This window comes from Lygodium microphyllum, chromosome 1, assembly GCF_053477565.2.
Source record: "Lygodium microphyllum isolate KBCC chromosome 1, Lygodium_microphyllum_v1.1.10, whole genome shotgun sequence".
Lineage (NCBI taxonomy): Eukaryota > Viridiplantae > Streptophyta > Polypodiopsida > Schizaeales > Lygodiaceae > Lygodium > Lygodium microphyllum.
Genome location: NC_141135.1, coordinates 104,168,313 through 104,240,401, shown reverse-complemented (window position 1 = coordinate 104,240,401; position 72,089 = coordinate 104,168,313).

The window sequence follows — 72,089 nt, the reverse complement described above, 5'->3', positions numbered from 1 at the left end:
ACCGCACTACAATGGCCGAACTTGGATCCCAAATCATGACAATCTCAGAGGAGCGACTGGCCAAATGGCGGTCCCAAAGAGACCCGACCTATATGGCACCAACTTCATTTTGAGTTCTAGCTATAGTTCGAGGTATGGACCTAGCTGGAACTAGCCTAGAGAGCCCTTTGATTGATAAAGTTCTCACCAAGGAGGAGCTACATGTTTCTAGTAGACTCGGACAAGGCACCATGCTACTCGATGTTGCCAAATATTTATTATTGCTAAGTAGGCTACCACAGAAGCTAAATATGTGTGCCACACTTGAGTATAATCCTAAGTTCTACAATTGGTTTTTATCCTCACGGAGTGACATGGTTTCATGAACATGTACATAAATAAACAATGTGTTTTGTGACTGTATAAATAATACCAAAAGAAGCAAAGGCCAACACACCCCATGAGCAATGATGACCAAGTGCAGGTGATACGCATCAAGTCAAAACTAAGGGATTCAGGTTGGCAATGTCTTGTTTAGCTGGACATTTTCATTATGGTTGAAGCATGTGACTTGCATGTGCTCTCACACCTTTCCAAGTGAACGTAGAATGACACAGGTCAATGTCTATAAAAGTTTAATATCCAAGTCACCACAAGACCACCAACCCCACAAAGAACCATTATGGCAGAAGTGACATGAATACCAAGAAACAAAATCTATGACATAAGCGCCAATGGATGAGAACCCAAGGACACCTCTACAGAAAGCACATATTGCAACTAAGCATGGCCAAAGCATAATCATCGATTACCTCCTCCTTCTTGGCCAAACTCTATGTTTGGGCAGGAGCCATGCTCTCACCAAGGGCGAATGTCTCTTCATCATCTTGGATTCAATTCGCAAGATGCTCTGCCCTTGTCCTACATAGCTCACTCCAAGTGCTACCTCGATTGTTCGATGTCTCACATGTTACAAAGAGGTTTGCAAAATCTCAAGTTTATCTCTTCATCTCAACAGCAGTTCCTCTAGCATGAAGGCTGATGACACAATCATCTTTGTAATATCCATTCTTCATAGCCTTTGGATCCCAACATTTCTCAATCCAAATGAAAGGCTAACAGCCTCAATGTATGGCATTGATTGTATTCATTTTTTCCACCAAAAAAAAAATAAAGAAAGAAAAGAAAAGAAAAGGAAAGGGGGAAAAAAAGCACACACGATCACAGCACCGCACCTGGGGGTCCTCAAATTAGGTACATCCAATGACCTTGGTCAACTGGCTCCATCCCTAATCCCCTAGCCCTTTGTACATCCCCCACAATTGTTAAGGGCACATCAAGGGCAGGACATACCTAGGGAGCTCGCCTCGCCTATGGTTAGACCTGTCACCCTGAAACACTTGCACAATTCTTTTGCACTCCATCTCAATGCCATTACAATCAACAGTGGTAAGCAAGGCATGCAAGACAATGGAAAAGTACACCATACTTTTCAAGCACTACAAGTAGCCACTAGCTACCAGAAGCTAAGACATCAAGGAGCTCAATTATGCTACATTGCCTTGACAAGACCATAATGATGTCTCAAGCAATCTTCAAGTGTACTCCCTGTCTTCATCAACAAAATTTTCCATCAGCTTAGCCCCTTGCTTCACTGACCCATTGCTATACAAGGAACCAGGCCGACAGTCTTCTAACTAAGTAATACCTAAATACACACGTGTATTCACTTAATATTCACACTATAACCTATACATGGTTTGGGTCCTCAAGTGCAAGACAATACTCCAAGCTTGCTTAGAGTTTGACTTGTCTCCCAAACTAATCAAAATATGTCTTGTGCACGATAAGAAGACCTGCACTACCCCTTAGGGAGAGACCACATGAGAGGTTTTCAAATTGCAAGTATTAAAGACTCCAACGAAAGCGTCGTCAGCTCTACATCAGCACTCAACTCTGAACTATTGTCCTTTACTTCATCATGCAAGACCACTAGAGAATCATCACGAGTAGAATCCACCATGAGCATCCCGAGAACACCAACACCCGTGCCAGCTATGAGTGACCATTCCCAACAAAGAGTAGCCCTATCGCCACCTACAACAATCATATCACCAGCCAAAATCAAAACAGCAAAGTGCCACCAACGACCTTCATCCGCACCAACATCAGAACTCCTCCAAGGCAAACCAAAACAGTCCCTTCCACCCACGTCTTTGGTGCAAGCTCCACATGCTACCTTCGACGAAGAGTGCCATGGGACTGGCACTCCTCTAGGAGGGGGTAATGTTAACCCCAACACAAAGAAAGCAAAAGGAAATAAAAAAGATGTAGGGCAAAGGCGGAAAAAAGGTAGCCCAACTAAAGAAAGAAGAGGAGAAAAGGCCAAAAGTGCAAGGGCAACCTTAAAAGTCCAAGGCAAATGCAAAAGGGGAAAGGTGCATTTTAAAATACAAAGGTGCACCCTGAAATCTTGTAAAAGAGTGCCAAGCTCTCTCCTGTGCAAATTGTAAAGATAGACAGGCGGTGGAGAAGAAGCAAGAAGGATAGGAAGGAAATAGGAAAAGAGGACCTAGGCCAATGGCCGGTCATGTAAAAAGGGGAAGACCGCCCAAGGAGGAGTAGGGCATGTATAAAAGCCAAAAGTGGAATGAGAAGCTCATTCTTGTGTGTGGCCAAAAGTAGCTCTCTTATTCTTCTTCTTATTCTTCTTCTTCTTGCTTGCTTGAGCTTGTGCTTGAGAGAGGGAGTGTGAGAGTGTGAGGGAGTGTGTGTGTGAGGGTGAGGGACCGAGAAGGAGAAGCTCTCCATCTTCTCCTCTCTTCTTCTCTTGTCTTACTTGCGGCAATGGAGCTTGGAGCGTGGAGCTTGAGGATGGAACTTGCTTGAAGCTTGCACTTAGATCGTGGAGCTACCGGAGTGTGCGAGAGAGGAGGTAACTCGATCGGCATGGAGGTAAGCTCACTACACCTGTAGATATGGATGGCGTGTCAGCTATGTGAGAGGTAGCCATTAGTGCTCGGCTTGGAACGCTTGAACAATAAGCGGTCCGTGGGTCTTGGCGGTTGAGCGAAAGCTCCCACACATGGTGTATGGGTATTGTTATGAGGGCAACAAGAACTTGGCAATGATATAGATTACCACCTCACAAGTTCCAAGGGATTAACTTGATGAAGAAGAAGAAAAAGAATTTTATTCTTTATTATAGTAAGGCCAATCACAACAATATATTTCTCAATACAATGATATATACAACAAGACTAATTTCATGCAAAAAGATAAGGCAAGTTCTTGATATAAGACTAGACTTACTACAAGACAAGACAAGAACTCGGGATACAACTAGAACTAGAACTAGAGAGAATTTATTTTGTAGGAGTGTCACAATTGGTGTTGGTAAGATTGAAGGACTTATAGCCCAAGCCCCCTATTTATACTATAGTTAAATTGAAGATAAGGTACCATGGAAAAGTGGTCACCACCATGAAAAGTAGTGTCTGCTACATAAAAGTGGTACCTACTACTAAAAAATAGTATGCAGTAATAAAAAATGGTACCCATCATAGGGAAGTGGCACCTACCATGTTAAAAAGTATTGAATGACTACTTCTTGATGGTGTCTTATAACTTTTTAGAAGTTTCTATTGCTAAAAAGTGGTACCACCACAAAAAATTAGCATCTATCACTAAAAATTAATGGGCAGTCTCTTTTTGATAGTGTCCTACAACTTTTTACTAATTTCTACCACACTAAGAAGTAGTATGCATCAATAAAAGGGGTATACAGAAAAGTGGTGTCTACTACTAAAAGTATTGGGGGTAAAGGCACATGTGCCTAGTCACGTGCATATTAATTACATTGACAATGCTCATACACTTCTACACTAGAGGTGGCAAGTGTCTGTCATTTCATTATTTATTCTTTCAGTGATATTTGAACAAGGGAAGGCCGATCACATATTGTGACTATTGGAGTTCCCACATATGATGTCTCTCTCTCTTGCTCTCTTGCTCCATCTGCCATAGCTCTTGCTTTTGTATATGTGATTCCACTCAAGCTTTACCTTTCAATTGGTGTCAAAGCCAACCATTTGAGGAGCTTCTTCATCCCTTGCTTTAGCCTAGACTCAAAACTTCAGCTCAAGGTTTTGTGGCAACCATTGTATCTTCCTCCCGATTGAATCTTCTCTTCTCTCAACTTGTTCCAACTTGCTTTTGCTTGTTGAGGAGGTTCTAAGGCTTAGATGATCCTTGTTGAGCGCTTATTGAGTTGAGAAGCAACCATTTTATGCATTTTGAGTGGATACCGAGCATGTTGTAGAAGTCGTGGATAACTATGGCAGCTTGATAGCACTATTATATTTTGGCTATAACTTTTGTATACAATATCAACTTTAGGCATTCTATCGCTAGAAAAAAAGAGTGCAATGAGAGATATAGATTTGGGCACTCACAAAGTTGATTCAATGCAAATTTCTATTCTCTGTTTCACATAGAACAAAACCATTATTTTTCGATAGCAAATGGTAAATTTCATAATGCATGTTAAATACTTTGAGGATGCTACTTTGGTTCTTGGATGCTATGGTTATGCTTTAGGAAGCTATTTGGATCATTTAGAGCTTGATTAGCTCAGTTTTGCAAAGCTTTATTTCTATTATAACACTTTGGATAGCAAGCATACAATTGTGAGCTTTGTACGTTGAATGCCTATTGTGCTTACATGGTATGTGAGGTATACTACATCTCTATGGTGATGTCTACTATTGATATATAAGCCCAGATATGGTTATGACATGCTTTGACACTTGGATTTAAGTGCATTTGATTTACTTGGGCTTTGGTCAGTTGCTTTGAGATTTTATGATTACTTATAAATATTGAAGCTTCATTTGACACTTATGCTCCCAGATGTATTTATGATATGCTTGGGCTTCTCAAATGCTATATTGTATATGTCTTAATATTTGTTTTCTCACTTTACATTCTAGATTTCTTCCAGTGGGAGACACTTATACTTACTTGGAAGAGCTTGGTTCATTAAGACAATGGGACACTTACTTTATGTACATGCTCTCTTGATATGTATTGGATGCAGTTACCTCACAATGGGCTGATTTGGTCACTTACTTTGGACCTGACACTTATGTTTGTTAGTGCATTTTTAGTGATATTTATATGCTTGTGAGTTATGTATTGAAATTTTCTCAATGGATTATGCATTTGGTAGCTCTCGTCTCTTTACCTTGATATCTTCTATGTACATGATGTTTATGTTTACCACATATAGTTATTGATACATTGTAGCTTTCAGTGTTGGTTATTCCTAGTCATTCATTCTTGGTTGCCCACAATTGGTGGTTCTTGGCATATTCTTGTAGTTTATTACAGTAGTCTATCATTTCAGTTTTATGCATTCTATTTGAGGGCAGTTACTTTGATTTGACAATTACTTAATTACAATTTGTGGATAGTTCACCATTTTAGTAGTTTCTCTTTCTTAGTCCTTGATTTGGCTGTGATTTTGGGGTTATTGTCATTTATAGTAGCTTAGTTGTCTTGGATTGTGATTTCATCTCTTGCATTATGGCTAGTGGGTTGAATGGCAATGCTAACTTTAACATTGAGAAGTTGGATGGCACAAATTATAGCTATTGGAAGGCACAAATTTGGCAAGTTCTAGTGCAAAAAATGTAGATTAAGCCATGGGTACATGAGGATATAAAGCCAAAACACTTTGATGTAGAGGATTGGTGTAATGTGTCCCCCTGTCCACTTGTAGGGCACGTCTTAGCAGCCCATCGGGAAGAGAGTCTAGAAAGTGCCACTCAGCACTCCCAAGGAATGTCACGGGGTTTGCGATCTAGGTCTTCCGGAGTCTACCATGAAGCGGAAGCATTCCAGCCATTCCCACTTAGGATCGACCTGAATCAGGGTTTTCCTAATGGTCAAGTTCCTAGAAGGTAGCTGGCGTCGAGCCCCAGATGAACCACTTTGTGCATAAACATCAGGATTGAAGAGGATTTATACTGCACTTGGTTTAAGGAGAATGGGAAACGAGAGGGATGCGAAGCTCGACCTCTCTGCCCCTAAGGCATAGTCCCATTCCATTCCCCTAAAACAGTATCAATTGGGACTCTAGCTCTCTAGAATCTAGGTCATTGCTACCTCGTTGACAATTCCTTTGAGAAAAGTTCCCGGCCAACCCAGACCACCCTTCTGTAGGACGGACCCAGAGTCACGTCCACCACACTTTCCTCAGGTTGCTTTAGTTATCTAATTACCTACCACATTTAGTTTGACAAGCAAAAACAGCTTCCATCACTGATTCCTTCACGTAACTTAGGCATTGACATAGAAAAACAATGTCAAACAAGTTCCTTTTGAACATTTGATCTTTATTTATCAGTCTTTGGAATATCTCAAATAATCCACACGAAGGCTATTCCAGCAATCCTTAGGGATTGCTATTCCAAGTTCCGCCCGTTGACACTATAGTATCCGGGCCTCGAGATCCCATCTCGAGTCACATCGGTCTCTTGTGCAGGATCCGGAGGCAAGGGATTTATGGCCAGAGCCTCTCCTGGCACCCAAGCGTCCTCCTGCTCCAAGTACCACCCATGGAGAGACCTCTCACGCGGCGAGTTTGGTCCACGTACCCGGTGCGGCTAACAACCCCCTTGGATAGGGTTAGGCAAATAGTCGGAGGTAACTGATACTGCCTCTCCCTCCAGGCTTTTAACCTGAAGCATTAGATTTTTTTCTTGAATTAGTTCTTTGAGCAAAGAAGTACAAATAGTGCACCTAAGTGTACAATCAAGAACATTCCAGTGATCGTTTGTACGGCCAATTGCTAAGGTGTGATTCCTTCTCCCCGAATGCTTCTAGCATTCGATCCTGGATCAATTGTGACTTGGCAAGATCCCAAGGGTTTCGTAAGCTGAGTTGCTTGTTTACCCTCTTTCCTTGGGTTAGGGTTTATACCATGTTCACCCAAATTGTCAATACCTTAGGTTTCCTTATATTAAGGTCAATAAATCCTGGGCAACCTCCTCGCCCTAACTTGGTTGTCAATTGCTTTCTTGGCAATTCATTACTACCCTGGCTTCACAAATCAGTCTTCAGGAAGAGTGTTGAAGTGGAACATCTTCTCAATTCTTAGGAAATTTGACTTGTGATTAGAACTTGCCAAACTTGGTCTAAGGAGTAGCAATACTATTTTGTGATTTAGACACAAGATCATACAGCATTGCAACTCGTAGCACATGATAGGTGTTAGTATCTGACTTGTGGGATTATATCTTTCTTCGTACGGTCTTTCTTGATCAAGAATACCATTGATCAAGATAAGGGCTTAGGAGTCTTCTTGACCCAACCGACCCTACTAGGCCGATAACGCTTTGGCCCTAGGGTTCCTAAATTCATACAGAAGTCTAGTATTTGGTCAATTGATCCTTAGGGTGAGAACCCTAGATCGTTCTTGCACGATGTTTAAATAATCATAACACTTCGTAACTATGGGTAGGACCTTTAAGATCGAAAGTATTAAGTCGGCAACCCAAGTGCGATACTAGGCATAATTTTATCATAGCTTAATCCTACCTAGCACATTGAGGTGATCGTCATATACTAACTAATCATACCTTTATGATTCTCATGTAAGCTATTCAATTATACACAAATTACCTAGTTGATCTAACCAACCCACGATTTAAAATTATCTTTCCTTTTAAAGATGCAAATACTTTCTTCTAAATTTGCAAGAACTTTCCCCTAAAACATGTAAGTAACTGCAAGATAGGTGAGATGCATCATTCCATGCAATTTCGCGATCATAGACCTTTTTGCCTTTATGTAACTTAAGGATCTACAGAGATATTTCTTTTCCTTGCCCTATACTATAATGATTGACAATCAGAGCTAACTCTTGTAAACCCTATGTTAATGCAACAAAATCAAAGCTTTAATATTTTTAATTAAGAAGCATTCAAACTTTGATAAAAGAACTCCATGCATGAGCGAATGCCATGAGTCTTTCATTGATTTAATCCGTCCTTTATCACTTAACCCACCCTAGATGTAACTACCATCGCATGCAATTTGCGTGGTTCATAAATCTTTTCCATGCATTACAACTACTCGGACATCATTTAATGGGCATCTACAATTATCCTATACACAAGTTGCAACTATGCATTATGTGTTATATGCCCTGTCCTTTGCGCGATGCAACAAAAATGCCTTTGCACAATTCCGTCTGCAAGCAATTGCAAATACACGACATGCAACTAACTTGTAGATCGAATGAGTAAATAAATTTTCCAATGTATTTAAACTTGCCTATGAGAAATTAAACATGCTTAATGCATCCTTTCCATGCGGAATTAATTTTCGGAACCTGGGTATTCAAAGTCGGGGCGTTGTCCATTCTCGTACTCGGGGTGGAAGCTCCCACATGCGCTCCTCTCCTCTATTTCTTGGGAGCCATTGACGAATTAAATCTTGGCTCAACCAACTCTCCTTGCCCTTTATCCGATTTCCAAAACTCCCTATTGCCCGCGAATTTACTTCCCTTCGCAGGAATCAGGCCTTGCAAACTCAGTTTTAAAAACTCAAAAAGCACGGATGAACGGAAAGCTTTAAGAGAAGCTTCCAATAGAAGCTTCCAAGCTTCTACAGGTAGATGATGTGGAGAGAGAGTGATGATTGGGAAGATGACGACGATGATGATGATTGATGGTGATGATGATGATGGTAATGATGATGATGACGACAGGGGGCACAGCAGCCCGGTGGCAGCAGCCTGTGGCATGGCAGTCCTAGCAATGATGGTCGTAACAGCGGCCTGCACTATGTCCTCCTCCCTCCCCTCAAGCTTGGGGAGGGGGTTTCATACATAGTGTGAAGGGGGGGGTTGCCACACAAGTGGCAGGCAGCATGTTTCCCCTCCCCATGCTCCTCCCTACTCCACACATACTCCCTCTCCCCGCCATGCAATGGCTGAAGGGGAGGGGGTTTAATATTTTAAAAATTGCACTAAATTCATTATCTCTTTTCCCCCTTGAAGGGGTGTTCCCACGTGGGCTGCGGGTTTTTTAAGCCACGGCTTCCTATACATGACACAGGGTTGGTGTCATTTGATGCACATAGAGGGAGCACTTAGCTCAAAGTCTTTTGTTGCAGGAGATCACTTGAAATTGCTCTTGTGTGGGGTGCGTGGGGTCTAGGGTTGTTAATATTTCGTTGCGGTCTCCTAACCCTTCATCAATGTGCACATGGAATTTCTTCATCCAATTAGGAGATTGCAAGATGGGTACTTCAATCAAATACTTCTTCAAGGTGTTAAATGCTTCATCACAATCAAAAGCCCATGTAAACTATGTGTCTGTCCTTAGGAGCTTAGGCAAGAGGATGCCTTTGTTGCAAACTATGAAACGAACCTTCTGTAATAGCCTACATAGCCAAGAAGTCCCCTCAATTATTTGAGATTGGTTGGCATTGTTAATGCTGCAATCTTCTCAATCTTGGCAAGGTCTGTTGCTATCCCTTCTGTAGAGATAGTGTGACCCATAAGAACACCTAAAGAGACTCCAAAGATGCATTTGTCGAGTTGAGAGAAATCTCATACTCTCAATATATATATCAGAGCACTGTTCTAGGTGTCCCCAATGCTCATGGATTAGGCTATAGACACAAAAGCAATCCAGGTATATCTCAATAAAATCATGTAGGTGATTTTGGAATGCAGCCATCATCACTCTTTGAAAGATAGCAAGCAAGGGTGTTATAGAGCCCAAATGGCATCAATCTATAAGTATGGTTTCCCCATTCTATTGTGAAGGTTTTTTTGGATTGATCTTCCTCTATGATCTGGACTTGATTGTATCCATTGAATCCATCTAGGAGGGAATAGAGTTCATGTCACACCAATGTGTCCAACAATTAGTCTATGAAAGGAATAGGAAAATAATCATTCTTAGAGTTGGAGCTTAGCTTTTGGAAGTCCACACATTTTCATAGCTTTCCATTCTTCTTGGGTACTACCACGATGGGTGAAACCCGTTCACTATTGGCCAGTGGATAGATAAACTCAGCTTCAAGGAGCTTCGGTAATTTGTCTTTCACTAGGGCTGAGTAATTTCGATTCATATGCCCCTACCATTGCCGTATCGGCTTGGCATCAAGATCAAGGTTGATGTGATACTGGCACATCGTGGGATCAATCCCCTTTAGATCTTTATATGACCATGCAAAGCACGTCCAAGTTCTCCTTCAAAAGGTCATGCAGGACCGACATCTCCTCTTTTGGAAGACTAGTTCCCATCTTCAAGTGACGTTCAATACCATTTGTATCCACAAAAGTTAATTGCTTTTCACCTTCCATTTCACAAATGAAGGTCCCATGGACTGCTTTTGGGTATAGATTTGACTCCCTCAAGGGAGTGGTCTCCTTGTTTGATACTCCATTGGAACCGACTTCCTCTTTCAATGAGGATTGGGCTTGCTCCTTGGGATGTTGATATGGTATCAGGGCTTTTTCGGGTTTAATTTGGAGATTGATTACCTCTTGGCTCGGCGACTCATCTTCTGAGAATACCGCTAGGAACATCACACAACATGAATCATCTAAGTTCTATGGAATATTTTCGCCCGAAATATTAATTGACCCTAAAACCCTGCATATCTCGCGCAAAAGCAATGCAAAGTAATCTCCCGCAATGGAATAATGTTGGTGGCTAAGTGCTTACCCCGCATGCTTCAATAAACACCTCACCGCATTGAGCATAGGAGGCCGAGGCTAAAAACCCGTCGATCACACGAGAACACCCTTCACCGGAAAAGGTAAATGGATAATGGTTAAATTTTTGTGCAAAATTTTTATTAATAACCCCTCCCCCTTAGCCGATGCATGGCAGGGGAGAGGAGTGTAAGAGGGAGTGAAGCTAGAGTGGTGGAGTGCATGAGGGAGGGAGGAGGCATGAAGAGCCATGTGTGTGGCTATCTCCCCCCCCTTAGCCCTATAAAACCACCCCCTCCCCAAGCTTGAGGGAGGGGAGAGAAGAGAGAGAGGATCGTGAGCAACCGTGCTTCCGCCATCGCCGCTGTGCAATCCGCCCGACTACCGCCTACATCATCGCCATGGCCATCATCATAATCTTCATCATCATCCACTTCGTTGTCATACTCTTCATCCTTTCCATCATCACGTTTTTATTCCCCACGTTTCTGTCAGGAGACAGAAGCTTAGAAGCTTCTTTAGAAGCTTCTAATTTTAACCTTCCTTAAGTCCCCTCCCCCCCGTGCCTTCCCCGAGAACTTTAAATCCAAGTCTCCAAGGACCTGTCCTGTTTGTGCGGGAGAGGGAGATCGCAGACTGTGAGACTTCGGGACACGCGAGTAATCAAAGGGGGAGTTGCTGCGACAAAATACGCTGCATATATGGCTCCGAAGCTAAAGATGTGAGACGCATATGCAGGAGCTTCTACTCCGAGTTCGCGTGTGGATAACACCCCAAACCTCAATGCCCAAGTTCTTAGAAATTGATTTCGCATGGAAAGAATGCACTTAAGCATGTCTTTAATACAAGTAGTCGGGTTAAATACATTTGGAAATTTTAAATGCAATTATCCATTCGTTTACGAAGTTAGTGCATGTCATGCCTTTGAAAAATGCTTGCATTTCCAAAGTTGCAATCCTAAACGCATATTGCATAGGTTAAAAAGATGGAATTGTTTAAATGCATCCTTGTTTTCCTCGCAAGAAAGAACAAGCGCACAATGCATTTAGGCAATGATTTCCTAGATGTGATTCATAGGAAATAATCGTTGACGTCCATAAAATGTTGTCCAAGTAGTTGCATTGCATGAAAGGGATTTATGTACCATGCATATTGCATGCAATGTTAATCACATCCTAGGTTGGGTTAAATGCTGTAGGACAGATTAAGTCCTATGACATTCGCTCATGCATGAACTTCTTTTATCGAAGTTGTTTTAGAAAAGATACATTTCATATTAAAGCCTGAATTCATTTGCATTAAACGAAAGGCTTATAGCCATAGTTCTTGATAAATCAACGTAGGCTTTATACAAGTTAGCCCAAAAATTGTCAATCTTTATAGTTTAGGCAAGGAAAAGAGATAGTCATTGTACATTTTATAGTTGCATAGAAGGAAAAGTCTATGAATCGTATATTTGCATGGGAATGTTATGTCCTCCAACTATTTACATCTTTTAGAAAAAATATTAGCATCTTTAAGGAAAGATCACTTCTTGTCGCAAGACAATTAGTTCAATTAGGTAATTCACTTGCAATGGTGTAACTCAAACGATGGTTACCTCAATGCGCTAGGTAGAGTTTAGTACGCTAAAAATTCTACCTATTATCGCACTTGCAATACCAAGTCAAGACTTTTGATCCCAAAGGTCCTACCCACATTCAAGGAATGTTAGGATTAGTTAGATGCCCATACAAGAACGATCTAGGGTTTTTACCCTAGGGTAAATTGGCCTAATACTAGACTTCTGATTGAGTTTAGAAACCCTAGGGACAAACGTTGTTGGCCTAGTATGGTTAGGGTTGGGTTAGGGTAAATTGGCCTAATACTAGACTTCTGATTGAGTTTAGAAACCCTAGGGCCAATTGAGTTTAGAAACCCTAGGGCCAAACGTTGTCGGCCTAGTATGGTTAGGGTTGGGTTGGGTCAAGAAGACATCCCAAACCCTACATCTTGACCAAACGTCTTTCTTGACCAAGGAACGCCGTTTGATGGGAGAAATGATCCCACAAGTTAGGTGCGACACTTGTCTCATGCAACAACTTGCAAAGTCGCATAGCTTTGTGTATAAATCACAAGATAGATTTGCCACTCCTTGGAACAAGGTTGGCAGGTTCTAAGTACAAGTTTAATTTACAAGAGGATGAGTAGTCATCCTGCTACACCACCCTTCTGTGAGGCTTAATTGCCAAGATAGGGTAACTATGAATTGCCTAGCAAGAAATTGACTAATCAAGTTAGGGCGACGAGGTTTCCCAGGATTTATTGTCTTAGTTTAAGAAACCTAAGGTGTTTGTTAATTTGGATTAACAAGGTATAAACCCTAACCCAAGGATAAAAGGATAAAAAAACAACAAAACCCTTGGGGATCTTGCCAAGTTGCAATTGATCCCGGATCGAATGTTGGATGCGTTCGGAGAGAAGGATTCACACCTTAGCAGTTGGCCAAATAAACGACCACTGGATTGATTGCGTTTGTATAGTTAGGAGCATTGTTTGTACTTCTTTGCTCAAGGAACTAAAGATGGAAAGATAATTAATGCTTCAAGTTGAAGGCCTGGAGGGAGAGGCAGCATCAGTTACCCCCAACTATCTGCCTGACCCTATCCAAGGGGGTTGTTACCTGCGCCGGGTATGTGGATCGAACCCGCCACAAGAGGTCTCTCTGTGGTGGGTGCTACTTGGAGCAGGAGGACGTTTGGGTGCCAGGGGAGCTCTAGCCATAAATCCCTTGCCTTCGGGTCCTGCACAAGAGGCCGACGTGACTCGAGATTGGATCTCGAGGTCCATATACTAGTCTATGGGCGGAAACTTGGATTAGTAATCCCTGAGGATTGCTGGATTAGACTTCGAGCGGATTATGGATTAGCTTTCGGGCTGGATTATATGATGTATTCCAAAGACTGATAAATAAGATCAAATGTTGAAAAGGAACTTGCTTGACATCATTTTTCTATGTCAGTGCTTAAATTACGTGAGGAACCGGTGAATAATTGGCTGATTAAGGAAGCTGTTTTTGTGTGTCAAACTAAATGTGGTAGGTAATTAGACAACTAAAGCAACCCTGAGGAAAGTGTGGTGGATGTGACCATCAGTCCGTCCTACGGAAGGGTGGTGCCGGTTGGCCAGGAACTTTTCTCGAAGGAAATTGACAACAAAGTAACGATGATCTAGAATCTAGAAAGTTAGAGTCCTGATTTGTGCTATTTTAGGGGAATGAAATGGGACTACGCCTTATGGGCACAGAGATCGAGCTTTGCATCCCTCTTGTTTCCCATTCTCCTTGAACCAAGTGCAGTATGAATCCGCTTCGACCCTGACGTTTCTGCATAAAGTAGTTCATCTGGGGCTCGACGCTAGTTACTTCCAAGGAATTTGACCACTAGGAAAGCCCTGATTCAGGTCGGTCCTAAGTGGGAATGGATAGAATGCTTCCGCTTCGTGGCTACCTTAGGAAGACCTAGATCACAAACCCCATGACATTCCATGGGAGTGTCAGGTGGCACTTTCTGGACTTTCTTCCCGATGGGCTGTTGAGACGTGTCCCACAAGTGAACAGGTGGACACGTTATAGTTGGTATTAGAGTGAACCAACGAGGATCTAATAATTTCATGGAAACTTAATGAGGAAAAATAGAGCAAATATTGCTGTTAAGAACATTTCCTTACTTACTTATCAATGTTGACGTGCAGAGTTGTGAAGCATGGAATAGATTCTTGGTGTTCTAGGTTATGTTTATGACCACGATACGTGCTTCAGATTACCGATGGAGGCTCGATATGATGAATATCCTAGACCGCATCTACAATCCTTCACCCCTGTATGTGGAACGGAGATGGATGGGTGATTCAGGAATTTATTACATAGCTGCCCACCGACTTGCGTACCTTTGCACCAACCTGAAGAGAATCAAGTGGATGGAGGACTTAAAGATCGTGAAGCTGTTCATCTTTGTTGAGGCTCACGCAAACGCAACCCTACATGTCAGCTATCGAAAGGTCAAGCAGAACAAGTATGTGTACAAGGAAGTGACTCGAATAATCCCTGCCGATAGAATCAAGGTGTTGGGATGCTATGAGAAGAACGGGTATCAAAGGAAAGGATACCCTATTCTTCCTATGACCTATCAATTCCTGAAAATCCATGACCCCAATCCACAATATTACTCAGTTCACGTAGTTGAATGTAACACAATCTTATTCTCCCCAAATTAATGTATTAGCTTGTTCGATCTTCCCAAAAATAATTGTACTTGAAAGGGCTATGTCCATATGAATGAAATAGACTTTTTTTATCAATGACTGTCTTGGCTATAAGTGTTGGTAACGGAGTTAAGTGATTAGGTCACTTATCTAAAAGCTGAACTGGGCATGTAATGTAATGTGCAAAATGCTTAGCAAGTTTTAACGTAAAGAATTTCAATACCCAAGCACAACCTCAAGTGCAGATTCCTAGTCCGCAACCCCTACACCAAGTACGGCCATGATTCAGGAGAAGAAGTTTCTTGTCAAGCAAATCAAGCCACCAAAATTTGAAGGGAGGGGAAGGACCGTCCAAACTGATGCCAAGATCTAGATCAAATCCATGGAGGATTATTTCAAAGTAGCAGGTATTGCGCCTGCCAACTAAGCAATGCTCGCCAAGCTGAAGCTTACTAGCAAATCAAGACTTTGGTGGAAGCAATGGTGCAGAGACCAAGGGATCTTGGAAGGGTCAGTTACTTGGGAGAAGCTAAAAAGAGTTGTGCAAGGAAGATATCTACCACCTGCCTATTGCACGCAGAAGATGAATGAGTTCTATGAGCTAAAACAACTTGGTTTATCTCTTGACGCATACTATTCAAAGTTCGTCTCTCTTTTGAAGTATGCGCCACAAATGGATATGACACAACAGGTGTCAAAGTTTTGTGCCGGATTAAACCCACCCATAAACACCCGCCTCGAATCAATACGCCCAACAGACCTTCATGATGCGCTCGTTCGAGCTACACCCATAATACAGGAGGTGCAGACAAGCCAAGAAATAACAAGACTTGGTCTTATAAGAATCAGAACAAAGGAGTGTATAGGTCCCAGGCGAAGAGAGCGCAAGGCCTAAATTCGGGACAAAGGAAGAAACCTAGAACCAACACTATAAATAATTTTGTTCCTACTCAAGGTAATTGCCGTAATCTGCATTGCTTCCATTGCAACGAGCCTAGTCATTTTAAAAGGCAGTGCCCCAAGCTTAACAGAGGACAACATCAAGGACCATCCTAAGGAACCGTCCGTGGCCAAGGAACCGCCAGTGTCGCCAACAAGGAGTTCGGTGATAAAGAAGACCCAACCATGGAAGCTGACTTTGAGAGGGCAACAATTCATGCCGCTCTTCATAAGAAAGGCCCGAATCTCCAATTCTCAATGATTCAAACCCCATCGGATTATCAAGGTAAAAGCTTCAAAACCATGATTGATTGTGGCAATACACATTCCTTTATTTCACCAGTTTGTGCAAGAAGATTAGGAATAGCCACAAAAGATGTACCTACCTTACTTGTGGAATTAGCAAATGGTCGTGAGGTCACTTGTACCAGGCAAACTGCTAAGGTGAAATTCCTGCTGGGTGGAAAGTCGACTTTGGTCAGATTCAGGGTTATGAACCTAGGTATCCATGAGGGTTTGCTCAGAATGGATTGGCTTAAACCTAATGATGCCCACATTCACTATGGAAAGGGCCAAGTTTCCTTTCAAAATTTTGAAGGGGAATTGGTCACAACTCAAGGAGAGGCTGGAAAGCCAAAAATCCAACTGGCCAAAGCATCTTGGATAATAAAAGGAGTTAGAAAGGGGCTATCTCTCTACTTGATTAAGCTAAATAAGCTTGATTAGAATCAGGAGTCTAGGGAAGAACCTTCATGGCTAAAGGAGTACGCAGATGTATTTCCTGAAGAGTTGACAGAACTTCCTCCTCAAAGGAAATTTGATCATGAAATGAAGCTAGCACCAGGAGCTGCACCAATCACAAAGAGACCCTATAAGATGTCCATCCCGAAAGCTATTGAGCTAAAGGAGCAACTCAAGCAACTATTATACCAAGGCTACATCCATCCTAGTAGTTCACCATGGGGAGCTCTAGTGCTGTTCCAAAAGAAGAAGGATGGAACATTTCGGCTATGCATTGACTACAGAGGGTTGAATCAATCAACCATTAAGAACAAATATCCTATTCCAAGAATAGATGAACTTCTTGACTGTCTTCAAGGTGCAAAGATCTTCTCCAAGATTGATCTTAGGTCTGGATATTATCAGATAGGATCAAGGAAGAGGATATCCCAAAGATGACATTCACTACAAGGTATGGATACTTTGAGTTCCTAGTCATGTCATTCGAGCTGACAAATGCTCCTGCTACCTTCAACAGGCTAATGCAGGATATCTTTAGGCCATATCTTGATGATTTCGTACTCGTCTTCTTCGACGATACCTTAGTCTACTCCAAATAGGAGGAAGATCATGAACCCCAGCTTTGCATCGTCCTTGAGACAATGAGGGCACACAAGCTTTATGCCAAAAAGAAGAAGTGTGCATTCTTCAAGCAACAGATTAAATATTTGGGATTCATTGTATCAGCAGAAGGAATTTCAGTGGATCTGGCCAAGGTCAGTGACGTTATGGAGTGGCCAACACCAACAACTGTCAAATAAATACACACTTTTCTTGGATTGACAGGATGGTACATGGTCTTTACCAAAAACTATGCCTTGATTGCAGCACCTCTAACAAATCTACTGAAGAAGCAAACATCAATTGTATGGTCAATCCAGCTTTGATAAACTAAAGCAAAGCTTGGTATCAGCACCTATCCTAAAACTTCCAGATATTAGTAAGGAGTTTGAAGTGATAACTGATGCTAGCACACTTGCCTTAGGATGTGTACTTATGCAGGAAGGTCATCCTATAGCATACTCTTCAAGGAAAGTGAAGAGCCATTAAAGGAATTATGCTACCCACGATCTGGAGCTGTTGGTTGTCATCCATGCTCTCAAGCTTTGGAGACACTACTTGTCACGTAACAAGTTTACCCTAGTGACGGATCATAAAAGTCTTAAATGGATTTTTACCCAGAATGAGGTCAACATGAGGCAACGTCGATGGATTGAAGTGCTGGAGGAATATGATTTTGAAATCAAATACCGGCTTGGAAAGGAGAATGTAGTTGCCGATGCACTCAGTCGTCACAAGGCATTTCTAAATTCTCTAATTTTGCAAGATCCATCAACAGCCAGATCTTTAGCCACAAAGGTATCCATGCCAAAAAACCCAATTCTTTAGCTAGCTAAAGAAGAGGCATGCCATGATCCAACCTATCAAAAATTTCTAAGGGAGATCCCCATCAAGGATCGAGACCTAGAGCTACAGGCAAAGTATCAAGAATTCTCTATCAATAGTGGACTTGTCTACTATATAACAAGATTATGTATACCTGCAAGCCAGTCACTCAAACAAAAGATACTTTGGGAAGCTCATGACTCCCCTTTTTCAGGACATCTTGGTTATGCCAAGACCTTCAATGCAGTCAGAAAGAGCTATTATTGGGAGAGGCTTAAAGGTGACGTTCTCAAATATGTCACTGAATGTTTGTCTTGTCAACGTATTAAGGCCAAACATGTAAAAATGCCAGGAAAATTGCAACCACTTGACATTCCCCAAATGAAATGGGAATTCATTAGTATGGATTTTTTTGTTGGCCTGTGCCCTAAGTTCAGGGAGGATACAACTCCATTATGGTTGTGGTGGATATGCTCACCAAGGTTGCACATCTTATCCCTGTTAAGACAAACTATAAAGCCTCAGACATTGCAAGGTTATTTATCAAGGAAATATTCAAACTGCATGGGTTACCCAGAAGAATCGTCAGTGATCGTGACTCTCTATTCACATCACACTTTTGGAGGGCTATCTTTGAAGCCATTGGGACTCAACTCTATTTCAGTAGAGCTTACCATCCCCAAAACGATGGTCAAACGGAGCGAGTCAACCAAGTCATTGAGGATATGCTAAGGGCACTTTGTTTCCGCAAACCCAAAAAGTGGATTATATATTTGCCACTGGTTGAGTTTGCCTACAATGCTTTCTACCAACAAAGCATTCAAATGACCCCTTTTCAAGCATTGTATGGGCACGATTGTCGAAGTCCTTTAAACTTCTCATATCCAACCTTGAGGGTTGAAGCCTCAAACTAGATGCTGGAAGATATGGATGACCAAATCAAGTCAATAAGATAGGACATCCAAGCAGCCAAGGATAGACAAAAGGCTTACGCAAACCTGAAACGGCAAGATAGATCCTTCACTAAAGGAGACAAGGTCTTCATTCGTGTACACCCAAAGAAGAGTTTCCTATCCTTGGGTGAATGCAAAAAGCTAAGTCCAAGGTATTGTGGACCCTACAAGATTCTCAAGTGCCTAGGGCCTAAGAAGAGTTCCCTATCCTTGGGTGAATGCAAAAAGCTAAGTCCAAGATATTGTGGACCCTACAAGATTCTCCAGTGCCTAGGGCCTAATGCTTACAAACTTCAACTCCCTGAGAACCTAAAGTTTCATAATGTATTCCATATCAATCTACTTAAAAATTATGTACCTAACCCTAGTCATGTGCTTGATGATCAACAAGTTGTAATGCCTAGCCAAGGAGTCCTTGAGCTACGACCTGACAGGATCTTAGATGTTAGGGAGAGGCATTTGAGATCCAGAACCTTGAGAAGAATACCTTGTCGAGTGGAAAGATTATCCCAAAGAGGATGCCACTTGGATGGATGAAAGTATTCCATATCAGTCTACTGAAAAAGTATGTACCTAACCCAGTCAAGTGCTTGATGATCAACAAGTTGTAATGCCTATTCCATATAAATTTCATAATGTATTCCATATCAGTCTACTGAAAAAGTATGTACCTAACCCTAGTCATGTGCTTGATGATCAACAAGTTGTAATGCCTAGCTAAGGAGTCCTTGAGCTACGGCCTGACAGGATCTTAGATGTTAGAGAGAGGAATTTGAGATCCAGAACCTTGAGAAGAATACCTTGTCCAGTGGAAAGCTTATCCCAAAGAGGATGCCACTTGGATGGATGAAAGTACTCTCAACCAATAATACCCCCAACTCTTCTCGAGATGAGGACATCTCTATTCCTCTAAGGGGAAGAGAACCTAATATTTTCACCTAAAATATTAATCGACCCTAAAACCCTGCATATCTCGCACAAAAGCAGTGCAAAGTAATCTCCCGCAACGGAATAATGTTGGTGGCTAAGTGCTTACCCCACGTGCTTCAATAAACACCTCACTGCATCAAGCGTAGGAGGCCGAGGCTAAAAACCCATAGGCCACACGAGAACACCATTCACGGGAAAAGGTAAATGGATAATGGTTAAATTTTGTGCAAATTTTTTTATTAATAACCCCTCCCCCTCATCCGATGCATGGCAGGGGAGAGGAGTGTGAGAGGGTGTGAAGCTAGAGTGGTGGAGTGCATGAGGGAGAGAGGGGGCATGAAGAGCCATGTGTGTGGCTATCTCTCCCCCCCCCCCCGTAGCCCTATAAAACCAGCCCCTCCCCAAGCTTGAGGGAGGGGAGAGAAGAGAGAGAGGATCGTGAGCAGCCGTGCTGCCGCCATCACTGTTGTGCAGTCCGCCAGGCTGCTGCCTGCATCATCGCCATCGCCATCATCATACTCTTCATCATCATCCAATTCGTCGTCATCCTCTTCATCCTCTCCATCATCATGTTTTTCTTCCCCACGTTTCTGTTAGGAGACAGAAGCTTAGAAGCTTCTAATTTTAAGCTTCCTTAAGTTCCATTCCCCCCCGTGCCTTCCTCGAGAACTTTAAAGCCAAGTCTCCAAGGAGATGTCCTGCGCGGGAGAGAGAGATCGCAGACTATGAGACTTCGGGACACGCGAGTAATCAAAGGGGGAGTTGCTGCAACAAAATACGCTGCATAGATGGCTCTGAAGCTGAAGATGTGAGGCGCACACGCGGGAGCTTCTACTTCGAGTTCGCACATTAGGGGAGTTTTGGGGTCTCAAAAATGCCTTTTAGGATGTGGAGAGAGAGTGCTCTAGAACAATAAGAGCAAAGCCTCCATAACGAAACTTCTATTTTTTAAAAATTAAAAAATCATTTTGCAAAAACATATAAATATAATAAGATTACAAATTTGTATTTTATTATCTATTTTTAGTCTCTTATATTCGTGATTATGACATCTTTTGCATTAATGGCATAGAGTCTCGGCTACTTTTATTTAATGATGTATCTAGATTAATGATAATGACTGATGTAATCGAAATTAAAATTAGTGAAAAGCATGGCACTCGGTTTTTTCCCTCCTTTCTTTTATTCCTCTATTGTTTTTCCCTCCATTATGGTAGCCTAGTCTCTCTCTCTCTCTCTCTCTCTCTCTCTCTCTCTCTCTCTCTCTCTCTCTCTCTCTCTCTCTCTCTCTCTCTCTCTCTCTCTCTCTCTCTCTCTCTCTCTCTCTCTCTCTCTCTCTCTCTCTCTCTCTCTCTCTCTCTCTATGTGTGTGTGTGTGTGTGTATATCTCTCTCTCTTCTACCATGGATACAATAATTCGACCTTCAACAAGGCGTCCAAGCTCCCAAATCACATCCATATCAGTGTTTAACTCATTCCAAACTGATGGAAGATGGATTCCTACTATCATTAGCAAAGGTAGTTGGATCACCATGCAACAAGAAAAACGTGGAAAAAGGCAAAGACATGAGAGCTCATTTATCTCTGCTTGGAATGGAAAAATTTTAGATTTTAAGCTTGGAGCAAATAAGAATAGCATCAAAGAGGTACTAGTGCAACATGTGTTCATGCACAGAGAGCTATGTTTGAAACCTGGATCTTCAAAGCTTCCAATGCATAGACCAAATTGTAAGAATTTGATTCTTAAATTTTTTCATTTCTTAAACATGGTTTAGGTTTTTCTATTATAATATTTGTTTGTCTTGTAGATGTCTATATCTCTAATCTTGAGGAATGGCAACCAGTGGAGTCTATTATTGATGTTATTGATGTTATACATGGTTCAATTGGAGAAGAAATGTATAGAGGCAGAAAGAAGACAGAGCTTGCAGAGAATGGAATATTCTTTTATGACCATTCTTATGTTATTCCTATGTGGCGTTGCCAATGGGGATCAATAAACCTCCTTCCTTTGCCAGATTTTTCAAGCTTTGAGTGGCCTTTGCCAAGTCCAACTATAGTGAGGGCTATAGATGTAAGATATTTTCTGAGATCCAGAAAGCACTAAAATCTAATATCTCAAGTAGGCTAAGAAAAGTTACTTTGCTTATGCCTATTAATATATTTATTGATTTCTTCTCTAATATGGAGATAAGAATAACAAAAACCATGCTTTCAGTGAAGAGACTAGCATATGATCATATCATACAATTTGTTGATGAATGATGGGATACAAGGACAGAAGGAAAAATTATATGTAAGATAGATCAAGACTCTATAGCTTGTAAATATATGATTGCTACTCAAAATTTTATCCTTAGCTTTTACTATAGTCGATGGCATTTTGTTGGTAGTAGTCTAGTTGCTTTAGACCAGAATCTTAATGATTTCAGCAAAGATCCTATAGTGGATCTTGATATTTGTTTCAACGAGGATATTATTGCAATCTTAAAGATCAGAAAATCATGTGTACTACATCAAGTGAGGATGGATTTACAAAATGAAGACATTGAACTACCATGCTCCTTTGTATTCCAACTTGACAAGAAACGAGTAAGTTTTCACATTATATTATATCTACTTGGATGTATATCAAGATCTCACTTACTAACTAACAAACATTTGTAATTTATTTTTTGCAGATAACGAAAATGAGAGAAAATAATATACACTGCAAGGACATTCAAGAAAAGATATATTTACTATCAATATAAAATATATGTACAAATTTTATAGTAGATGTCTATCTGCCATCTCTATGAGATATGCAAGGGCTGAAGGGCAAATTTCTATATATGAAGGCTTACAAGGCGATATGGCAAAGCTATTTCTTTTTTGGAGAACTATCCTTTCTAGGAGTCATTTTGCCTTTCTTTGATGTCTTGGGTATAGAAGGTGTGGGTAAAGGTGTTGAAGTTGTGGCTTCACCTTCCATGGTTATAGGCACTGCATCTCCTTCATGGTGCAAATCCCCACCAATCTCTGTTGTTGGTTGTATACAATTGACCATTATATACTTCAAGAGCTTTGCTCTAACATACTAAACATGCTCAAATGCATAGCAATCCTTCGAAAACTATCACACATTTATAGAAAAAAGAGTTTTAGTTCATTATTGTTCTTACAATAGACTATATTTTTATCATCAATGGACTATTTGCAATGAATATCTATCTTAAAGTTTAGCATCTTTCATATTACCTTTACATGTTTATCATCATTAAGATAAACAAAATTAACCATTCTTCTAGCATTTGCATCCTGATGAGGACACTACAACAACCAACACAAAGTAAAACTATAAAGAGGACGGATGGTAGTTCATAGAATAAACTTATATTTCAATTATTTTAATCAATAACTTATCGCAACTTGTCTATATTGCATTGTTGCAAGCAAATCAGACGGCATAGAGGGCCTTTTCTCTAGCTCTTCAATTAATCTTTTTGCACCTCTATATATAAAATATATTGAAATTTAAAGTACTTACAAAAAAAAGAATTGAAATATCAAGGAGCCCTTAGATAATATAACTTACAATTTAGCATTTCCATGGCTTCCTTTCATAGAGTTGATTAAAAAACATTACTTATCCACACAGTCTATTGTAATCAAGCTCCAATGAGAACTGAAAACAATCATATCTCAACAAATTAGTAGGATAAAATCTCAAAAACTCTAATAGAATATTGAATCACTTACTTTTCATTATATGAAATTATAAGGAGCTCCAAAGTATCGAAGTCAATGAGAAAACTTGTATCAAGCTCGTTCCTCATAAAGAATGAGATAGATGGATCAAGAACCTCAATTTTTTGTTGCATATCCAAAGGAAACTCATGCGTTACACACCTAGAAAAGGCATAGAAATAGTGAGTATAAACAAGAAAAGACTTATTGTTAAAAAAATATCAAAAAGTAGAAGTAATTATGGGTGGATATACCTTAGGCTAGCAAGAATAATACTGTCATTTATTTCTCTTCTTTTATCCTTAAGAATCTGAACACATGCAGCATTAACGGAGATAATCTCAGTTCTTTTGCCTAAGTCACCAGGTAAGAAACAAAACACATTGAATCCTTTTGGATTAGCTACTTCAAGAAGGGTGGCCAGCACATTTTCAAAGGACTCTTGTTGCTCTGCTTCCCTTTCTTCAGCCCTTTGCCTCCTATACTCTCTCCATTTATCTGTCTATTCCTCTTTAGCTTTCTCCTCTTTTTCATGTTGCCTTGTATCCCTCTCATGGGTGACATCCTCAACCTTGGGACTAGAATCATCTTTCTTTCTCCTAGCTAGGGGCACATTAAGGATATTAAATTTCTTCTCATCAGTGAGGGGAATTGGCTCAAAGACCTTTGAAAATCTATATCTTAGCCTCCTAAGAATTACCATGTCCTTGTCCATGAGTGTGAGCCTATGAGCATGAGCAGCACAAATATAGGCATCTTGAAAAAACTCAACTAAAAAATCCTATGTGGCTTCTTGTATACAATTAAGGGCTGTTCTTGTCCATCTGAAACTATCCAAACTATATTTGTCACAAATCTCCCTAGCAAGCCTCTGAAAAGACAAATTTGGAATTGCATTGTCAAGAGCCTTTATTGCCTTCCTAATCTCCCTTAGGCACCTGACATTTTGAGAAAACTTTCTCTTTGGCTTTGACTTTCTAGAGAGCTTTTGAGGCTTTGAAGATTGATGAATCTTTGATGTTAAACCCCTAGGATCAATCTTCTCCTTCCTTGCTGTTGCTTTAGTCCTAGCCATCTGCCAAAAAAGACATGTTACTTCTTATTCAGTGTGTCTAGTGAAACGCGAGTTTTAGACAAGAGGCCTCCTTACAGCATGTTGTTTTCGCGTTTCACCGGACAACACATAAATAGCAAAGGAATCAACAAAACGAAGAAAAACAAAACGTTGATCTGAGGAATGCTATTAAAATTACCTAAAATCTCCACAACATTAAGGAAAAAGTTTGAAGAATTGCCTAAAATATCCACAACATTACAATTACCTAAAATCTCCACAACATTAAGGAATGCTCACACTATGGAAAAAATTCGTTTATAGTGCTCATAAGCTCATAATAATATAAAACATTAAGGAAAAGTATCAAAAAAATGTATTGAATGGATGCATGGGCATTAAGAAGGATGGATGCAGAAAACCATACCTTCTTTGGCGCTTTGCTGGGAAAAATCCGTTTAGAACCAATTTTGTCAATAGCTCTGGTGAAATGCGAATACGTTCTTCACAACCACAGCATGACCACAAAAATGTGCTCGAAGACCCTACTGCATGACCACAAAAATGTGCTCCATGACCATAAAAATATGAAACGAATTTGGCCGTTGCTTCCCTTTATTGGGGGATTTTTTTAAAATCGATAGTACATGCATTACTTGGAGAAGTGTTAAGTAAAACACGTGCGACGTATTCTCAAAAAAAGGGAGTGCGCACATCTTCTAAGAAATTTGATATGGTGTGTTAAGTGAGACACATGCGCACGTATTCTGAGGTATTTCGTGCGTACAAAATATTGAAAATTTCATCCAAATTTGCGATCGCGTTTATTTTTCCATCATTATACAAAATTTTTCGTTGGAACTATCAACACTCATTTGACAATCAATATAAAACCTTTTCGAAGCCATTCTCTCCGATATTGTCTTTCGTTCTTCCGAAATTTTTTTTCGACTTCCCTTCAAGGTCCTTGCTTCCTATTTGAAGAGCAGTTCAACAATTTCTCATAGGTAACAAAAGTTTGTTATTACAAGTATTTGAACAAAATCAATTTTATCAGTATAGAAAGAATTTTTAATAACACTTGAAAAATTACAGATGTCATGTGCTTTGTGTCTTTTAAAAGGAGCATGGCACTTCCAAAAAGGATTTTATCATAAATTTCTATGTTTTAATAGAATTAATTCATAGTTCATGTTTCTCTTCTTGTTCTACATCTTTTGACCGATGAAACGTGAAATAATGTCTCTAGTTAGTGGTATTTTGCTAACTATCGCGTTTCACCGATGAAATCTTCAAATAACTTTTGTTTTCAAGTAGTGACCGGTGAAACGCAATTTCTTCACCGGCTTTTGTCTTGGACACCTTGTTTTCACGTTTCATCGGTCACTTAAAAAAATCTCTCCTTTTTTTATTTTTTGTCTTGAAAAATGCAATTTTGGGGCCTCTTTCCATGGTTCCATCTTGTTTTATTGGACATTGTTGCCATTCTGCTTTGTTTTCAGAGATAAATCTTTTGTTGGTCAAGATGACAAAGAGAAAGCTATCTCTGGAAGGAATGGATGAGGAGGAGCTAATGGAGACTTCTAATGATAGGCTCTTTGATTTCTTACACACAACTGGAAATTCTTCCAAGTTTAGCTATATCAGGGAAATTTTCAATGTTCCTTTTGATTTTAAGGAGTTATTGGAGGATCTTGAAGATAAACTTAAGGAGTACATATATTTTTACGATAGACATGTGCAAGGTTTAGAAGTTAATGGATTTGTTCATTATAGTGATGTCATGGGAGCCACCAGTACATCCAGGTCAACTTTGATTGGCAGGTTTCAACCTCATTGATGAGGAATTCAGGAAGAGAGAAACATGTTGCCCTTTCCACAGGTATCAACACCAATGCCTTCTGATCCATAAGGACGTTGGATTTATTGTGTATCTTTAGTACATTGAAAATTCTTCTCCGGATATAGACCAACAGGGAAAGCTAGAGGATATTGCAAGTATGGATAAGGAGGTCGAAGAGAAGGAGGAGATGTTCCAAGAAGATATTGAGAATCAACTTGTCCAAGGTTTTGATGTAGGTTTGTTTGAGAGCGAAATTTAGGTGATGGGAAGTGCTTAAAAATAGCTAAAAATTATGAATATCAAGGGAAAAATATTCAATGTCAAAGGCGGCAGCTCAATCTAGGACGATTTTAAGCGTCAAAGTGCTTTAAAGGCGCCCGAGCGACACTTGTTGATTTTTCATAATTTTTCAAACGGTCGTGCGGGTTGACACAAGCTACTGGCCAATGCGGGATGCCAAGCCGGATGCCCAGGATTTTTCAGAGCTCAATTCGGAGTCCGGACGGGGAAATGGCCAAGGAAACGGTCAAGATATGAAAAGGTGGACACTTGGGAGGCCAAATTTGAGCATGCCTTTTGAGTTTGGACCCCCCCCCCCCAAAAAATTTTATGCACCTTATGAAGCAAAAAACGTGGAGAGAGAATGAAGAGGAATGAAAAAACGTGATCAACAGAGGGCGCCATTTTTTTCGCCATGAATGGATGAGGGGCATCATGGCTGCTGCAAACAACCCCCCCAATGGATTATGGGGCTTCATTCCCCTCTGTCTGTGGACTCTATCGCCGCCTCTCGCCCGAGAAATGGTGGTCTCTATGAAGAATTCTGATTTCAGTCTTTCTCTCTCCTCCCTCTCTCTCTTCTAAAGGCAAATTCATGTGGGAAGAAGAAGGAAGAAGAAAGAATGATGGAGGCTTGTCCGGCATGGATCGGATTGCTCCACGGGCTGGAAATGGTGATTGGTGATTATGCTGGACATGAAGTGCTGCTGTTTTCCAAATCTACAGCCATGGACATAAAACCCGAAACACGCAAATAAGCGGTAATTCAAAATTTTCAAAGGAAATTTGAGATTCCATGGCTTTTGATTGATGAAATGTTGTTCATGTGGGCTAAAAATTGTTCATGTTGCTGTTTTTCATGAGTTCTTGCTGGTCATAATCAAAAAATCAGAAAAATATGCATCTTGTGGTTCAAAATAATATGCTAAAACACGTAAAACATGAAAAAACAAGGGAAAATGAGGGTTTTTGGCATAAAAATGGAAAAGTACATAGGAACATCAACTAAACTTTCATTTTTCTGCAAGAAGGAACTAAGGGCCACAGCCCATAACCTGTTCTTAATTTTCAGTAATTAAATAATGCAGGAAAATAAGGGAAAATACAAGAAAATGGTGGAAAACCCCTAAAAAATAGGGGAAAAATACATTTTGGGTTCCGAAAAATAAGGATAAATAAGAACAATGGTTGTGAATGTTTGTGGGGACTGAAGCATGAGGATTTTCCTCAGTTCAACCCCACCTTCTTGTTCTAGTGTGGTTTTTCCCGTTTTTTATACATAAAATGATGTCAAAATACCCTATAAAGCTATGCAACGATGTAATATTTAAACGGGGAAGGGTAGAGAAGTTGAAATATGTCTAAATGCCGTGTGAGATGATAGGAAAGTTGCTGATTTCTATGCATAGCATTTTAGGACGGATGATAATTAAGATCAAGAGCTTAGTAGCACGAGGAGCACCTCGGTGCTAGGCCCATGCAACGAAGCACGAACGGTAGTTGGAAACCATTAAAAGAATGGTTTTGCACTTGTGCACGATACTGTTTGCTAAATGTTTGAGCACTAGGCATCCACCAAATGCATAGAGCATGAAAAAGAATTTAAAAGTATCAGTGATCAGCTCCTGGACATGCATTGCAATTGGTTTATTAGAACCTGACCTACGATGAGAGGCAGCGAGGTACCCATGTTGTAGGCTAGTCGTGGGATCCTAAAGGGGAAAGAGAAGTAAGGACAATGGTACATTCCTGGACACGCTTATTTGGTACCTTGAGCGATTTTTGTGCGATGTGTCTATTTGTTGAGCGACGCATCGAGGGGCCAATCCCCAAGGTGTAGGAGAGTCGCAGAGGGTTGACGGCATTCGGCCGTAGGAGGAACCCCATGTGTATGTGATTCGAGCCTTTTGGCTATGTGGAAGGGACTCCCTCTGAGGAGTAATATTGGGTTAGGATCAGTTGGACTACAACGTATTACAAACGCAATGTTTAGGAAGGCAGAGATTTTGATAGACGCTCCTGGCCGCGAGGCCGAGGGGTTGTCTTGTGCGTAGTGACGAGGCCCGGCTAGTGCATGAGCCAGTGTCGGCCCGTTTTTAGGTCCATCAGTGGTGCGTCTGCCGGGAGCTGCCGATAAGTGGCGGTCTCCGAATCTTGGTCTCATAAGGGACCTGTTAGTTTTATTGGTTGATAGCCGCCTCGAAGCGGTGGATATCAAGTTAGTCTGATAAAAACTTTGGTCATTAGTATGACGGTCAATCCAATAAATTCCCAACACCCAAAGGATACTTTGTCTATCTTGAACACTCTAGTGGGATCTTTAACACGTTGGGTGATTGACTATTTTACCCTTTGCCCTGAAAGTGATACCATGCTTGAGTTTGGGTCCCTATGGGAAAATACCCATGGAGCTACCTCTAAGATTAATAGCCCATGGCGATTAGAGAAAAGGGAAAGTGAAAGTAATGTTAAGATGACACAGTCATCTATGATAATTCATGATGATAATGTCATAGAAAAGACTGTGACAATGATGGTTAATATGCACATAGGAGGACATGATGATTATGATCTAAAGATACATCCGATGCTAGTGCCCGACGCAGTTGGGTACCGTAGTGTGATTGCCAAGATCCATGAAGCATTGGATGATGTCCATGTGTGTGGAAAACCATTGTTAGTAAGGAAGATTTCATTAGGACCTATCCTAAGTTTTAGCAAAGTGGTGGTAGATGAGAATAGGCTTACTAGAACACCACTAGCAGATGATGGGATAGATTCCCTATTGCATAGTGTTGGATTCCCTAAACCACTTTGTGAGTTGGCGGAAAGGGAAGTTCATGGAATTAGTGACTCTTCCACACCAGTAAAGGTGGAAATGGAAGATGTCAAAGACCCTAATACACTGGTATTAGGTCAAGAGGAATACGAAGATTTTAATGACCCAGTCTTGATCCCAAAAGGGAGGACTAAATGTCCTCCTCTTTATAGGGATCTCCCAGTGTTTTATGGGTTGCCAAATGAGGATCCGATGATTCATTTAAGAGAATACGACCTAACTTGTATTGCAAGTGGGTTTGACGATATACATCGGATGCTTGTATTCCCAAGTACCCTAAAGGGGGAGGCAAGGAAATGGTACTGGAACCTCCCAAGAGGGTCGATCAAATCATTTGAGGAGTCTTGTGATAGATTTCTAGATGAGTATGAAAAACAGCTCCCTATGATTCAGGTCTTAGGGCAGCTTATGCAGTTTAGACAAGAGTCTTATCTTTCTGTTAAAGAGTATGCTAGAGCCTTTGATAGTACTCTTAGGCTTTGGCCAAGAAGAGCCAGTGCACTACCAGATGATGTGCTATGTGAGCTCTTTCTGAATGGCTTAGAGATTAATACGCAAATCCAAGTGGGACTGTGGAATCCTAAGTCATTAAGGAAAGTAAAAATGCATGCCATCGATTATGAGGGTCATATTCAGAAATGTTGGGAAAACTTTTGGAGTTTTCCCCACTCAGTACACGTGCATCCTAGCTTCCAACCATTTCTGCAAGAAGACAGCTCACTTGTTGATACCAAGGCAGCCTATGAGGGGAACCTTAGTGGCCAAAATCTCAAAGCAGAAAATGGCCATCCTATGAGTAGTAATGACATGCCTCTCAGTGAACAGGTTCCAAGCCATGTAAGTCCCAGTAGGGCTTGCAACACTTCCACGAGAGATAGTTGTGATGGAAATATGGATCGCACCAATGGGCCTATGAGTGTTGATAAGAATTCTGTGTGTGGTTCTAATTTTGTTGCTAGTAAGGCTCTTGAGAGACCTTTGGTATTGGAATCATGCTTCCGGGTGGATGTTGTTCCTTCCAGTGAAAGCATGGTTCTTATGGAAGAAAATTTGCAGTATGGACGTAAACAAGTAAAGACATCTTTTGTAAAGAGGATGCAAAATGCTAAAAGTCCACCTGTGCTTCACAAAGGTCGTAAGGATGTGAGGCCATTTAGCCATAGGGATAAGTTTGCATTGAGTTCGTTAGACCAGTGCAGCAAATTGAGGGAGTGCAAGAATATTAAGGGAAATGTGAGATGGATTTGGAGACCCAAAATCTCCAAAAGTATGGCAGGAGTGTCAGATGCAAGGCCAAGGATCCCATCTGGATATATTCTGTTGAACCCCCAAGAGGGTAAGATTGGATATACATCTGACCATATACACTGCCTTGGGACACACCCATGTGATATGCTTAGGCTTGAAGTTCTACCTAGTTTGGGTCCCAGCACTGATCTACGTGAAAACCCAAATAGGGGAGGTTTGAATGAGTACAAAGCTATGATTCTTTCTCCCAAAGGAGCCACTCAGCCGCTTGAACGACTAGGTTATTCGGATTACAATAAATGTGGGACATGCGAGCCCACTAGGTTGTTCATTCAGCTCATAGTGCCCAAGAAGGGATCGGTCTTATTGATGAGTTATTTGTGGAAAGGCTTGGACTTGTAGCTCTACAAGAAGACAACCATAAGATTAAAAAGAAAAAAAGGAAAAAAAATACAAGATCAAGCTTTTAGCTAACCTGCATGAGTAGCATGGGGCTAGTGGACCTATGATATGCTATCTTTGGCACCTTGGGTAGTCTGAGAGGGTGTGATATATATGCCAAGGACATCAGTATTACGTGGACTAAAATGACCTATCTAGTTTTAAGCTAGGAAGGCTAGCTGCTTTGGATATTACCTCCAGATTTTGTTAGGGCAAGAGGGCCGATTTAGTTTTGTAGTGAAGTATTTTATTTCATTAGGCCAAGAGGGCCATTTCCCTGTCTAGTGCAGGTGCGTTTAATTGGGTTTTTGTTTTAGTGTTGTGCTGGACAGATTTCGTGGTTCATGGACTTTGGTGGAGCCTGGGGGAGCCTTTGCTGCGATGGAAGTTTCTTGTGGCCAATCCAGGTGATACCTCTCCTTTACGAGTACCTTTCTTTCCTGTTATATTTGTATTTGTACTTGTCAAGGGGATACATTTTTGTTGGGGACCGGCAACCAAGGTATGAAGTCCCAGGTTTCGGTTGAGTATGTTTGAGGGAGGTCGGAGTCGTCATTGCCTCCTGCAACGACATTGTTAGACATTGAAAGACCTGTTTTAGAAGGACGTCCTAGTGGCTCTGTTCTGCTAACCTGCTAAGCAGCCGTTCTAGGAGTTCTTGTTAGTAGTGAGGCAGTTAGAGAAGCCTGCCAGAAGATAATAATGATGATGCCCAGAAACTTTGTACATCCTAAAAGATGAATATAAATGCGAAGGTGTGTAAAAAGGGGTTCTAACCCCTATCAAAGAAAAGAAATGAAATGGAAATGTATAGGCAGTTGCTCATTGCCTTGCGAAGGCCTGGTAGGTTCCTGGGGACGAGTCAGACCCGGGGCCGATACCTTGTCTTCCTAGGGGTGGCTTCTTGCTGGAAAAAAATTTGACAAAACAAGGAAGGTTGGAGCTAAAATAAAAGTGAGCGTTAGAAAAGGATTAAGTGTCGCCTTGCGAGGGCTTGGTAGGTTCTTGGGTGCCAAGACAGGTCCTGAGGCCGATGCCCTGTTCTCCTTGGGTCACTACGCTCAGCTCCCTCCTTTTTACATGCCCAAGTATGTTCATCCAATAAAAATCCTCAAAGAAGAACTGTACTGAAAGAAAATACTCTTTGATCAGGCTATAGGAGTCCTCGCCTTCTAGGAGCACCTAGTGGTGTTGTCTTTAGTTGGTAAGTAGTTCAGACTACCACTTAGGGCAACCTCTTTGATAGGTTTTTCAGTTTGGCTGTGTTGGAGCAGTTGGTTAGTGACTCACTTCGGATCTTCTATTAGATGATGCTAGGCCTACTCCGTGTGGATATCATGCCTTGGTTCTGTCCAGGGGTAGGGGGAGAATTGTGCTGAGTTTTATTATATATTTGTTTTGTATCAGTTTGATGCTTCTTTGGTTGTTTATGTGCAGATATGTTCGTGGATTCGACGGGCTGAGTCGCCCTATCCCGTGGTCGCCAATGAGAGCGAAATTTAGGTGATGGGAAGTGCTTAAAAATAGCTAAAAATTATGAATATCAAGGGAAAAATATTCAATGTCAAAGGCGGCAGCTCAATCTAGGACGATTTTAAGCGTCAAAGTGCTTTAAAGGCGCCCGAGCGACACTTGTTGATTTTTCATAATTTTTCAAACGGTCGTGCGGGTTGACACAAGCTACTGGCCAATGCGGGATGCCAAGCCGGACGCCCAGGATTTTTCAGAGCTCAATTCGGAGTCCGGACGGGGAAATGGCCAAGGAAACGGTCAAGATATGAAAAGGTGGACACTTGGGAGGCCAAATTTGAGCATGCCTTTTGAGTTTGGACCCCCCCCCCCCAAAAATTTTATGCACCTTATGAAGCAAAAAACGTGGAGAGAGAATGAAGAGGAATGAAAAAACGTGATCAACAGAGGGCGCCATTTTTTTCGCCATGAATGGATGAGGGGCATCATGGCTGCTGCAAACAACCCCCCCAATGGATTATGGGGCTTCATTCCCCTCTGTCTGTGGACTCTATCGCCGCCTCTCGCCCGAGAAATGGTGGTCTCTATGAAGAATTCTGATTTCAGTCTTTCTCTCTCCTCCCTCTCTCTCTTCTAAAGGCAAATTCATGTGGGAAGAAGAAGGAAGAAGAAAGAATGATGGAGGCTTGTCCGGCATGGATCGGATTGCTCCACGGGCTGGAAATGGTGATTGGTGATTATGCTGGACATGAAGTGCTGCTGTTTTCCAAATCTACAGCCATGGACATAAAACCCGAAACACGCAAATAAGCGGTAATTCAAAATTTTCAAAGGAAATTTGAGATTCCATGGCTTTTGATTGATGAAATGTTGTTCATGTGGGCTAAAAATTGTTCATGTTGCTGTTTTTCATGAGTTCTTGCTGGTCATAATCAAAAAATCAGAAAAATATGCATCTTGTGGTTCAAAATAATATGCTAAAACACGTAAAACATGAAAAAACAAGGGAAAATGAGGGTTTTTGGCATAAAAATGGAAAAGTACATAGGAACATCAACTAAACTTTCATTTTTCTGCAAGAAGGAACTAAGGGCCACAGCCCATAACCTGTTCTTAATTTTCAGTAATTAAATAATGCAGGAAAATAAGGGAAAATACAAGAAAATGGTGAAAAAACCCTAAAAAATAGGGGAAAAATACATTTTGGGTTCCGAAAAATAAGGATAAATAAGAACAATGGTTGTGAATGTTTGTGGGGACTGAAGCATGAGGATTTTCCTCAGTTCAACCCCACCTTCTTGTTCTAGTGTGGTTTTTCCCGTTTTTTATACATAAAATGATGTCAAAATACCCTATAAAGCTATGCAACGATGTAATATTTAAACGGGGAAGGGTAGAGAAGTTGAAATATGTCTAAATGCCGTGTGAGATTATAGGAAAGTTGCTGATTTCTATGCATAGCATTTTAGGACGGATGATAATTAAGATCAAGAGCTTAGTAGCACGAGGAGCACCTCGGTGCTAGGCCCATGCAACGAAGCACGAACGGTAGTTGGAAACCATTAAAAGAATGGTTTTGCACTTGTGCACGATACTGTTTGCTAAATGTTTGAGCACTAGGCATCCACCAAATGCATAGAGCATGAAAAAGAATTTAAAAGTATCAGTGATCAGCTCCTGGACATGCATTGCAATTGGTTTATTAGAACCTGACCTACGATGAGAGGCAGCGAGGTACCCATGTTGTAGGCTAGTCGTGGGATCCTAAAGGGGAAAGAGAAGTAAGGACAATGGTACATTCCTGGACACGCTTATTTGGTACCTTGAGCGATTTTTGTGCGATGTGTCTATTTGTTGAGCGACGCATCGAGGGGCCAATCCCCAAGGTGTAGGAGAGTCGCAGAGGGTTGACGGCATTCAGCCGTAGGAGGAACCCCATGTGTATGTGATTCGAGCCTTTTGGCTATGTGGAAGGGACTCCCTCTGAGGAGTAATATTGGGTTAGGATCAGTTGGACTACAACGTATTACAAACGCAATGTTTAGGAAGGCAGAGATTTTGATAGACGCTCCTGGCCGCGAGGCCGAGGGGTTGTCTTGTGCGTAGTGACGAGGCCCGGCTAGTGCATGAGCCAGTGTCGGCCCGTTTTCAGGTCCATCATTGTTCAAGAGTGACAATATCACAATGGTGGAAGAGAAGGAGATCGAGCCAAGTGCACAGGTTGATGAAGAAGGTCCTCTTGCATGTGTTCCAACATATCCCACTTATCTTATCAACAAGAAGAGATATGTGTTGCTAAATGATATTCAACATCTTTTTGATCTTAGAGAAGATTATTGCTTAGCAATCCTTTGCAGGTTGGGGCCAAAATGACATGAATTTTATAGGTTATGAACAAGAACCACTAGCAAGTCTTGATGTTGAGGGAGAGAATTTCCAAGACTGCTCTATAGCCTTACATACATGTATTAATCAGTTCGTAGGATACGAAAAGGGGGGGCTACCTACAGAAGAAGAGTTCTTGCAGGTTTAGAAGAAACTTCATATTGATGATATAGAGTATGAAGAGAGATTGAAGTCTCCATCAGATGAGAAACCCAAGAGTTCAATAAATCTTTATGATGATAGTCTTCTCGAAGAAGACGAACACCCTAAGGTATGAAATATAATTCAAAGTTACCCATTGAGTTTATGTTAGACTTAATTATGCATTATAGATAAATATCTTATATCTTATACTGTTGTGGTTTGTTGTGTAGATTGAGATTGAAGATCTGGACAACTTTCTTGGAAGGGCCAAGGGCTCTAGGCCAATGAAGCTTGGGAAAAATCAAAGCCTTGGCCATTATATTGGAAACTTAAACAATCAAAAAATTGTAATATATCATAGTAGATTGTCAAGCTCTCCAAGTCTACCAATGATGGCTTTGAGAGCTATCTCAAAGGTAATTGGATCTCAAGTTTTCAGCAGAGGTTTGGACAATATCATTTTAGTGGAGAAGGAAGAAGCCATAAGAGTTTTTGGCTTCATGCCTGGATACAGTGGATCTAGAGCTGGATATTTTGGTGTTCTTGGCTCCTATTTGCTCTCTTATGTAGGAGATAGTAAGAATTTGAAGCTTCTTCCAAGCTATCAAAAATAGGAGTTTTTGAAATACAGAGGTCTTATTGAGTGGAATGAAACAAAAGATTCCTCTAGAGGCCCTGTCGAGCTACTTGAAACCAAGGACTCCTTTGAAGGCCCTATTGAGGTGCCTAAAACTAAGGACTCCTCTGGAGGCCCTGTCGAGGTGCCTGAAACTAAGGACTCTTCTGCAACACAATCAGACTAGAAGATGCCAAAGATTAAGGGTTTCTTGAAACCCATCTTTTCCCAACTCTTTGTTTGGTTTGTAATCATTCTGTAAATCTTTGCTTTGCACAAGAATTTAAATATCTATCTTTTCTTCTTTGGGTAAAAATTTGTATAGTCCTTGCTAAAGATGATGTATTGCTTGATGTGGTTGTATCTTTAAGCTTGAATTTATGCCAGATTTATCGATAGAACCATTGAAAGACCTCTAATAAACTGTTGGCTTTGTGTCTTCCACCTCCATGTCTTGTGTGTCTGACATATTTTTTTCTTGCTTGATAATGTGATTTTTCCATACCTTGGATTGACCAGATAGATAGAGATCCATATTGTTTAATAAAGTATAGAGCATGGTTGTATAGAATATGCTGCATAGTCAACAAATAAAGAAAGTTATTAAAAAACATTATATGAGTTCAATAATGAAGAAACAAACATATACAAACTTCTTACCATATAGTGAGTAAAGTGTTGATCACCCCAAGCTTCTATCATCACCTTTTTGAAAAGGTTCAATTGGTTTTTAAAGTCTTTGAGATCATCATCATTCCATTCAGTCTTATCACAATAAAAAAACACTTTGTCTAGTGTTTCCCAAACTTTAGCTTTTCTATTCCGAGCTTGTCCATTATCAGTGTCATCCTTAACTACATTATGTAGGGATTTCCACTGATTAAATTTAATAGTTAAGCCACCATTTCTCGAGTTTATCTTGCCAAGTCTCCCATGAAAGCCTAGAAACCTTCTAGCCTTCACTCCACAAATAGATGGTTTTTTTGGGACACAATTACCATCCTTAGACTTCTGAAGATCTGGTTCAATAATAACCTCATTCCAAGGAATGACAAAATTATCTTGTGGATAAACCACAAAGTTGTGCGACGTTGCAACTTGTTGCACAAGTGTCGCACCTAACTCATGGGATCATCTCACCCATTGAATGGTGTCTCCTGGTCAAGGACTTTTGTTTAGACAATATGCAGAAATTAGGGCGTCTTCTTACCCAACCCAATCCTAATTATACTAGGCCGACGGTCCTAGGGTTTCCAAACTCAATCCCAGTTTTAGCATTAGGTTGAACGATCCTTAGGGTAGAAACCCTAGATCGTTATTTGCATGAGCGTCCAATTGACCCAAACATCCTGTGAATGTGGGTAGGACCTTAGGGCTTGAGGGTTTCAACTTGGCGTTCCAAGTGCGATATTAAGCAGCACTTCCAATGTGCCAAGCCCTAGCTAGTACTTATCGTATCGACCAGTTATGCCTATACAAATCCCTTGCGGGTTAGGTGATTTAGATAAATTGATCTACTTGTCTTGCGACAAGGACGATCCCGTCCTAGAGATCGCAAACTTATTCTAAAGGTGCAAATAGTTGCAACATGCAATTCATGCTTTTAGGCGACTAAAAGATTTTGCAATAACTACTTCATTCCTTGCTAAAGTCATGACAAATGTCAAATTGGAGATTACCTTGCATAGAACCTGTAAGATTTACATCAGGGAACTATACCAACAACCTCTCATTTAATGCAATGGGATTTCATGCTTTTATAAGCCATGCAATTTTTCCTAAATTCAACTTGATGAAACGATATTTGTGCATGACGATTATGTAACATGCGACCCTTAGATACAACATTACAAATGAAGTTCATGCAAGACTAAGGCTAGTGTTGACTTAATCCATTTCCAAGCATCCTTTTCATGCGACTTACAAGTCAGTGGTTCCATGTGCATACTATGCAATTGTCCAGGGCTTCGTTATCATGCCGTGCAACGGACGTTAACAACTCTTTCCATGCGAGACATAACAAGGAAATTATTCACTAAACGTGAAATACACTTGTCCCTTCACGGCCAATCAAGGATGCTCTTAACCATTTCATTTTTTCAAGCATATGGAACATGCAAGTCCATAGGTCCATTTTTGTGCCCTACAATTTCTTTTCGGATAACATTCTACGGGTGTTAACGACTTTTCCTCATGCGAATCATTACAAGGAAGATATTGCCTAAAATGCGACATACGTTTATTCTTTCCATGGCCAGTCAAAAATCCACTTAACAATCTCATCCTTTGCCCCAAACAATCGGTGTTTAGACTCGTTACTTTGAAAGTGCACCAAAATAGCAACATGCGACTATGCACGCAAGATGAATAAGCAATTTATATCCTTAGCTTCCCTATGAATTTTTAAACATGCCCAATGCAGAAATTACTCCAAGAACCTGGTTATGAGGATTTGTGGTGATGTCCACGTGCAAGTTTGGGAAAGAACCTCCAACGGGTGCGCCTTGTGTCTTCTTGGGAGCCATTGTTATGCAGCGCACTTTGGTTGCAGTGGCTTCCCTCAAGTTATACACGCGTCCGAAGACTTACGGTCTGCGAATTTTCTATCATGCGCGGGATCAGGCCCTTGGAAGCTTGGATCTTGAACCCCGAGAATGAGATGTATGCACAGGGCCTAAGAAGGCTGGGATTTTTTCCCTCGAGGTCAATCCGTGTGCATAAGGCCTTAAGCCTTGCCTTTAGAATCTTCGAAGAGGCTTCTAGGAAGCTTCTGCTTCCCCAAGAACCACGTGGGGTTAAAGGTAATGATTTGGGGGGGGGGGGGGGGGGGGGGGGGGGGGATATTAACGACGACAGGGGGGCAATTATATTGATGATGAGGAGGATCGTGATGGCGGCAGCGCGGCTATATCGGTAGCTGGTGGTGATCTTGGCACTCCTTCACGACAGGTGACGGACCCTCACGGTAGCACGGTGGCAGGTGGACAGGCGATGGGTAGCATTCCCTTCAGTTCCCCCCCCCCCCCCCTTCCACCCCTCAAGGCTAAGGGGTGTTTATATAGGCAAAAGGGGGGGGGGAGAGAGAGACTCCACACATGTGGAGCTCTCATGCTACTCTCCTCTCCCCGTGCACTCCACCTCTTCCCCTCCTTCTCCCACTCCCTCCCCTCGAGCCATGCATCGGCTGGGGGGAAGGGATAATAATAAAAAATTTTGCCTTAATTTCATCATTATCTCAATTTGCCCCTTCAAAAAGGGTGTTCTCCCACTGGTCTTTACGATCTTCAACCCCGGCCTCGATTTCGCAATGTGGAGGCCTCATTTTTGCACGTGCTGGGTATGTTTAATAATATTTTTTTTGAGTGGAAATATTACATTCTCTCCCCCTTGGAGGAATCGAGATGTCCTCATCTCGAGAAGAACTGGGGGTATTTGTTGGTTGAGAGTGATTTCATCCATCCAAGTGGCATCCTCCTCGGAATCATCTTTCCACTAGACAAGGCATTCTCTCAAGGTTCTGGATCTCAATTGTTTCTCCCTAACATCTAAGATCCTGTCGGGCCGTATCTTAAGGACTCCTTGGCTAGGCATTACATCTTGTTGATCATCAAGTACATGGCTAGGATTAGGTACATACTTCTTTAGTAGGCTGATATGAAATACATTATGAACCTTTAGGTTCTCAGGGAGTTGCAGTCTATAAGCATTGGGTCCTAGGCACTTGAGGATCTTGTAGGGTCCACAATACCTTGGACTTAGCTTCTTGTAATCTCCTAAGGATAGGGAACTCTTCTTTGGGCGTACGCGAATGAAGACCATGTCTCCTTCCTCGAAGGTTCTATCTTGACATTTCAAATCCACATATGCCTTCTGTCTATCCTTGGCGGCTTAGATGTCATTTCTTATTGACTTCATTTGGTCATCCATATCTTCCAGCATCTGCCTTGAAGCTTCAACCCTCAAGGTTGGATCTGAGAAGTTTAAAGGACTTCGACAGTCATGCCCATACAATGCTTGAAAAGGGGGCCATCTGAATGCTTTGTTGGTAGGAAGCATTGTAGGAAAAATCAACCAGAGGCAAGTATTGAATCCACCTTTTGGTTCATGGTAGCAATGTGCCCTTAGCATATCCTTGATGACTTGGTTGACTCACTCCGTTTGACCATCGGTTTGGGGATGCTAAGCTGTACTAAAACAGAGTTGAGTCCCAATGGCTTCAAAGATAGCTCTCCAGAAGTGTGATGTGAAGAGAGAATCACGATCACTAATGATTCTTCTGGGCAACCCATGCAGTTTGAATATCTCCTTGATAAATAACCTTGCAATGTTAGAGGCTTTATAGTTTGTCTTAACAGGAATAAGATGTGCAACCTTGGTGAGCATATCCACCACTACCATAATGGAGTTGTATCCTCCCTAAACTTGGGGTAGGCCAACAACAAAGTCCATACTGATGAATTCCCATTTCATTTGGGGAATGTCAAGTGGTTGCAGCTTTCCTGGCATTTCTTGGCTTTAATGTGTTGACAAGAAAAACACTCAGTGACATATTTGAGAACGTCACCTTTAAGCCTCTCCCAATAGTAGCTCTTCTTGACTGCGTTGAGGGTCTTAGCATAGCCAGGATGTCCTGAAAAAGGGGAATCATGAGCTTCCCAAAGTATCTTTTGCTTGGGTGACGAGCTTGCCGGTATACATAATCTCGTTCTATAGTAGACAAGTCCACTATTGATAGAGAATTCTTGATACTTAGCCTATAGCTTCGGGTCTTGATCCTTGATAGGGATCTCCCTTAGCATCTTCTGATAGGTTGGATCATGGCATGCTTCTTCTCTAGCTAGCTCAAGTATTGGATTGTTTGGCATGGATACCTTTGTGGCTAGAGATCTAGCTGTTTATGGATTTTGCAAGATTAGAGAATTAAGGAATGCCTTGCCGCGACTGAGTACATCGGTAACTACATTCTCCTTTCCAGGCCAGTATTCGATTTCAAAATCATACTCCTCCAGCACTTCAATCTATCGACGTTGCCTCATGTTGAGCTCGTTTTGGGTAAAGATCCACTTGAAACTTTTATGATCTGTCACTAGGGTAAACTTGTTACCCAGCACGTAGTGTCTCCAAATCTTGAGAGCATGGATGGCAGCTAACAGCTCTAGGTCATGGGTAGCATAATTCTTCTCATGGCTCTTCAGTTTCCTTGAAGAGTATGCTATAGGATGACCTTCCTACATAAGCATACATCCTAGGGCAAGTGTACTAGCATCCGTTACTACTTCGAACTCTTTACTGAGGTCCGGAAGTTTCAAGTTAGGTGCTGATACCAAACTTTTCTTTAATCTATCAAAGCTAGATTGTTCAGCAATTGACCATGCAATCGATGTTTGCTTCTTCAGTAGATCGATCAGAGGTGCTGCAATCAAAGCATAATTTTTTATAAAGACCCTGTACCATCCTGTCAATCCAAGAAAACTGTGTATTTCCTTGACAGTTGTTGGTATTGGCCATTCTAGAACATCTCTGACTTTGGTCGGCAGATCCACTGAGATTCACTGAGACAGTTGTTGGTATTGGCCATTCTAGAACATCTCTGCGGATCCACTGAGATTCCTTCCGCCGACATGATGAATCCCAAATATTCAATCTGACGTTTGAAGAATGCAAACTTCTTCATCTTGGCATAAAGCTTGTGTGCCCTCATTGTCTCAAGGACAATCCGAAGCTGGGGTTCATGATCTTCTTCCTGTTTGGAGTAGACTAAGGTATTGTCGAAGAAGATGAGTACGAAGTCATCAAGATATGGCCTAACGATATCCTGCATTAACCTGTTGAAGGTGGCATGTGCATTCGTGAGCCCGAATGACATGACTAGGAACTCAAAGTGTCCATATCTTGTGTTGAATGCCGTCTTTGGGATATCTTCTTCCTTGATCCTTATCTGATAGTATCCAAACCTGAGATCAATCTTGGAGAAGAGCTTCGCACCTTGACGACAGTCAAGAAGTTTATCTATTCTAGGGATAGCGTACTTGTTCTTAATGGTTGATTGATTCAACCCTCTGTAATCAATACACAGCTGAAGTATTCCATCTTTCTTCTTCTGGAATAGCACTAGAGCTCCCCATGGCAAACTGTTGGGATGGATGTAGCCCTGATCTAATAGTTGCTTGTGTTGCTCCTTCACCTCAATCGCTTCCGGGGTGGACATTCTATAAGACCTCTTTGCAATTGGAGCAGCTCCCGGCACTAGCTTGATCTCATGATCCACTTCCCTTTGAGGCGGAAGTTCTGTTAGCTCTTCAAGAAATACATCTGCATACTCCTTTAGCCATGAAGGTTCTTCACTAGGTTCCTGATTGTGATCTAGCTTATTAAGCTTAATCAAGTAGATAGGTAGTCCCTTTCTAACTCCCTTTATAATCTAAGATGCTTTGGCCAATTGAATTTTTGGCTTTCCAGCCTCTCCTTGAGTTGTGACCAATTCCCCTTCAGAGTTTCAAAAGGAAACTTGGCCCTTTCCACAATGAATAGGCGTCATTAGGTTTAAGCCATCCATTCCGAGCAAACACTCATGGATACCTAGGTTCATGACCCTGAATCTGACCGAAGTTGACTTTCCTCCCAAGAAGAATTCCACATTACATTACATATCTACTTCAGCTTTTCGCCAAGTGACCAAATCACTTTACTTATTTATCAATATTCACAGTCAAGACAATCATTGATAAAAAGAAGTCTTATTCCATTCATATGGGCATAGCCCTTTCAAAGTACAATTATTTCTTGGGGCGATGGAGCAAGCTAATACATTAATTCGAGGAGAATAAGATGTTGTTGCATTCAGCTATAGGAACTGTGTAATAGTATGGATTGGGGTCATGGATTTTCAGAAATCGATAAGTCATTGGAAGATTAGGGTATCTTTTCCTTTGATATCCGTTCTTCTCATGACGTCCCAACACCTTAATTCGGTCAGCAGGGATTACTCAAATCACTTCCCCGTACACATACTTATTCTGATTAACCCTTCGACCTCTGACATGTGGGGTCGCGTTTGCATGAGCCTCAATAAAGATGAACAACTTCACGATCTTTAAGTCCTCCGTCCACTTGATTCTCTTCAAGTTGATTTGAAGGTACACAAGTCGGTGGGTAGTTATGTAATAGATCCCTAAAACACCCATCCATCTCTGTTCCATGTACAAAGGTGATGGATTGTAAATGCGGTCTAGGATGTTCATCATATCGAGCCCCGAAGCATGCATCACGGTCATAAACATGACCTGGAACACCATGAATCTGTTCCAGGCTTCATGACTCTGCAAGACAGCATCGATAAGTAAGGAAATGTTCTTAACAGTAACATTTGCTTTACTTCTTCTTATTAAGTTTTCTTATAAAAACAGATCCTTTGATGGTTCACTTTGATACCAACTGTAACTTGTCTGCCTCTTCGCTTACAGGACACTTTGATATCAACGTTCCTTTCTATTCGTTTCCTTCCAACGAAGTTCCCTGTTGTCCATTTCGTTTGAGAAAATTTCCTGGCCAACCGGGACCACCCATCCGTAGGACGGACCCATGGCCACATCCACCGCACTTTCCTCAGGGTTGCTTTAGTTGCCTAATTACCTACCACATTTAGTTGGACACGCATCAAGTAGCTTCCTTAATTAGCTAGTTAGACACTACTTCTTTCATGTAAACTTAGCACTTGACATAGAAAAAAACAGTGCCAAACAAGTTCCTTTTCAATAGGTTATATTATTTATCTTTGGAATACATCCATATAATTCAGCCCGTAGGCTAATCCATAATCCGCCCGAAGGCAATCCATAATCTGCCCGAAGGCTATCCAACAATCCACAGGGATTACTAATCCAATATTCCGCCCGTAGACTAGTATGCGGGTCTCGAGATCCAATCCCGAGTCGCGTTGGCCTGTTGTGCAGGGCCCGGAAGGCAAGGGATTTACGGCTAGAGCTCCCCTGGCACCCAAGCGTCCTCCTGCTCCAAGTAGCGCCCAACAGAGAGATCTCACGTGGTGGGTTCGGTCCACGTTCCCAGCGCGGCTAACAACCCCCTTGGTTAGGGTCAGGCAGACAGTCGGGGGTAAATGATGCTGCCTCTCCCTTTAGGCCTTCAACCTGAAGCATTAGCTATATTTCCATCTTTAGTTCCTTGAGCAAACAATGCAAACAATGCTCCTAAACTGTTACAAGCACAATCAATCCAGTGGTCATTTAATTTGGCCAACTACTAAGGAGTGAATCCTTATCTCTGAATGCATCCAGCATTTGATCTGGGATCAATTGCCACTTGGCAAGATCCCCAAGGGTTTGTTTGTTCACCCTTTTGTCCTTGGGTGAGGGCCGTACCCTGTTAACCCAGCTTAACCAACACCTTAGGTTTCATAAATTAAGACAGTGAAACCTGGCGACCATGTCGCTCTAACTTGATTGATCCTTTGCTTATGAGGAAAATACATAACTTCCCTTAACTTGGCAAATCAGCCCAAGAAAGGTGACGTAACAGGATGTCTACTCATCCTCTTGCAAGTTAGACTTGCGCTAAAACCCGCCAATCTCATTCCAAGGAATGACAAATTTATCTTGTGGATAAACCACAAAGTTGTGCGACATTGCAACTTGTTGCACAAGTATCGCACCTAACTCATGGGATCATCTCACCCATTGAACGGCGTTTCCTGGTCAAGGACTTTTGTTTAGACAATATGCAGAGATTAGGGCGTCTTCTTACCCAACCTAATCCTAATTGTACTAGGCTGATGGTCCTAGGGTTTCCAAACTCAATCCTAGTTTTAGCATTAGGTCGAACGATCCTTAGGATAGAAACCCTAGATCGTTATTTGCATGAGCGTCCAATTGACCCAAATATCCTGTGAATGTGGGTAGGACCTTAGGGCCTGAGGGTTTCAACTCGGTGTTCCAAGTGCGATATTAGGCAGCACTTCCAACGTGCCAAGCCCTAGCTAGTACTTATCGTATCGACCAGTTATGCCTATACGAATCCCTTGCGGGTTAGGTGATTTAGATAAATTGATCTACTTGTCTTGCGACAAGGACGATCCCTTCCTATAGATGGCAAACTTGTTCTAAAGGTGCAAATAGTTGCAACATGCAATTTATGCTTTTAGGTGGCTAAAAGGTTTTGCAATAACTACTTCGTTCCTTGCTAAAGTCATGAGAATGTCAAATTGGAGATTATCTTGCATAGAACCTTTAAGATTTACATCAGGGAACTATGCCAACGACCTCTCATTTAATGCAATGGGATTTCATGCTTTTATAAGCCATGCAATCTTTCCTAAATGCAACATGATGAAATGATATTTGTGCATGACGATTATTTAACATGCGACCCTTAGATACAACATCGCAAATGAAGTTCATGTAAGACTAAGGCTAGTGTTGACTTAATCTATTTCCAAGCATCCTTTTCATGCGACTTACAAGTCCGTGGTTCCATTCGCATACTATGCAATTGTCCAAGGCTTCGTTATCATGCCGTGCAATGGCCGTTAACAACTCTTTCCATGCAAGACATAACAAGGAAGTTATTAACTAAACGCGAAATACACTTGTCCCTTCACGGCCAATCAAGGATACTCTTAACGGTTTCATTTTTACAAGCATATGGAACATGCAAGTCCATAGGTCCATTTTCGTGCCCTGCAATTTCTTTTCGGATAACATCCTACGGGTGTTAATGACTTTTCCTCATGTGAATCATTACAAGGAAGATATTGCCTAAAATGCGACATACGCTTATTCTTTCCATGGCCAGTCAAAAATGCACTTAACAATTTCATCCTTTGCCCCAAGCAATCGGCGTTTAGACCCGTTACTTTGGAAGTGCACCAAAATAGCAACATGCAACTACGCATGTAAGATGAATAAGCAATTTATATCCTTAGCTTCCCTACAAATTTTTAAACATGCCCAACGCAAAAATTACTCCAAGAACCTGGTTATGAGGATTTGTGGTGATGTCCACATGCAAGTTTGGGGAAGAACCTCCCGCAGGTGTGCCTTGCATCTTCTTGGGAGCCATCGTTATGCAGCATACTTTGGTTGCAGCAGCTTCCCTCGAGTTATACACGCGTCCGAAGACTTATGGTCTGCAAATTTTCTCTCTTGCACAGGATTAGGCCCTTGGAAGCTTGGATCTTGAACCCCAGGAATGAGATGTATACACAGGGCCTAAGGAGGCTAGGATTTTTTCCCTCGGGGTCAATCCGTGTGCACAAGGCCTTAAGCATTGCCTTTAGAAGCTTCCAAGAGGCTTCTAGGAAGCTTTTGCTTCCCCAGGAACCACGTGGGGTTAAAGGTAATGATTGAGGGGGGAGAATATTAATGACGACAAGATGGCAATTATATTGATGATGAGGAGGATTGTGATGGCGGCAGCGCGGCTGCATCGGCACAGCTGGTGGCGATCTTGGCGCTCCTCCATGACAGGCGATGGACCCTCACAGCAACACGGTGACAGGTGGACAGGCGACGAGCAGCATTCCCTTCAGTTTTCCCCCCTTCCACCCCTCAAGGCTAAGGGGTGTTTATATAGGCAAAACGGGGGGGGTGGAGAGACTCCACACACGTGGGGCTCTCATGCTACTCTCCTCTCCCCATGCACTCCGCCTCTTCCCCTCCTTCTCCCACTCCCTCCCCTCGAGACATACATTGACTGGGGGGAAGGGATAATAATTCAAAATTTTGACTTAATTTCATCATTATCCCAATTTTCCCCTTCAAAAAGGGTGTTCTCCCATGGGTCTTTACGGTCTTCAACCTCGGCCTCGATTTTGCAATGAGGAGGCCTCATTTCTATGCATGCGGGGTACGTTTAATAATATTTATTTTAAGTGGAAATATTACAAGGACGTTGATAGAAAGAGTTTCGGGTGTGAGTGTCAGGAATCGCATGGTGGGGGGACTTGCTCAAGATGCTGTGCCGAACACACACAGAATGCACAAGGAGAAGCTCACTCAAGAGACAAGAAGAGAGATGGAGGCCAAAACGTTTTCTTGCTTATTTCTTCTTCTTCTTCCACGCACTTTACAATGTACACAAAGTATAGATAAGGTACAACATAAAGGAAAGTGGCCTACTAAGTCAAACAATGCATAACCGACTACACTAGTCGACTGGCACTATAACTATGCCAACTATAAATAGGTGTAACAACCTGGATATAATCAGTAATGAGCCAGTGGCCATGTGTGAGTCATAATGACCACCGACGTGCTACGTGTGAATGTGTGGACCTATCTAACTAGGTGGTCCATCATCAATGTCTGCATGTATTGAGCTTGTCATCTCAACACTCCCCCTCAAGCTCAACTGCATCTCTGTAACTCCAAGTAAGCTTCGAAACTTTTGAAGCTTCTCTGTACCCAATGCCTTCATGAAGATGTCAGCTATCTGATCCTGTGTGCTGACATACACCAAGTCAATTTCACCTGCTAGTACCTTCTCTCTCACAAAGTTGTAGTGTACCTCAATATGTTTTGTCCTGGCATGGAACACATGGTTCCTAGCCAACTGTATACTGCTCATGTTGTCACAATAAATGACAACTGGACCTTCCACATGCACATCCAAATCAACCATTAACTTTTGTAGCTATACTACCTCACATGCTGCAACAGCAGCACCTCTATACTCAGCCTCTGTACTCGACAAAGCAACTGTAGATTGCTTTTTGTTGCTCCAAGCAACTACTGCACTACCAAGAGAGAACATGTATCCGCTGATAGATCTTCTATCAGACATGCTACCGGCACAATCTACATCTATGTATCCAAACACATGTACATCTGTACCTGCCTCATAGAAAAGTCCATAATGTAATGTGGACATCACATATCTCAATATGTGTCTGACTGCATCCAAATGTGGCTTTCTAGGTACTTGCATAAACTGACTCACAAGACCAACAGCATAGCTCAAGTCTGGCCTTGTAATGGTCATGTAGATCAAACTCCCCACTATCCTCCTAAACATAGTAGGGTCTTCTATCTCATCCCCAACATCAGCACTCAACTTTACATTCTGCTCCAATGGGATTGAAAGTTGTTTGCATGCTGTCATACCATACTTGGACAATATATCCAAGCCATATTGTCTTTGGGACAGCCATATACCATCATCACATCTGATCACCTCAATGCCAAGGAAGTACCTTAGCTCACCTAAATCCTTCATCTCAAACTTCTTCTTCAAAAGATCCTTGACTTCAGCAATCCCACTATCACTATCACTTGTAAGAATCGAGTCATCCACATAGATGAATATGATGACCAAACCTGCATCTCCCTTTCTCACATAAAGTGAGTGATCAACATCAGAAACGTAAAAGCCAATATTGACAAGATACTCTCTGATCTTGTCAAACCATGCTCTAGGTGCTTGCTTGATCGCATAGAGCGCCTTCTTCAACCTGCACACATACGTGGGATGCTCTAAATCTTCATAACCTACTGGTTAATCCATATACACTTCTTCCTACAAATCACCATGCAAGAAGGCATTCTTCACATACATTTGCTGCAACCTCCAACCTTTGGCTGCTGCTAAAGCAATCACACATCTGACAGTTCCCATTCTAGCAACTGGACTAAAGGTTTCATCATAATCTATGCCATATGTCTGGGCATAGCCTTTTGCAACCAACCTAGCTTTGTACCTACTAATAGAACCATCTGCATTGTGCTTAATCTTATAAACCCACTTACATCCAATAGCTTTCTTGCCCTTCGGCAATGATACTAGATCCCAAGTCTTATTGGCCTCTAATGCAGCCATCTCCTCAGCCATTGCTGCATCCCAATGAGCATGACCAACAGCCTCCTCAAAACATGTGGGCTCAACATCCTCAACTAGTTTTACCATATAAGCATAATGGTGAGCTGCATAACCTTCAAAACCAAATCTTTTAATAGGGTATCTAACCCTGCTAGATCTGCGTACCACCGGATAGATCTGCGTACCACCGGATCACTCAATGGAACCTTTACATTACTATGAGCTCTCTGTACACCTGGTATCCTGACAGAAGGAATACTAAGCTCATCATCCAAGCTCTCTGAGCCACTGGAGTCTCCATTAAGAACTGTATCAATACCATCTGACAGTTTATTCTTTCCTTTGTCTTTACCTGTAGTGCTACTAGATGCACCTGAAGATGTAGAGGTACTCCTTAGTCTCCCAGACCAAGGACTACCAGATGATGTCTCTGGTCCACTAAGAGTCTGTGATTCTTGCTTTTCAGCTTGCACATGAGTGTCATGATCATCATCATCATCCAATGCATCACTGCTAGATGCATACCAACTACTCATTTCATCAAAGATGGCATTCCTGCTCACTCTGAACTTACATGTGATAGGGTTATAACAGTGATACCCTTTCTGCTCTAAAGATTATCCAATAAAAACACATTTTTCTGCCTTTGGATCAAGCTTCTTCCATAGCTCATCTGGCACATGAACGTATGCAACACAACCAAATACCTTCAAGTGCGATACATCAGCCTTCTTGCCAGTAAAGCATTCTTCAGGAGTCATCCCATGAACTGCAGTTGTGGGGGTTCTGCTCATAATATAAACAGCAGTATGAACAGCCTCCGACCAAAAATGCTTAGGCATATTCTTTTCAGCCCATCAAGGTGTGTGCAACTTCTGCAATATGCCTATTTTTCCTTTCTACAACCCCATTTTGCTGTGGGGTATATCTGCATGTGAACTGTCTCTTTATCCCATGAGACCTCAGAAAATGATTAAACTCATTCGAGAGGTACTCTCCCCCTCTATCTGACCTCAAGCACTTTACTTTCAAGCCTATTTCTCTTTCAACTACAGCCTTGAAAGTTCTGAAGTGCTCAAACGCTTCACTCTTTTCCTTCATAAAATATACCCACATCTTTCTAGAACAATTATCAATGAATGTGACAAAGTATGAATTGTCTCCAAGAGATACATTTTGTGTAGGCCCCCAAATGTCTGTTATGCACAACATCAAGGATATTTCTACTTACATCTCTGTCATGTGAAAAGGGTTGTCTTGCCTGCTTACCAAACTGACATGCTTCGCATACCTTATGAAATTTTGCAACTCTAAATGTAGGCAAACCTATAACCAAACCTTTGGACTGCATTAATTTCAGCCTTTGTACATTTGCATGTCCAATGCGTTTGTGCCAAATTTCAATATCTGCAACAATACCTTTTCCTTTAGCATACATAGCAGCATTCATAGTAGGAATTCCAACATCCAGAGTAAACATACGTCCAACTCTACTTCCCTTTGCTACCAACCTGCACTTGTCAATGAAGTCTTCTACAAAGCAGCCTTTTGCATTAAATCTGACTTGTAGACCTTCCTCTACCATTTGACTGACTGACACCAAGTTCTTTGTAATAGATGGCACATGTAATACATCTGAAAGACTCTTTGTCTTACTGTCATGTAAGGACAAGGGAAGTTTTCCAATGTGTGAAATTGGGTGGCATGAATCATCACCCATCTGTACATAACCTGCATTTTGCAAATCCTGCATCTCTCCAAACCATTTTGCATGGCTAGTCATATAATTGGATGCACCTGAATCAACATAGCAAACATCATCATGTGTTCCCTTTCCTGTAACAGCATTCAGCATATGCTACATAACAAACAGACGTTCATTTTTGTCTTCATTCTATCATGAAGATGATGCATAGTTTTCTTGCTGCAACTTACCACTGCAAATATCATTTTTCTTAGTATAACATTGGGCTGCAATATGACCTGTTTTGCCACAGTAGTGACACACAATACCAGAGTTGTTAGAACCTCTGTTCTGCCATCCACCTCTTCCTCTAAAGCTCCCCCTTCCTCTAAAGTTACCACGACCTCCTGAAACCTGCATATCTCCAAATTGTTGATTCAATCTGTTTTGCTGGTTGTCACTACCACGGCCTCTTGAAGAGAACTTGCCACGTCCCCTTCCTGAACTGGAGTAGAAAGCTTGGACCTGTTCACCACTTCTTTCAGATGTCTCACTCTGCATGTTGATCTCTTTAGTGATCATAAAGGAGACCAACTCATCGAAATCTAGAAATGGCTTTCTGACATATACGGAAGTTACAAAAGACTTCCAAGCCTTTTCATTGTTAAGTCCACCCAAGGTAGACGACAGCAAATCATCATCGTCGGGCATTGCATCAATCGCTGCCAATGCATCTGCAATGCTCCTTACCTTCAGTACATATTCATTGATAGACATCTTCCCTTTCTTCAATGTATTCAACTCTTGCTTGAGTTGAATCTTTCATGCCTTTGTATTTACAGAAAATATACCTTCAAGTATGGTCCAAGCTGCATATGAATTCTCTGCATTTCTAATGTGTCCCAGCATATTATTTTCAATTACTACAGACAACCAATACATGACCTTTTTATCTTTTGCATTCCATTCCTTCCATGCCTTTGTCTCTTCTGCAGTTGGAGGATCACTCACCTCCGGCTCCTTTTCTTCACCTGAAACAAACTCGTAGAGGCCTTTTCCAATAAGGAAGTTCGTGGCACGGAACTTCCATGAAGGGTAGTTGTTCTTGTCGAGCTTCTCAATGATGGGGCTTTCACTATTCTCTGCCATTATTACAAAATTAATACCAACAGCAAGCAAATCTTCTGCAATCCTCAACCTGTAGTGCACAGCAATACACCAGATAGCCTTTTTCACTGTCTGCTCAACAATACATGCAATCTGCAATAACCAATTTGCAAAATAAACCTTGTGTTTACTCGCTGGTAAACACCTTTGAACTTACAGATATGAAATCTGTAACCTATGCACCCACTTTCGTTCAATACAGTCGAAGTCACTGTGTATCCTGAAATTGTTGTTTGCAACCTTGTGGCTCTAAAACGGGGCAAAAAACGGCCTCAGATGCCCAAAATAACTGCGGGAAAGCCCTATAGGGCCTATCTATAGAATATACAGTGCTCTTCACGCACACCAAATCTCACTGCAATCTGAGATTTTTGCTCGACCCTGCTTCCTGTGCCTCCACGGGCACTATCCAAGAGAAAGAGTGGAAGGATGGGAGAGCTTCTTACCCGTGGCTTGTTTGCTCGAGCCTTACTTCTTCTCCTTCACTTCAGCCTTCGAAATTAGCCTCTCTCAGTGGTGCGGCTCTAATACCATGTCAAGAATCGCGTGGTGGGGGGACTTGCTCAAGATGCTGCGCCGAACACACATAGAATGCACAAGGAGAAGCTCACTCAAGAGATAAGAAGAGAGATGGAGGCCAAAACGTTTTCTTGCTTATTTCTTCTTCTTCTTCAACACACTTTACAATGTACACAAAGTATAGATAAGGTACAACATAAAGGAAAGTGGCCTACTAAGTCAAACAATGCATAACCGACTACACTAGTCGACTGGCGTTATAACTATGCCAGTTGTAAATAGGTGTAACAACCTGAATATAATAAGTAATGAGTCAATGGCCATGTGTGAGTCATAATGACCACCGACGTGCTAAGTGTGGATGTGTGGACCCATCTAACTAGGCGGTCCATCATCAATGTCCACATGTATTGAGCTTGTCATCTCAACAGTGAGGATTGAAGTGGTACCACATTTTCTTCTTTCAAGGCAGATTGAATCCAAGGGCAAGCAAACAATCCACGAAGCCATAATCCATCATCTTCTTCATCATAGGATAAATTCACAACAGCACCAAATCTCTCCTTCTCATCTTCTTAGGCCTTGAAAGACTGAAATGATGGAAAACTTCTATAGCCAAAATGCAACTGCAAACCCTTTCTCTTGCAAGCTCCATATCCATCTCTTTTCCCGGCCACAGTGCACCAAATGAAGAGCATCCTACCACGACACCAAGAGAACCACGAACCGGTCAAGAGACGATGCAAGCACACTTGCTGGCCATGAAAACCTGCAAGAAAACTCTCCTTCTTCTCACCAAGAACCATGCTCTCCAAACATACAAGAGAGAGGCACACAAGAAATAAATAGATTAAAACCATCCTCACTGTCGTCCTCTTCCTCACTCTCCATTAGATTTGGAAATGAAGCACAAGAGAAAGGAGCAAGAACAAGAAGATGAGAGTTGTGCCAGGGAGAAATGAAGCGTGAGAGGAGAAGATAAAGGAAAGAGAGAGGGTATAACCACCTCAACCTCGCACCTCCTCAAATCACCCGACAAACCTCTTTCTTTTCCTTTCTTGATATTATAAAATTGAATTGCATACATCTTGGCTAAGGTCTAAAAGACCCTTTATTTGTGGAATGAGACAAAAGGTGTTTGACCTTCCCTTTCCTTTCAACATTTTTTAATGTGAGCCTTTTGGACTACGCATTTTACATTCCTTCATTTTTTATTTTTTTGACAAAAATTACATTTGCAATGGATCATTATACAAAAGATGTTTCTATGATGACATATTTTGGTGCCTATATTTGCACATATTTCTTAGTCATCAGTACTTTCTCCCTTCATAGCACTAGTTTATTTCACCTCCTTCCCTCCTCCATGTGTCTATTGTGTCTCACAAGGAAATGTGAAGCTTTCTAAGTTTGATTGAATGGTATTAACTCTTCATCAAAGATTATGCCTTAATTGCCACATCCATCACCACCTTTTTCAAGTAAAACTTTACATTGGTGGATTTTAATTGAGCAATCCAAAGTTGAGAAATTCAAGTAGATTTTGGTGACAATTCTCATCCTAAAGCTTCCCAATCTTACCCAAGAGTTTTAAGCTACGTGACAAATGCGGACTCTCTTGCACTATGTTGTGTACTCATGTAGGAGGATCATCCCCATTGGTCTATTCTTCAAGGAAGCTAAAGGCACATGAGAAAAATTATGATACCCATGACTTAGAGTTGTTAGTTTTGATTCATGTTCTAAAGCTAAGGATAAGCCCCCCCCCCCCCCCCCAAACAATAATAATATTCACACTACAAGAAGAAACTAGTCATGGTGTTCACATTGGCAATTGGTGATCTCGTTATTTTGACAACTATGTTCACACTGCAAGGAGGATTGAACTAGATATTCTAGATGTGGCTCACTATTGGTCTATTCACACTATAGAGGTTGAACTAGCTTGGTTCAAGACTGAAGGGCCGGTTTTATGACATTTTTAAGTGTCGATTTGAAAGGGAAAGTGTCAAAAAAATCCACAAAAATTATCATGGATTGAGCTTGTCTAGGACTTCATTCTTGGCAAGAAAAAATATAGAAATATAGCATGAAAATTGATCAATTTTAGACCCATGTTTTGATGATTTGTGGGTCATATGGGCACCATTTGAGCCCTATTTTCAATGTTTCTTGTTGGACAGTCAATGATTAACATATGGGCATGATGTATGGGTATAAATGATAGTAGTTGGATACATGTATTGCAATGGAACTCAATTTACATGCATTTTCTTGGGCATTTTGAATGCTTTGTGGTCTTGGTTTTGATCGAGTATCAAGCTTTTTCACATGCTTGGATATTGATTTGGTTCTAGAGGTGGTTCATCACCTAGAGGTCATCTCTTTTGCCATTTAGCATGTACTTGGCAGTATAACACATCCTCCTAGAGAGGATGGTTGGTTTCTGGATTCATGTGCTACAAACCATATGACGCAACATATAGAATTGTTTGTTGCAAAATAGAAAATGAAAACTTTAAAAGAGTATAGGAGATGACATCTTGCATAAGATAACTCATATTGGGATTGTGCCTTTGGTGACGAGAGATGGGATAGAAAATAAGCTTGCAAATGTCTTATATGTGCTTACTATCACTAAAAATTTAGCTTCAATTGGTGGTCAAATGTTGATCAAGCATTGCAAGTGAACTTTAACAAGTATGGATGCTTCATTGAAGAGTTTAGAAATGGAAAACCTAGAAGGACTATTGCTCGTGATCAAAAGAGAGGCAAGTTATTTGGTTTGGATGCAGGAACTCCCATCATATAAAGCTCTACGTATGTTGAGATAGGGCATGGACAATATAAAAATGTTGAACTATGTCATAGAAGGACTGGACATGTGAATTTGCAAAGGATTAAATAGATGTTGTCTAGACAAGTGGTTCATGGGCTTCTATAGTTTGGATATGTAAATTATGATCATGTATGTGAGAGGCTTATCAGTTTGGCAAGTAGTCTAGACTCACATTTCCAAAGAAGGAGAGAGTGAGTAGCTATCCTTTGTAAATGGTATATTCTAATATTTGGGATCCATTTTCAAAAAAAAATTGAGGGAAAAATGTAGGTTCTATATCACCTTCGTTGATGATTTCAACAAGATGGCATGGATTTAGTTTTTGCAACATAAATTTGAACCATTTGAAAAGTGTTTGGAGTTTAAAGTTATGGTAGAAAAGAAATTTGGGAGCTACATAAAATACTTGAGATTAGATAATGGTGGATAATATATGTCAAATGAGTTCTTTTACTATTTAAGAGAGCATAGGATCAAAAGGCAAGTTACATACAAGTATACACCATGGTAGAATGGAGTAGCAGAAAGGAATAACAAGATTATTGCAGAAGTAGCAAGGGCAATGTTGAATCAAATGCACATACCCTTGACTTATTGGGCTGAGGCAATACATACTCTAGTCCATATCATGAACAAGACGCCTACAACTTTGACTCTCATGCCAGGAGGCATATTCCACGGTGGATTCTGTGAGGTTTTGCGGTGGATTCCATAAAATTATATTTGTTACCGGGGCTTATACACAAGGTGGATTCCTTGTGCGAAAAGTCGATGGGGACGCCTGTCCTTTTTGGGCATCTCGTTAATTTAATGTGCAAGTGGCTGATTCCATAGTGGGTGATTCCACAAAATACATATTTAAATTAATGGACGTTTATGAGTTTAGAGTGCGCACTCGTAATAAATTAAGGTTAGGACTGAGTTCTAACCAATTTATTTATTTTGTAGCTAAAGACTGCTAGGTATTCACTTTTTTTGGTTTAATTTTATTATTTTTCTAACAATTGTGAATGCTTCAGTTGATGTGTAGAGTAGGCAGTGGTGCGTTGGAAAGCACTGGGGGCGATAGCATGTATTCAAGTTATTTAGAAGAAATTATCATTTTTTATGGGTGTGCATCTTAGGCGTGGCACCAATATTTATTTTGATCGCTTATTTATCAAAGTGATTGACATATATTTATTATTTTGTATGCACATGGACGCATGATTTAAATACTTGTTATTGGACATTGTATTTGGGCACAGCCCGAATCTTTGGACGCCCAACCGCTTTATTATTTACTTGGAAAAAAGAAAAACAAAAGCTAAAGCATGCTAATTGTAAATTTGGGCGGCAGCAGCGTGTATTGATCGGCGTTGTTTCACAATCGGCAGCAGCAGCATGTACTGATCGCCGTCGTTGCCGTTCAAAAGTTGTCGTTGTCCTCAGAAATCCACGATTAATTAAGTTACATTACTATTCTCTAAAGCCTAAAACTTTTTAGCTTTACTAAGGCTCAAAGACTTAATTTCCAATCTTTACAATAGAGGTTGTTTATACTAAAATACTTCCAAACCAATTTTGTAGTTCCTACAAGCCTCTGTTCACACCCGTGCTATGACAGAGATAATATCCAGCAAGCAGATTGCTATACACAATCTACACGGACGAAGTATACGCTTGGAAGAAGACCGTGACATCAACTTCAGCATCCACAAAGAAGAAATATTGCAAAAAGTCATTTTTTTTAAAAAAGAGAGAAATAAACCTTGTAAACCCGACTTTGAGCTACGCTCATCCCTCTAACAAGATTTCGAGTGTGTGAGGTTGTTTGAAATTTTGCAGGATGTCTGATCAAACCATGGAAGATTTTATGGCCGAAGGTGATTTACCGAAACCAACAATGAAGCAAAAACTGGACCTAATTATGATGCAGCTTTAAGAAGAACGAAGAGCAAGTCAAACTTTGCAAGCTCAATTGGCCAGCATGCAACGATCTACCACCGACCAAGATGGACCGCAATCTGAAGATATTATACAATGTATGATCGATGCAACACTTGAAGCGCAATCTATTCAGAAAGAAACAAAGATAAGTAAAAGAAATTTTAAATTTCGTACTTTCAATGGGTCACGTGATGGAAAGACTGTACTTGCTTTTATCAGTCAATTTGATTATTATTTCCATGAAGAACAGTATGCTGAGAAAGACAAAATTAAGTGGTGTTACTAATCATTTAGTGGACAAAGCATCCTTATGGTGGACTGTTGTCCGCAAAAGCATTAATTGTCCTACTACTTGGGAGACTTTCCAAAAGAAATTTTTGTAGAATTTTCTTCCACTCCAATTCCACGAAAAAGCAATCAAACAGTGGGATCTTTTGTAACAGAGGGATCGTGAGCCTATTTCACAATATACCGAGCGTTTTTGGAATGCTTTATTGCAAGTTTGAATGCTCGAAGATGTACCTGAGGCAACCCATAAACGCAAGTTTCTGTCTGGCTTACTTGGACATTTTTATGCGGAGGTGAACATGTTCAAGCCAACGACTCTCGCAGATGCAATTTCCTTGGCCCATGATGCAAAAGACAAAATTCGAGGACGAGAGAAGCAACCACAACAATTCCCAACTAATTGTAACTTTGGTTCAAAACAATTCAATTCAAATTTTCGAAGATTCAATCAAAATTTTTTCCTTCCGTCTTCATTCCGTAAATCTTGGACACGACCCCCTGCTTTACCATCAAATACAAATCCAAATCCTATGCTATCTTTCCAGTCAAATCCCAACATTCCTAAACTTCTCACTATTACCAATAATGTGTCTAAGGCCAAATCCATAGTCTGTTACAAATGCCATCAACCTGGATATCTAGCGGCGAATTGTCAATCCAAAAAGTCAACTATTCACATCAACTATTTGGGAGGGACAGAAGATGAAGACCATGAAGAAATGCTAGATTTCACGGAAGACGATGACGATAATGGTACTACTTCAGATACTATATCAGGTATGCCAAATCCCCATTCTTTATTAACAATGAAATGTCTTGTGCATGATAGAGAAAAGACTGTTTTACATGATGATGGGAGCACACACGATTTTATTTCTACAAAATTGGTCAAAGAATTGAAATTACGTACTATTTCTACTTATTATCGCATCAAGGCTGCATTCTTAAGCACTAGATACAATGGAACACAAGAAGTGCATGACTTAGAAATTAAAATTGGTGATTATGTTGAACGTAGAAATTTCTTAGTTGTGCCTTTGCAATCTAGTAACATTATTTTAGGAATGCCTTGGCATCATCATTATAATCCCGATATAGATTATTCCACACATTCAATGAAGATTCATTCTAATGGAAAACAAATCACATTGCATGGTATGCACACTTTCGATAATTTTCCATTGCTTAGTCATACACAGGCTAAACGTGCATTACAAAAAAGTAGCAAATCCTACTTAATATAGGTGAATGAAATTGAAGTTAAAGAAAATCAGATGCATCCTAGGAATGCACAATATCTTTCACAATTTCAAGATTATTTTGATTTTGACTTACCACTTGGCTTACCACCTATACGTCCCGAAGATCACAAAATAGACCTAATTCCTGGATCACAACCACCATGTAAAGCACCTTATAGACATAACCAAATTGAATAGAAAGAAATTCAAGTCCAAGTTGAAGAATTGTTAACATGAGGACTCATTAGACCCAGTAGTTCTCCATTTGGTGCACCTGTCCTATTAGTGAAGAAGAAAAACAATACCTATGGATGTGTATTGATTATCATACCCTAAATAAGATCACTGTCAAGAATACATATCTGATCCCTAGGGTAGACGATCTTACGGACAAACTACAAGGGTTTGCAATATTTAGCAAGATAGATCTTAAATCTGGATACCATCAAGTACAATTGGACACATCTAATATTTTTTAAAACTGCATTTAGAACACAATTTGGACACTATGAATTCCTTATTATGCCTTTTGGTTTAACTAATGCACCAGACACATTCAGTCATATGATGAATCGCATATTTTTGAAGCATCAGAATTGTTTCATTGTTTTCTTTGATGACATATTGGTTTTCAGGTAAGAATAAAAATGAGCATTATGAACATTTATCATTGGTTTTCAAATTATTGAAAGAGAATCAATTATATGCTAATCTTAAAAAGATTGAATTTTTCCAAACACAAATTGAATACTTAGAACATATTGTTTCATCTGAAGGTATTAAAGTTGACCCTAAAAATATAGAAGCAATTTTGAATTGGCCAATACCTAAAAATGTGCATGAACTACATTCTTTCTTAGGTCTTGCTAGCTTTTACAGAAAATTTGTGAGAAATTTTTCATTGTTTGCATTACCTTTGACAAAATTATTAAAGAAATGTATTGTGTATCATTGGTCCGACAATCAACAAAAGTCCTTTGATTTACTGAAACATGTTTTAACTCATGCTCCTGTATTGCAATTACCTAACTTCAATAGACCATTTTTCCTAATAGTCATTGATGCTAATGGATCTAGAATAGGAGCAGTCCTTATGCAAGATTCTCATCCCATAGCCTACTCTAGCTGCAAACTTAAACCCTCTAAACTTTAGTATTCTACCTATGATAAGGAATTGCTGGCTGTAGTACAAGCTTTACATCAATGGAAACACTATTTAATGGAACCTGATTTCATGATCAAAACTGACCAACAAAGTATTAAACATCTCCTTAGTCAGCCAAATATCTGACAGACACATTAAATGGGCTGCTTTTATTCAAATTTTTCATCCACCTATACAATATCAACCCGAAAAATAAAATGTTATTGCTGATGCTTTAAGTAGAATACCAACTATCCATAATATTTCTGTGATATCTTTTAATTCTCTTCTCCCTATGAAAGATACCTATGACCAAGACCCTAGTTTCAAGCTGATTGGAATAAATTAGTTGCAAAATAACTGGATTCCAACTGATTCATTGTCTTACGCTGATGGATTTATGTTCTATGAAAAAAGATTATGTGTAACTGTTCCATTTCAATCATTTGTCTTGCACGAAATTCATTGTCCCCCATATCAAGGCCATAGAGGAATTATTTCTACTTTGCGTACACTGATTGAAGATTTTTATTGGCCCAGATGGAATCTGATGTTTCTAACTTGTATCTGAATGTTTAATTTGTCAAAGAGTTAAACGACACCATGGTAAACAATATGGTTTATTAATGCCTTTACCAATTCTAGAACGACCATGGGAACAGATTTCAATGGATTTTATCACTGTTTTGCCTAACACTAAAGCTAATCATGATATGATTTGGACTATTGTCGATAGGTTTAGCAAACAAGCATATTTTATTCCATGCAAGAAAATTTTAACTTCATCTCAAGCTGCTCAATTGTTTTTGAAAACTGTTTTCACTAACCATGGTTTGCCAAAAGTTATTATTTCTGACCGTGATTCTAGATTTTGCAATAATTTTTGGATTACTTTGTTTGCTAATTTAAGAACAAAGATTGATTTTTCATCCGCATTTCATCATGAAATAAATGGGCAAACAGAAGCTACAAACAGTACAATTTTAGATCTTTTGCGTGCAAACACAATTTCAAAACCACAAACATGGGATATACATTTATATTTACTTCAGTTTGCATACAATAATACACCACATACAGCTACACAGAAAGCACCATTTGAAATCATTTATGGATATAGATTGCCTGCACCTGTTACATCATTGTCAAACAAAGTTCAAGCTGCTGATGATATTGCTAACATGCATGCTATTATTTTTCATGAAGTTAAAGATATGATTGCGAAAGCCCAGCAATCATACACAAAACAAGCTAACAAGAAAAGAAAAGCTACGAGTTTCAAAGTTGCTTATTATGTTTGGTTACGCATTGAAAAGAAAAGATTACAAAGTGTACAAAGTGTTGACAAACACCCTATTGTAAAGTTAGCTCCTAGATTTTATGGACCTTTCAATATCATTCACAAAATCAATGACAATGCATTTAAACTAGAATTACCCCAACACTGGAAAATCCACAAAACTTTTCATATAAGTTTGTTATGACCTTTTAGAGGCCAATTACATGTACACCCTGTCTATGAAAACCCACCTTTGTTAGAAGAAGAAACTGAAATCCTTGAACCTGAAACTATTCTAGATACTGACTTTATGACCACTAGAACTGGCCGTAGATATTCTAGACATTTGGTTAAGTTTAAAAATAATCCTGTTGAAGAGGCCCAATGGATGCATGCTAGAGACCTGAGTGCTTACCCCTCATTGTTGGCTCCATACTGAGCTAATAGCAATTGAGGACAATTGCTATCCCACCCCGAGGGTATGATGCCAGGAGGCATATTCCATAATGGATTCCGTGAGGTTTTGCAATGGATTTTGTAAAATTATATTTGTTGTCGGGGCTCATACACAAGGTGGATTCCTTGTGCGAAAAGTCGATGGGGACGCTTGTCCTTTTCGGGCGTCTCGTTAATTTAATGTGCAAGTGGGTGATTCCATAGCGGGTGATTCCACAAAATACATATTTAAATTAATTGACGTTTATGAGTTTAGAGTGTGCACTCGTAATAAATTCAGGTTAGGACTGAGTTCTAACCAATTTTTTTATTCTGTAGCCAAAGGCTGCTAGGTATTCACTTTTGTCAGTTTAATTTTATTATTTTTCTAACAATTGTGAATGCTTCAGTTGATGTGTAGAGTAGGCAGCGGTGGCATTGGGAAATACTGGGGGCGATAGTGTGTATTCAAGTTATTTAGAAGAAATTATCATTTTTTATGGGCACGCATCTTAGGCGTGGAGCCAATATTTATTTTGATGCGCTTATTTATTAAAGTGTTTGACATATATTTATTATTTTATATGCACATGGGCACACGATTTAAATACTTGTTATTGGACATTGTATTTGGGCACAGCCCGAATCTTTGGACGCCCAACTGCTTTATTCTTTACTTGGAAAAAAGCAAACACAAAAGCTAAAGCATGCTAATTGTAAATTTGGGCTATTTTTTTGAGCTTGGAGATGAGTAATATATTAAATACATGCTTTGTGGAGCGCTCACACAAGGCATGGGGGGAGATTGTACCCAATGAGTCTTTTTGCTTCGTGTCATGCAAGTCTTCTCTCTTGTTTTTTGTTCAAAAGTAGAGTTCTTTTGTTCTTGGGGACCTTCCCGCGCTCGCTATGTACTCATGCAGCATCCGATCTATACACTAGACTCATCATATGTCTCTATATGAGAAAACTTATGAAAGGATACCTACAATCGCATACCTTAGGGTGCTTGGTTGTGTATATTATGTACATGTCCCTGATGATTTGAGAAAAAAGATGGAACCATAAGCTATTAAATGTATCTTTCTTAGGTATCCAAATGATAAGAAGGGCTAAAAATATTATGATTCTCTCACTAAAGAGGGTCACATAAGTAGGGCTGTGAGATTGGGTAATGAGTATGAATCTTAGTATCAATCAAATGCTACAATTGAGATGGATGACTATGAGATTGGTGATGATGATGGGTATATATATAAAATTTCAGCAAATAATGGTCAAAGAAATCACCATGTTGAGGATATATCTAGACCTTAAGACCATAAAGAAAACAATGGCGATTATAATCCATGGAGTGGTAGGTTGGTGAGTGCACAAAAGTAGAAATTGCACAAGGAAAGAAAGCTATAGATGAAAGTTCTGAGGATGAGTCTATTGATGATGAGTTTGGCATACCATGTGTAAGAACTCGAAGGATAAAGAGTGCAGGAAAGTATGTTCCACCACATGCAAGAATGGTTGAGTGTACCTCAATTAAGGAGATTAGATAGAGTGAGGTATCAAGTGGTGGATAGATTGACATATAACAGCTTCATGAAGATGTAGTATACATACATGGTATCATATGCTCAGCATGTAGAGCCCAATTGTTTTGAAGAGACAATTGGAAATAAATTTTGAAAGAATACTATGGATGAGGAAGGAGTAACACATGGAAATTAGTTGAGTTGCCTTATGGCAAGAAGACAATTGGCTGCAAGTGGGCATATAAAGTCAAGTGAAAATCTGATGGCTCATTGGAGAGGTACAAGGCAAAAGGTTATGTGCAAACATACGGTTTGGATCATGAAGAAACAATTTGTCCAATGGCTAAGATTACTATAGTGAGTTTAGTCATTGCATTAGCTTCTATCTATGACTAAAAATGATGCCAAATGGATGTGAAGAATGCCTTCTTAAATGATACTTTGGAAGGGGAAGTATGCATGGATCATCCATAAGGATATGTACATCATAAATATTTGCATTATGTGTGCAAGTTAAGGAAGGAATTGTATGGATTGAAGCACCTAGATTTTGGTGTGAGAGGATTAGCAAGTTCTTATATAGCATGGCATTTCAGTAAAGCATGGCTAATTATTCACTTTATGTCAAACATCTAGAAGTTGGAATGGTTGTTGTGGTCATCCATGTTGATGATCTCACCATTATAGGTATTGTTGAAAGAGAGATTGCTAAACTAAAGTATGGACTGCACAAAGAGTTTGACATCAATGACCTTGGTTTATTGAGGTACTTTCTTGGCATTGAGGCAATTGATACTCCACATGGAATTTGGTTACTACAAAGTTAATGCTCTTTGGAGATGCTAGAGAAGTATGGAATGATAGGATGTAAGCCAATGAATGCACCATTATTGTTTTGGCTACATAGATGCAATCTAGGAAAGAAGTATCATGGATAAGAGATCCACCAATGGTTATGCTTTCTTATTTAGTTCAGCAATGGTGAGTTGGAGCATTAAGAAGCAACCCATTGTTGCTTTATCTAGTACAAAAGCTTAGTATAGAGGTATTGCATTGGCAGCATGTGAGCAGGCATGGTTGAGATTACTATTGTGATATGGGGATAGAGATAGACGGTAGATATATTATGTAGTATAATAACATTAGTGGCATTATGTTGGCAAATAACCCATTCTACCATGCAAGGGCAAACATATTGAAGTTCACTACCATTTCATCAAAGAAAAGGTTATGGATGGAGAGATAGACATGGTACATGTCGAAACCAATAACCAAGTTGCAGATATCTTATGAAAAGCATGAAGTAAAGACAAGGTTAGTATTTTAGAAGTGCACTTAGGACATTATATTTTCAAGCTCATTCTAAGCTTGCAAGAGAGTGTTGAGAAATAAGACATAGGCTAGGTCATATCCTATGTATGCATAAATAAAGGAGAGATTGTGTGTGAAGTGACCTAAAGGTCAAAAGTTACCTATCAATTTTGAGGCTTTGTGTGTACTTAGTAAACAATGAGAGAATGAGAGAAGAATGAAGATGAAGATGAAGAAGAAGAACTCTTGGGCCTCCATATCTTGTGCCATTGATCCTTCTCTTATTCATCCTCTTCTATTATTTTGATGATGATAATGAGGATATAGATAAAGAAATAGACTTTGAGAGACCATCCTCTACATGGAGCCAACACTTCATTGTGTGAGGGTGAAACCCCAACAATATTACAATAGGAGATATGTGAAGTGAAAGGGGGGAAAAAAAGAAGAGAGAAGAGTTATAACAAGAAGAAGAGAAGGGATAGGATAGTGATCTTGGAACACCTCATTCAATGACCTAACAAAGAAGATAAGGTAGAGAATGAGCTCAGTCACGATCTTGGAATACCCCATCCTTGACAACCCAAACCCAACAACAAACTAGCCCAACCAAGTTCAATGATGCTAGGTGAGAATGAGAGTTGAAGGAGAGAATCATGAGTATATGGGAAGAGATAGAAGAAGATGATAGGAAAGAAGAGGAAAAATACTTGCTAGGTGAAGCCATAGAAAAGATAGGAGAAAATATGAGACGAGAGAAGAGAAGAAAAGAGATATAAGTGCAAGTAGACTCAGGTAGGAAGAAGATGAGTAAGAAAGAAAAGATTGAGCAAGATGAGAAGAATGATAGAAAAAAGAAACAAGTAGAAGAAGGCAAGAAGAAGAAAGTTAGGAAGAAAAATGAGCAAGTAGAAAGAGGCAAAGGAGCCAACTTAGTTGAGAGAGTGTGGAGAGCTAGAAAGATAAAGGAAGATGATGAAAAAATAGACCTAGGAAAATAAGACCAAGACAATAGAGAAAAGATAGAGAATGAGGAGAAGAAGAAGGAGAAGGAGAAACTAAACACCAAGAAATGAAGGTATGCCACTAGAGCTAAGATGAGAGATGAGAATGAGGATGCCTCCAAAACCCCCCAAGCTAATCTTGTGGCTAAGGATGAAGCAAACCCTACTTTCAATCCAAGGCCAACCCATCCCAGCCAAATCAAATCAAAGTAAGAATTAAGTGCACTATAATGAAGTGAATTTTGGTCCATGTAAACGTAAGCCAACAAATTTTAGGGCGGGATTTAGGGATGACTGTAAAGGAGGGCACATTGTGCCATTGTAAATATCTTTGACACATTTTTCAAGAATCCAATAATGGCACTCGATTTAGGATTAGCATTAGTTGTTACATTTTTTGTCATCTTCTTCCTTATACTTGCAGCATCCACCCATAGATTCCTTAGTGTTGAGATTAATGGCAATTTAGCATTTTATATTACATTTCTTGTTTTGTAGGCATTAAGTACATGTTTAGTTCAATTAGTGTAGGCCTCTTTTACATTGGTATCAAAGCATTAGATTAGAGCATTTCTATGGTCATTGTCAACTATGAATTTGGTTGTAGAGACTAGGACATATGACTATAGTTAGATTCTTGGTCACAAGACTTGGTTGCACCCTAACTATGACTAAACATGACCTCTATAACAAACTAAGACTATTCTAGAAGGAATTGGACAAGATCTTGGCAAAAATGGTGACTTTCTTGCCATTTTAGTAGATCATGATTAGCTTTTCAAGCAAGTCTTATGGTGACTGGATAAAATGGAGTTCTCATACTTTAGAGAAGACTAAAAGCCTCATTGCTTTTTCCAAAATAGAGTTTCTCTTTTCTTCTCACGCTTACTTTAAGATTTCATGCTCTCTCTCTCTCTCTCTCTCTCTCTCTCTCTCTCTCTCTCTCTCTCTCTCTCTCTCTCTCTCTCTCTCTCTCTCTCTCTCTCTCTCTCTCTCTCTCTCTCTCTCTCTCTCTCTCTCTCTCTCTCTCTCTCTCTCTCTCTCTCTCTCTCTCTCTCTCTCTCTCTCTCTCTCTCTCTCTCTCTCTCTCTCTCTCTCTATGGCACCACACACCTTAAAGGATTCTAGCATGTGATCCTATGGATCATACACAAGATATGGAGTAGCTACAATCCATATTTTGGCTTCATTTTATCATGAGCTATAGAGGATGTTGTTGTACTATTTGCACACCAATAGTATCTCTTGCTTCCCATACAAGAAAACATGCCTTCTTTTCATGATCTGGTCTAGAAGCCTCCTCACTAGGCCATGGCTAGGTGGCTCTCCTTGAGGTTGAAAGAAGCTAAGAAATTTTGTAATAATAAAGGGAAAGCATATTTGGTACATCATCTTTAGTCAATTCCTACAAAACATCAAATGGGACCATTAATAGGCCAGATCATAAAGGTAATTAAGTCAGCAATCATGGCCTAAGTCAAAAGTGTCATGATCTAATTCCAACTTCCAACATCTACCATAGAAGCCATGGAGAAAGGCTAGGTGATGACATCAATTCAATCATCACTGGGAGGGGGAGATGGAAGACTATTTTCCTTGGAGACAAAAGGCATAGTTGGTTCATCTATTCCAACAAGATATAAGGAAGATTTGCACATGTAGTGAAAGTGTAACCAAATACTCAATTTATTCTCTCTGCTATATTATGCACCCTTAATCCACTCTTGTGCAAGTAGGACTTGTAACTTGGTAGCTTCTGTCACCTATGCACCTTCTTTAACTACATTTTTTTGCACTATCTTGAAACTGTGTCACTATTCCAACACCAGCAATTCAATCACCAAAACAAAATCAGCATTTAGATTAATCGATATGCCATTAAGAATATACTTTCGTGCTGCACCTTTTTCTAGATTATAAGTCGCAATAAGTAGTGGGTTACATGGATGGCAGAAACTTATGCTCTCCTGCTCAACCACTTTCAAGGCCACTATCTAAGACTCAATTTTTTCCACCTTAATGTGTGCTCTAAGATGTGTGTATTCCTAGGGCATTGCTGTGTAGAACATGTGTGATGAATCACAGCTAAATCTTGCAGGTGCTAAAGTAGGGGCTAGTTGGAGGGGAAGAACAGGAGTTTTGACAAGAACATCTTAAGCCAATAGCAAGATTTCTTTACATACCATAATCAGGTGGCATCAAGTCTCTAACCTTTTTTAGTGGAAACATCTCCTGTAAGAGATCAACATTTCTTTCCATGGTCTCTCTAGCTAGATAAGTTCCTTGCCCAACAACAAGTTTATTGGCTCCATCCCTAACACATTTGGTGCTTGCTCAAGTTTGCAGCAATATATCTGAATCTTTCTGGTAATCATCTTTCAGGGACAATTCCTTCTATGCTTGGAAGTGTCTCTTCCACTCATTGGATTGATCTTAGTAGTAATAGTTTTGACTAGTGAGATACCTCTAGAAGTTGGAAATTCAAGCAACTTATATATCTTGAGATTGGAAAATTAATCCTATATGCATGGTCAGATTCCTTTTGATATTGGAAGGATTGGAGGTCTCATTATTTTGGAACTATAGAAGATGAATTTGGAAGGGAGTATTCCCCTTGCTTTGGCAAATTGCTAGTTCCTTGTTGCAGTTGGACCTTTCTCATATTAGACTAACAAGGTGCTATTCCTAGTTCTCTCAACAATATCACAAATAATGTTTCTCTCTAAATTTTAGACAAGAGGAAAATGTCTTGTGACATGTGGGGGCAGTCAAACTGAGATAGATGTAGGATCACCAATTGGCTTTGATAATGTATCTACAAGAGATGGTGCATGCATAGCAGTCTGGATGGTTTTGTTAGTCTTTAATGACTTTCTCATGTTGTCATACATGGCAAGGTCTACAATCTCCACATAGAGTGGTATGCATTGGATAGACAAAGAGCATTGAGGTAGCTTATTAGGAGCTAATGAAGAGTGGATCCATTGGCTTTTCTCGACTCCTTTTCACCATGTGCAAAATAGCATTTTTCACCAAAGCAACACCTTTTCACTGTATTAAAAATATTTACATAGCTTGGATTTGAACCCTTCAAGCACAAATCCTCGATCTATAGTTGGAATTTGTGAAGACAAACCAATAGCAACTGCTACCTCCTTTATTGCAAACAAAGCCACATTGGAAGATGTGAGTTGACTAAGAAGGACTAAACCCCGCCCCCCTTGCCATATAATGAGAAAAGTGGCAACCTTCAACCTTCACCAAATGGACATCCAGATGTATTGAAATTTTTGAGGCAAGCCTTTGATTTGCTTCCTATACTTGTTGACAACAACTAAAACAATTTCTACCTTCTCCAAATTAGTAGTGACTAGTACAAACTAAGATGAATATGTAGCTAAAAGTCATGGAAAATAGCTGCCATCATTCTCCCCTACAAGCTACTTTCAATCACCAACATATTTCTATGGCATACCTTATCCATTTGCAACACATTGATCAACATTTGGACCCTATTTCTTTAGGATTTTTGCATTTTCAAGAGTAGAAGCATGCTACATTGTTTTTGTAGGAAAAGAAATGGGGTTATCTCAACAACTTTTGAGGATAGTATTGTTCTTGAATATATCTTCAAAAACTTAAAGGGGGCCTTTCCACATCATAGGCTTCTTGTGGAGCCAAAGATCACTTAGTTTGGACATAGATTCCTCAAGATATGTTTAAAAAAGTGAGTATGGATCATTGGGACATCATGTTTTATGAGCATCTTCAAGCAAATGCATATCAACATAATTCCAATACACCTGGTATTGTCTCTCATGGAAGGCAATATAGCCTTGACTCTCATGGACTACCATTACTTGGGACTCTTAAAGAGAGGTAGTCTAGGTATGATCAAGAAACAAAGGCAAAAATGGTGGAAGAAATTATGCACAGGAATAAATTGGGAAGAGTCAGACAAAGGCATAAGCTTAACAAGAATCACTATCACATTAATGCTATGGTACTTTACTCTATGGACATACTTCTTATGGAATTTCAATTCATGGACATGCCAATTGTGGATCTTGTTATGCTTCATCTTCAAATGGACAGCATAATGAGGAATATACATATGATGATCATAACTTTAGGCAATATGTATGCAATGCACTTCATCATGAAGATGAGCAACATTATGCAAGTGATGGTGATAACGCTTTTGGACAATAGCAACATGTCAATCATTATGTTTAGGGTCAATCTAAAATTCAAGGACAACCTTGCAACCATTTTGGACAATCTTCCATGTACGAGAATCATGTGGGATAGCCATAGGGACTTGGGAATGGTTCCAACTCTTTTGATATACATATAAATGGGCAATATACATATGTTTATGAGGATGCATCCACCTTGCATGCTTCCTATGTGTTGAGTGCTAAAATGATATGTTTTTTGGGCCAATTTTTTGTTGTTTTTGTTACAGAATGGTTGTTTTTGGTGATGGATTTTTTGAATTTGAAGATGTCTTGAAGTTTTTGGAATGGTTTGAGTATGTTTGAAGGGTTTATGATGGTTTTTGATGAGGATATGTTGTTCTTTAGGGTTTTGTAATTTTTTATGTTTGGTTCTATAAGGTTTGATTTTCGTCTGTTTTGTTTTTGTTTTGGTAGTTGAGATGGTTGAATGAATGTTTTGAGAGATGGTTGAGGTTGTGTTAAAAGGCTTATGAAAGATTGAATTGGTTTTGGTTTGGTTTTTATGGTCTCTATTGATCTTCTATAAGGTTCTCTGGTTCTGTTGTTCTGTATTTCTGTTGCTCTCTATGGTCTGTTTTGTTCGTTTCTGTTGAGTGTTATGTTGGATGTATGGATGTTTCGGAAAGTGTTTCTGTTTTAGGAAAGGATGAATGGAAGCTCTATTCAAGCTAATTGAAGTGAAGAAGTAGCTTGCTGAAGATTCACACAAGGTTACAAAAGAACAGTGACAGAAGCCAAATCTCACGGGACACTATGATGTCTCTGGTGCCTCTTCGCATCTGACATACCTTTTGGGAGGTGTATCCAAGACCAAGAGAGGATAATTGAGTGCCATTCTTGAGTATTGTAGAGAGGAGATGATGTATTATTGATTGAGAGAGAGAGAGAGAGAGAGAGAGAGAGAATCAGAGATAGCCAATTCTGTCAAAAACAATGTATCTACTATAAGAGATAGAGAGAGAGAACTATGTAGACAATGAAGATGAATGCTATGTGATTATTGCCATTCTTTTGTGTTTCTTATTCTATTGATGGATTCTGTGAAGATGTTGAAGATTATGGTTGATTCTATTAAATCTGTGGGAGATATCTACTATGATGTTGCGTGAAGATTTGTTATTTTACTTGTTGTGGTTCTCAAAGAATGAAACAAAAGCTTGTTGATGTTACAAGATAGATTTTCTTACAGTGGAGACCCCTTTTCCTTGGTGTCTTTCTTGAGGCTCTATGTTTTTGGTGTGCAGCTCAGGAATCCTGCCATCAACAAGAATCTGAAGAGGTTGAAAATGAAGGAAATGGCATTACCAAGAAGAGGAAAATTCAATGGATGCTTGCAAAGTTCCTTCTTCCACTGAAGAGTTGGAGATTCTTATTGCCAAATCCACTTTCTACAATAATTTCATCTCATAATGGCGGAAACATATTACCATCATGATGCAAGCTCTATGTGGTGGACTATTTCCTCTTCCTTTTGAAGCAACAAATACATGCATCTTGGTGGTAAATTGTTTGGGAACAAACTGAAGAGCAGAAACAAAGAGAATGACCATACATGGAAGATTTGGCATTCATTGAGAAGTTTCCAGACATCATCAAGTGGGAGATCGTGAAGAAGCTTCAGGAGTCATGGTCAGTGGAGATTCACGAAAACAAGAAAGAAAAGAGTTGGAATTTGTTCGTGGACGCTCAACACAACAAGGCACATGGGATGCTTGGTGTTCTAACAATCTTCTATTTGTCCAATTAGAAACCCACTGGAAGTTGGTAGACATAGTGTTCTTTACGACATACACTATTGAAACCCTCAGAAGCTGGCATTATTATGATGATGGCACAACAACGATCCTAAGAAGAATGAGTTTTGATACTTTCAGAATGGAATATCTCCCGCTATGTAGTGGTTTGAAATTTGAATTCAAATATGTTGAAAAGAAGGAAGTATGTTGGCCAAAGAAATCCTCCAGAGAGACTGAAGCCCCTCTCTGATTCTATTCTATTGAGTACAGACCAACTGGTTGGAGCCAACCCCCTGATGAATGACGCAATCAAGAGGCAAGCATTAGAACGAGTCCAGAGGTACGTGAGAAGAGAGAAGGCAAGAATCAAGGCTGAGAACGAGCTTACAGCAGAAGTCTCCTTTGATGGCCTAAAAGCACTCTTTACAGAAGTCCCCGTGGAGACTCAAGGTCCCCTTCCTAGTCAGATTCGTCCTGGAAATATTGATGACAGGCCAACAAATGTAGTCCCATTGCCAATTTTTAAGGGAGAGAACAATAAAGACCTCGATCTTCATGTAGCAGAATTTATGGTAGCATGTGTGGCTAACAATGCCAGAACCCCTGAGCATTGGTTAACTGATATTCCCCGCCACTTTCAAAGGCGTGGTGTTTCAATGGTATGAGAGACAAGTAGCAAGAACTTTTGACACATTGGACGACTTGAAGTTGGCCTTCCTCACTAAATTTAAGCATGAAGGTTTTGAAGAGCGGATGCAAGAGGAGTTCATGAACCTAAGTCTGTCCTCTGGAGAAAGAGTAGAAGCTTATGTTTCGCGAACGGAATCCATCTTGAAGAGATGGACCAACCATCATTTGGATTAAGGCATCCAGAAAGGAGTGTTCCTCAAAGGCCTACAACCAGAAGTTTGCAAGTTCATGGA